This window comes from Channa argus, chromosome 14 (genome assembly GCF_033026475.1).
Source record: "Channa argus isolate prfri chromosome 14, Channa argus male v1.0, whole genome shotgun sequence".
In the NCBI taxonomy this organism is placed as follows: domain Eukaryota; kingdom Metazoa; phylum Chordata; class Actinopteri; order Anabantiformes; family Channidae; genus Channa; species Channa argus.
The window spans coordinates 4,958,375-5,019,322 of NC_090210.1; the positions used below are offsets into that span (position 1 = coordinate 4,958,375).

The window sequence follows — 60,948 nt, forward strand, 5'->3', positions numbered from 1 at the left end:
AAGTGACTGAAAGTTTGACTTTAATTAATTGAAAGAAAAAGTTGGAAATTACTTTTGCTAGTAAACTGTAATCTTGACCTAATCATAAGGACACTCTTTTTTTCACCAGGACATAATCAAACTAAAGCAAAATATGCATATAATGGAATCAAATGTCTCTTTATGGTTCTTGTCCATAAACAAAGCATGCAAATGGATACAATTAGATGTATATCAATCTTAATTGTTGCCATTTTTACAAAGATCTGTTGCAGTTGTGTATTTTTTATTAACATAACTCCTTTCCCTCTTTGTCCCTCTCTCTTAGCCATCCCCAGCAGACATTATGGAGCTCCAGGCAGTGTTGATGGCAGCTGGTGGGGGTTCTCGTATGACTGATCTGACATGTAACACCCCCAAACCTATGCTGCCTGTTGGCAACAAGCCCCTCATGTGGTATCCGCTTACCCTACTGGAGAGGGTGGGCTTTGAAGGTGAGATTAGGGCTTTTGATTCTACTACTACTACTTCTTCTTCTATTACTACTCGCCTGTTAACCTCTGTTAGGGCGTGTCTTGCCCCAATTATTGATACCACTACTACTGAGTATTAAGAGTAAAGCTAAGTGAAAAAAAAAGAGCAACAAAAACTACAAAACATTGGGCAGGCTGGTAGGACCTGTAGCTGTGCACTGGAAAGCACACAGCTCATAATCCGGGGACAAACAGGGACAGAGTGGTGGAGACAGAGAGGAAGAAGGACAACTACAAGATTAAAAAGACAGAAAGTTAATGTTATATGGTGGTTGCATCAATTTCTAGTATAGCTCCAATACCCTAAGCCAAGGTCAAAATTATTTTAATATAACCGTTTTCTTTCACAGTTTTAATTTTTTTTAATTATTGAATCAAATGACATTTGATTCATCTTATCCCAATCTGAAAAGATTCTAAAAATGAGATGTGAAGGAAGTGGCCGCATGTGAGCTGTTGAGCTGAATTCGTGATTGTGTGAACAGAACCCTGGCAAGGCATGTAACTATCATTTATTGAAGCTTCATGTTGCCTTACGTTTTCTAGTGAATAGGCATTCTTCTGTTTTATTTCCACTTTAAGTAAAAAGAAACAAAATTACGATTTATGCAAGCTTATTTGGCCCACCTATGAAATGTGGAAATGTCACTTCTGTCTCAAACATATAAATGAGACCAAATACAATGTTATTACTATAGAAACATGATAAATATGTTAATAAATCTCACTGATAAATTGGAGATCTACAAAGAGTTTTACTGTTTAGAATGTGTGTATCATCATTATTATTAAAGTAGCACAATATTAAAATGTAACTTTAAAAGTTCACATCAGTACCTTGAAAATGTTGTACACCTTTTCCAAAGCTGTTGGATTTTAATAATAATAATGAACAAGACCAATTTTACATCTTTATTCCATTCATAGTTGCAAACTGCCTCCAGCAACATTGGGTTCCTCCTTTCTCTGCAAAAAATGTTTTAAGTGCTTTGCTGTTTTTTTGTTTTTTTTTGGTTTTTTTTTCTAGTTGTACTTTCACTAGTTTGTGCTACAGCATGCAGTAGGTCCACAAACTCTGGGCTTATAAAGGGATTTGTTGCAGTATAGTGCTCTTGCCAGTAAACATGGGTGTTCATTATAAAAGCCTGTGGGTCCTTGCTAGCCTAAATAAAACTAGCTTTCTATACATAATCATCCTGTGTGGCCAGCAGTTTATTGTGTGCAGCCAGCTAGCCAAAGCCCTGCAATTTGGGTTTACTAGGCTGACACAGCTAGAGTGAGCAAAAGTACAAAACGTTTTAGGCAGCAAGACAAATTTAACCAGACTCTGCAATGTTTTAGATTCAAAAAAGCGATTAAGTGATGTTATTACCCACTGTATATTGTTGTCAAATAGATTTGTGATGTAGGCCACTCTCTATTACTATTACTATTACTCATTACTATTAGGTATCTTCACTGTTATCAGCTTTGCAACAGCAAGATTGTAGATCCAGGTTCATCTGCATCTTCGTCTAATGTAGTTTTTGCCAGTCTCATTGCTCGTTGTGAAGTTATTACATTTATTTGATTTCGTATGCCTATTTACTATGTATATGAAATTGTTTCAGATGTGATAGTGATCACCACAAAGGAGGTGCAGAAGATGATGAGCACCGACCCTAAAATGAAGCTGGACGTGAAGATGAAACTGGATGTAGTCTGTATCCAGGAAGATGGAGACATGGGCACCGCAGATGCTCTCAGACACATCCAACAGAAAATCAAGGTGGTGTATATATTTTGTTGTTTTGTTAAAATACTTTTACAATTGAATTGCCACCAACTGAACAATACACTCATTAGTCAAATATATTACATCATCTTGTGGTGTTAAAGGTGTGTGGGTTTTTAATTTCAGCTTTTTATTGATTATATTTCATTCTCAGAGGGTTAGAAGTTTACACACATGCATTTAATCTTCAGGTGCATTGCCTTCCACAACCTTTTCGCAAATCTGCGGGAACTTTCTCCTTCTTACTCTTATCCCTCCAAACAGGCAAAATAGTTCTAAATAACAATTATAATAATAAAGGTTCTTACGCCAGAAGGTAAATTTTTTTGTGTGACTGTGTGTGGTAAATCAAAGCAATCAGTAAAAGCACTGGATATGAAGATGAAGAGATATAAGATGCCAAGATTGAACCATTCCAATGTTGGTAATTTTGTTATATCAATTTATTAAAACCTTACATGATTAAGAATATCTAGATAAGTGCTTTAAATGAAAGTTGCCAGCAATTGTTTCATTACTACTTTATTATGTGGTGTAAGTTGAAGGCCAAACAAAAAGATACAGCCCCCAAATACCACTGTATTCTAAGCCAGGGTTTAGTAATAATGCATGATGTTCTTTTGTGTCTATTAACTCAATACTAAAACATTACAGAAACTATGGAAATGAAGAAAAATGACAGAGTATTTGGGAGTGTGATCCATGCATCCTTTCCGTCTGTATGCCCAAGCCTGCTGACAAACAAAGACAGACATAGACAGGCACACATATTTACACATACTGACTTGGTATCCATGATCCCCAACCCTATTTTCCAGACCCCCTCTGAATTCTACATTTTGATCCCTCCATCCTGCCCTTCGTCTGATTCTCTCTAAACACATGAGGTCATTGTAAAGACTCAAACTCACTATGCTGCCAGTTTACCCAATGCACCATTTATTCTCATTTTGCAGTCATGCACATCTGTGCAACATTTGTGTTTGGGAATGTAAGGGTATATGTCATCTCTCTTTATATGCCATGGTTCTGACTGGCCTCCTGTGACCATTAGGAAATGTTTGAATCAGGCTTCATGTAGTTTAAAACTCTTGGATGCATTTCTAAACCAATTGCTTTTGTTTATAGTTTGACAATCAGTGATCGTTGTATAGTTGGTGTAGTATTGGTGAGCTCTCTGTGAGCTGTGATTGTTACAATGTAGTCAGTATGACCTTTAGTCCTTTGTTTGGGAGGGAATCACAGTAATTACCTTCTATGATTTTTGAAATAATGTGGATTAAACAGAAATCTAAAAGAAAAAAGAAAAGCACGCTCATTTGTGATGATGTAAAGAAGGGAAATTAAATTCAAACTTGCCAAGTCTTAACTGTATGTAAGCTTCTAGATACATTAGATATTAACTCGTCTTTTGGGGACCTTGTTTTAGGTCATGCAATGTGAAAACTTTTTAAGGTGTTGTCAGGTTGGAAAGCCAGCTATACCACTGTGTACCCCTTGCTGAACACTACTGATAAAATTGGAGCTCAGCTAAACAATCAGGGACAGGAAAAAGACAGGGAAAAAGACTCAGTTGTATGCATACGCACTGGCCCAATTTGACTACAGCCAATTTTTAGCCCTTCAGGATTCCCATTTTGATTCCAACTTAGTCTGAAGCAGAGTCACTTTACCTAACATAGAGGAATCAAAACTAAGTGAAGGCAAGGCTGATAAATGCAGTGTCTCTTTCCTAGTCACTAACGAAGTGTTTTCAACAGGTTATGTAACGTACGTTACTAATACAGAGGGGGGAAAGAAGAGAGACTTTTACAGTTTTCCACCATTGTTGTCTGGCGGTTGTGGACATGTCAGAAAATAACTGCCCATTCTGAGCAAAGCATGTAAGTGTTGTGCTCAGCACAACACGCCTCCAGAACTACAGTTGCACTATAGCCCAGCTACAGGCAAATACTTTATGTGTGAACATCTGCTACTGCGAGTTGAACAGATGAAGATGTACTATTTTAAAATGCGGAATGTAATTGGCAATTGACATAAAAAAAAGTTTGTTCAAGTTCACTGTCTACCTAAAAACCTGTCTTACCTTTGATCCAAAGTGTAGTTGCGCTAACTGCTCAACTGTTTATACAGTTCGTTTGGATTGAATTGGTAAAAAGGCTTTTCATCATTCAAAACTAACATTAGCTAAAACTAATATTCAACAAACAAAATTTGCTTATCAACTTTAAAAATAATCGTGCAAGAATGAGAAATTAATTAAAAAACAAATTCTCCCACCCAGTGTTTAAAATGAGGAAACATGCTCCCAGATACCATCACTATTTACATTTTATGAGGGCAAACATGCATTTGAAGTGTCCTGCCATTACTTTACAGCAACATCATTTCATTTATCAGTGGCTTAAAATGCCGAATTCGTTGTGACAAGTGTCTTTGCTATATTTTTTCCTCTGGAATTTGAATAGGTCTGTACAGATTCTTTTCTCTTTGCTCTAGAGTTCTATAATAGATGCATACTATAACCACACACTTAAACAGGACTAGCTCCAGCATGCTCCCATTGAGAATAGTTAAGTTCCTAATCCTTTGAGCAGCCAGCTAGATTAGAGGCATTGAGTTACACACACTCACACACTAGATGGAGATGAGTGAAGAGTCGTAACCATGGCCTGCCAAATCCCAGCATGGAGATCACTCAAACTGTCAAACTGATGCATGAGTACAGTATAGACACACACACTCACTCATCTCTTTACACAAACACACTCTCATGAGGGGATTTGGTGTAACCTATCAAACAAAAATACTTACAGGAATCAGTGTATACTCTGGGTGAGCAGAGTTGGCCTGTCCTATTGATTAATGAAAAGGGAGATTACAAGCAGCATATTTTATTTTGTTCACTCTTCAAATAGTGATGTTACACAAAAGTGGATGGATATACCTTATTATTGCTTAGGTCTTTTACAGTAAGCCAAACTAGTGAAAGGAGGACTTTGCATGAACATTTTTCTCTGTATGCTTAAAGCTCCTTTTACATTTGTGTCATCATTTAGGCCAAATCACCTGGTGGAATTACTGTATGCAGACTAATAGGAGTATATTTACACTGGAATTGCAGATTCAAAGGTCTACGTGTGTAGAAAGGAAAGAAACAATGAAACCAAGTTGCATTGAAGTATGTATGTTGTGTCCTTTAGGAGAGCTCAGTCTTCTCACTCTTCACTTTGGGGTGAAGAGGGGGGGTGGTTGGTAGAGTGGCCGCCTACAGACCATAGGGTCGGTGGTTCGTGCCCCACTCTTCCCAACCACTTGTCGATGTGTCCCTGAGCAAGACACTGAAACATCTCCAGTCAAGCAGGACTCTGCCAATTTTGCTCTGGACAGATGGGTAATAGGATTTGTGGTTGGGTGCAGCATCAGGGTTTTACAGCATAAATAACTGAGCTAATGAACAAAATTGGGCAAAAATTAAAAATTGCATAAAATGTCAGCATTTGCTATTATTTTTCAGTGGGATTTGAATTACTATTGGTGATCATTTAATGTCCCAATTATTTCTTAGTAGAGCTTTGATTCTTGCAAATATTTTTGTACAGGATGTTTTTGCAGACAGTTCTTAGTAATGATAACACCTATTTACTCTAGACTGACAGACAGAAGTATTCTATATATTATAAATCAAAGATAGAATTATTCATAAACTCTATAATTCATTTGTATTCTAATTATTTAGTGACATTAAAAATACTATCATCAAGAAACTGAAAAACAAATAGACTTTATCATCATCTATAGGCTGTGAAGTTCCCGTGTATCTTGAAAGCATGTTTAGATTGTAAGATTGTAAGCAGTAAAGTTGGATTAAAGTCACTTACCACTTGCACAAGTGTGTGTGTGTCAGTGTGTGTGGTCCTGACCTGTGCAGGGATTCTGGCTGTTGAAAGGCCAAAGTGTCTGTGTCTCTCCAGCTGACTCTGCTCTGCTGTCGCCTAAATGGTATCTGTGTGGGGATTGTGCAGACGTATGTTTGTGTGTGTGTGTGTGTATGCATGTGCATACTTGTGTGCTCTGTTTTTGAACATGTGTGTGAGCTTGTCTGATAGAGAGAGAAGAGAGTTGAAAGGTCTCAGAGTCTCTGTGTCAGCAGATCTCCTGCAGACACCTCCAGCTTTGCTGTGGCAGCTTCCTGTCGCCAGGTCCAAACCAGATTAGTCTCGAAGTTACTTCTCGGTCAACTACACAAACCTTGACCCCTCTGATACTACCTCCTCAACACATACAGTCAATCACATCAAACAGAACTGTACTGAACTCTTAACAAATAAAATGCATGACTCGTAATAAATCAAGTGAATTCTGTAATTTTTGCCAGACAATAATACTCATTAAAAAGAGTTAAGTCAGGTCATTGCTTCAGAATCGCATCTTTTTACCATGTTATGTTGCACATGTGCTTCTGCTCTTGCAGTTTTTTACCCATCATTTTATTATCAGCAAATAAACATTTAGAACAGATAGGTCAAATATGTATTTGTGCAGTGGGCTTTGTCTTTGTCTTTATTCTAATATTATTCATCATACAGTATAATGTTCAGTAGTTAAGGAAATGTCTGTTGTTTTTCTAAAATATCTAGTTGATGCATCCTTCCTTTGTCCTTCTAGAAAGTTTGACACACCCAAATTTCAAGGTCTTAATTTCTATTTGAAGTCTGAACTGCACAACAGAGGTTTGTGGAATTTTTTTTTAAGGGTCAAATAGAGGACAATATCTCAGGACCTCAGAGGAAGAGTTTGTGATGTTCACCAGAGAACACTAGAGAACCTTCCAGAACACTGTTATCCTCACCTTACAAAGATCAAACCAAATACAATGTTCATCAATGCACCACCAGTGGAACATTTAAAAACAATGTCAGACATGGCAGAAAGGAGGAAACTACTACTCTTAACAAAAGCAATGCTACTTGTCTAGAATTTGCTTGAGGACAGGTGGATAAGCCTGAAAGCTACTAGAAGAATGTTCTGAATTTTTCTCATGCTTTCTGCCTCTGTACCAACGATGGCTTGCCATCTACGATGAAGCCATAAATTGTGAATTCTGAGTTATACAAGCAAGTTTTGAAGAAACATTTTTATTTTTCTACCAAATAAAAAACGAGTGCAGTTGACATGTCTCGACTTTCAGATAAGCAAACCTGGATAACTGAGAACCTACCCAGACATCTAAGGAAAAATGTTACAATATACACAAAGGATCATGAAATAATCCAACTATTCTAGTGTTTCGTCCCCTTTTTTTGTTTGTTTCCTTTAGGACTTGGGTAAGAATTGAACTGCATTTTACATTAAACTGATGTAGAACTAGAGAAAACTCCAAAGGGTTTGCAAAGCTTCAAGCAATGCTATGTATGCTTCTTCTACACTGTGTATTTTTGATGGCCTGGATTTACAGTAATTTGATGTCTTAGTGAATGGAGAGAATTAAGCTTTGCCAGTATTTTGTTGATGAAGTTGATCCCGGAATATCCTCCAATCCTCCCATTTCTTTTCAGTCTCTGCATCCAGCTATCCAACTTTTCTTTTTTATATAATTCCAGTTTATCTTTCCTTTCTTTTCTGTTAGTTGTAGATTCTTTGCCCATGTGTTTTTCTTCTTCCTTTAATGCTGCCCCTGTCCTGTCTCATTCTTTCCTTCTTCCTTCTGCCACAGACAGGGTAAAGATGTCTCTGTCATTAAGGCAACTGGTGCTAATGGTAGGATTAGTCTCTATGTTGACAGCCTTCATCACTGTATAGACAGATGGATACCACACGCAGATACACAGATGTGGGCACACCCACATGGAGGCAGAAACATTAGTTTAGGCCAGTTAAAATGATGGTTGTCGGTTTTGTGCTGTGAATATTTTAGATACACTGAGCAAACACAGGGTTACTACTTTAAGAAGCTGTCGTATCCTTTACAGACCATTAAAGAATAATGCATTTTTCTTGAATCCCAAACCTTTTAATATGAATTCTGACTTTTTTTTTTTCAAGTCTTTACATTGAGTCTTTACATGTGACAATTGCATTTATGAAAAGACAACTTGTAAAAAACTATTTATTTTACAAACGTAAACTAGCAAGCAGCCAAACTTGACCAGCTGAAGGGAAACAGATACATTCTTACTGCATTCTGACAGCAGAATTTATTACTAGCTGTCATTAAAATTTCAAAAGTGTCTCTTAAACACAATCACAAGTATGTGAGTGGGTTTGGCTTCTATACAAGCGATGTTAAACTTTGAAGAGCTCAATGTTGAATTTCTCTCAAGCTCTCATGTCCTGAGGTGTTTATGTGGAGCATGGTCAACACATACAATCTATGTATATATGCTGATATGACTTTCATGCCCTTTTTATAAACTTATCTCACCCTTCAAGCTATATTTTATTTATGCGTTTGTGTATGTCTTTAAATGTAGAGGTATGTCTTTAACATCACTTTAAAATCAGGTGGGGTACAAATTAATGTAGAAAGCAGAAAGCCTATAACATCATTACTTATTGACACAATCAAAGCCCTATCAAACCAGTCCAGTATGTTACTAGCTCTCAGTGAAAAATAGGCTTTTTTTGGATATCAATCTCACTTTACTCTTGTTTCCTTTCCTTCCTCATCAGACGGACGTCCTGGTAGTAAGTTGTGACCTGATTACAGACGTGGCCCTTCATGAGGTTGTCGATCTGTTCAGAGCTCACAATGCAACACTGGCTATGCTAATGAGCAAAGCCCATGAATTCACTGAGACCGTCCCAGGTCAGAAGGGCAAGAAAAAGACAGGTAAGATATTTGATTATGTAAGATTATAGTTGTAAAAATATGATTGGTGCAAATACAATTTAGAAATTTCTTAACACTGTTTTACGTGCATTTTTCCCAGCTGAGCAGAGAGACTTTGTTGGGGTGGACCAGTCAGGGAAAAGGCTGTTGTTTATGGCTAATGAAGCAGATCTGGAAGATGGACTGTCAATAAGGAAGTCCATCATGAGGAAGTAAGTCGCATGAACTTATCAAAGGGACATTTATGCAATGTACATGTAAATATTCAAACTTGTTTGCTAGTTTTTAAGTTTTATAGTCCTTTTTATAAACAATATACTGTATATGTTTCAATATATCAATATACATTCATGTAATCAGCCTTTAGTTTTTTTTACTTCAGACTTGGAAGGGATAAAAATGAAATTCATTAGTAACCTTCTGATAAAATGGCATCCACCATTTTTTTTAGCCATAACTAATTAATGGTATGTTGCTGAACCTGTGTATTATGTTTTGTGTTGCAGGTTTTTAATCTCACATAGTGTATTAAACTGTTTGGGGTTTGGCTGTGGGTAAATATGGTCTATGAATCTGTAGGTTCTTTGCCTTGACAAAGCAGATGGTTTGTAATCAGTCAGTGTGTTATAGACTGAAGGTTCTGTGGTGGGTATGTGGGATTTTTGTTACAGGAAGAGTACTCTAGGTAGGTTTTCATTCTGAGCCCCTAAAATGCATGTATGTGTGAGAGCGGGTGTTTTGGGAGCTCGTAAATACTTCATGGAGCCAAAGCCACTGTAAATTCTGGCCAATAAGACGGGGGCCAGAGCAGCTGCATGCATGCTTCTCTGCACAGGAAACTATTGCGACACACACATATGCACAAATGCACACACAAAACTGTTTTTCTTTTTTTTGCGCACTCAGAAATGTTTATATGAACACACACACAGAAACAAGTAACATACCCTCGAGGAGGACATCGATGGAGAGAAGACACACTTATGGAAACTTATTTAACTCTTAGCTAAATATATACATTTAAACTTGAAATCACTCCAGATCATTTGTACACCTTACCTACACAACAACATAAAGTAAAAAAATTCCAGGATTTCTGAATTTTAATAACTCACCAGTAGGGTGTTTAACAAGTTTTTAACAACAACTGTTATGTAAATCAGTACCATCCAGTCAAAGTTCACTTCATTACCGGACAGATACATACACCCACACACCACAGGCATTCTTTCCTAAAAAGTATTTTAAATGCACACACTGAGCCTCATTTATGACATTTACACAGATTTCAGCTAAACTTAATCTTTTACCCCATTATGTCAATCTCCCAAAACATTTCTTCAGCCTGTTTGGGAATTAAACAGCTGTTTTAACTAAGGTACACCGATCATTTTTTAGTGCTACAACAATCGCAACAGCTGATTCTTCTCAGAATTCATCAAACTTTATTTTCAATAAAGCTTTCTCAGTCTTTCTGTTTCCTGGAGAATTTGTTAACATAAAATTATTTCAAAAGTATTTTTTATCTAAAAATTAGAATATGTTTTACCCTACTTTGCTTTTCATTTCATATTTCTACGCAGTTTTACTGTGCACTCTTATACAACATAGATTTTTTTTTTTTCATGTTTTCTTCCTCGTTCAACCTTAGTCCTACGTAACTTTTTCCCCTCTCTTTCTTTACGGTTTCCACATGGCTTAGGTGATCTCAAAACATTCTGTACATTAACTGAGTTGGAAATTGCTTTAACGGTGTGAAAGCACCCTGTCAAGCTTCCCCTCGCACATTACCACTCCACCTGTCCAAATCGGTTGGACAGAGGACTGGAGGAGGAATGGTTGACTATTGATTTGTACTCTGATTTGAAACCCAAATTGTTTAGATTACAACAAAGAATCTAGCAGAAACCATTTGGATGATGTTTAGGGCAGTTCAGTAATTGTAGTGAATATTTTGCCTCCATACTTCTACAGCAATTGCTGTAGAAATAAAAAAAGGCAAGACTGCTAATCAAGGTAGCTGAGAAAGCTTAGATCAAGTTTTTAAATAAAACATCTTTACTACAGAGACCCTTTAAGATAATGGCTAGGAATTGGTTTGCATCTGTTAGAAATAATGGCACAATCATTGGACATTATCAAAACAAATTCCCCGAGGTGTTTCTTTCAAAAATTAAAGAACTTTTATCGCCATGCTAAAGTTAAACTTAGTATTAGTATACATGCAATAAAACTTTTTAGAAACAAACTTTTTACATTTTAGAGAGTTTTCTGCATTAATTATAATCTACTAATGAGCTGTTAATGATTAACACATATTTTTACTCATGTACCAGTTCTCTCATCAATGACTTGTTGACTCATGTTGAAAGTTAAAATGTCCATGCTGACATCATTGGAAGCCTGGTTTCATTCCTCCTTTTCCTCAACCTGTCCTCATTTTTGTTCGTAATTTTACGTTAATACTACTACTACTGCTGCTGATTTTAGATTATACCAATGTCTTGACAGAAAATTCGAAACTTGGGCTCTAAGACATTTTTTCGGACTGTTTTTTTTACCTAAAGTTAGTGATTGATTATTGGTAAATTAATTAAATATAGGTTTGTGTTGTTAGGAAATATCAAGATGTTTACCCATAACATACAACCACACACCTGGGAGGTGTCAGATAAATAAATACGTTTGACACCTACACAGCATATCTGTCTATCTGCACACACAAGCTGTTATGCTTTCAAATAAAATTCCTTAACACAAATGAACACACACGCAATTTGATTTATGGCTTTCAGACTCTGGTTGTGAAATATGTGTGGCCAAGCTTGATTTCTCTGGTAGGTACTCTAGTTGTACAGCAGCCTGGTAGAGAGAGGAGTGAAGCAGGGAACAGAATCCGGTAAATTCTTTAATAAAAGGGAGAGAAAGAAGAGGAGAGATGGTTGTTTTGTTTTTCTTAAATGCCTGAACACTGTATGTCATTCACTTTGTATTCCCGTACCATGGTCAGAGGTGCTTTTCAATCTTGAAACCTGTCATTATATAAACAAGCAGAAAATTTCAAAATCACACTCAAATTCACCCACCATTGGCAGAGAAAAAAAAAATACACATTTTTCATACAGTAATGTTGAGTACAGGTTTGTGACCACGTTTATAGGCCAACACTACTGATACTACTAATTCTGTTATTGGCTATTTAGGTTTTTAATGACTTACCTGTTAGTCAGTTACTAGTTTACCATTACAGGTGGTTCTGTTTAAAACTGAAATGAATCAACACCTGTTTTGGATGTTTCTGCAACTCATAAATATGTATATAACAGAGAATTTACAAATAAAACCATTACTATATAGCTAATTGCAGTATAGCTATAACATAAAAACTCTTTAATTCAGGTCTAGAGAGGTTTATTTGCATTCATTAGACAGACAAAGACATACTGAACATCTGCTGTTCTGACATCTGACTTTATCAGGTTTTCTTTGCACATTTTCCCTTTTAATTTTTCAGATGTGTTTATTTCTTGCTCTTTCTACAACTATGATTCAAACTTTAAAATGCGAGAATGCCACAGCAGTAGTGTTTCGTCCTTGTTGGCCCACAAAACTCATTTAAAGTATTGGTCCTAGTGCCAGCAATAAAGTGTTGGAAGTTTTAGGTTTTTTTTTCTTCCCACAGCCCAGATTGGATGTGCATAACATAAAATGTCAAATTTGTTTTCCAGGCAGGCCCGACTATCTGTTCATTTTAATGTGGCCTAATAAATCTACTTGCACCGATCTGAACATTATTATTAAAAGCCAAAATCAGGTCTGCTTTTAATTTAGTCAAAGTTACGTTATTGTTGTGTGCTAATGGGACACAGACTTTTCAAATTAATCTGCTTTTACAGCTTTAAAAATCGAAATCACTGTAGCATGCTTTGAGAAATTGTCAGCAGTAATGGAAGGTATATGAGATTTGTAGTGAATCGACTCAAACTATTTAAAGTGTTGGTATGTGCCTTTTCAGGAACAATGCACCCTGCAGTTTTTATTATGTAATGATTGAAAGGGCAGAGGAAGAGGAGGATATGTAGTCAGAGAGGATGAAGGGGTGAAGGTGGATGAGTTTATTGAAACCTGGAGGATGAAATGGTTTTCTTTGGCTCTCGCTTCATAAATGTCACATACTTAAACTCAGCCCACCGCCTGTCTGTTTGTGCATGTACGTGTGAATGAGTGAATGCATGGTTGGGTGTCTGTGTGCATGCATGCTCACTGGCAGTTGTCTCATGGCAGCAGCTCTGGTGGGGCTACATCTACAGTAGCTGACGGAGGACAATAGACAGATGTCACAATTCACATGACGTTTATGTAAGTCTTTGGTTGTGTCTGGTTTTCATCAAATGTTGCTGTCCAGTGTGGAGGTAAATTAAAAGGGGGGGTGCTGTAAATGAGAACCAAACATAAAACCAGCAGGCGATGAAAATAATCAAAGCTAATTGTCCTCAAGGTAGTAACCAGTCTTATATTGCTGGTCATGATATTGTGCATTATTGCAGTGCAGTGGACCTCACAGATCTATAATATAATGGTATATTCTGATGTGCAACTACATCACACCATTTCATTTTGTGTTCAAAATGTCGCAAACTGTACTAATGCAGATCTTGTTTTACAATTGTATGGTTTGGTAGGTAAACTAACTTAATGAGTTATAAAATAATTTGTTTAATCTTTTCTCTGTCTTTTTCTATAATTTACCTGCAGACATCCCAGGATGCACATCAAAACAGGGCTAGTGGACGCTCACCTCTACTGTCTAAAAAAGGAAGTGGTCGACTTTCTGACCGAAAACAAGTGAGTTGTTCACTTATTTCCGACTCTTACCTAATGGCATAATTTGTGTATATGTAGAGTAAACTATATATAGTAATTCTAGCTCTAATGTTTTCAAAAATGACTATTTTATGTATCGTGAGATGTATTAACTTACATCCTGTATTAACTGACATCCTGTATTAACTGACATCCTTGTGGTCATAAAAAACATGGATACATTTGCACAGTCACATCGTCTTAAACTCACACTCAATGCTTAATCTGTGGCAAATGTTAAACGTGGTTACATGGTGTGTAAAGCTTTGAAAGGTCATGTTAGCAGAGTATTCTAGCGAGGTGTTAATTTGTTTTACTATATGCCACTGAGGCAGGCTGTTAGCCCTTTAGCCCCTGAAGTGAAGCTGTGTCAGCCTTCTGTAGCCACCTGGACTACCCTGGATAAAACTCCACGTGATATAAGCATGTAATCAATATGCTGAGGACTAAAAAGTAGTATTACTAACTCAATGCAATTTTACAGTTACATCATTATTTTACTTTTTTCACGATACAGGCTTTATGAATTGTTACTAACAAGAAAAATATATATATATTTTAATTCTCTTTTTTCTATTTCCTGGAATGGAATTTTAACATTTTTTTTTTAATTATCAATGTCTGGAAAATGGATAACTTTATCTTATTTTGCAAGCAGAACCCTGCAGAACTTCATAAAATTAAACTAGAATAAAAATGTCTGGATAAAAAAACATAATTATTATTAGAATTATTATTTGAAAATAATCTACCTACAGTATGTGTATCTTCTTTTTATCAAAACCAACATCAGTTTAAGATCTTGTTTATTACTTAATTAGCCCCTTTACTTTGCATTTAGAACGACGAGAATTGGAAAAAATATGCAGAGCAGATACAATATTCCATTTTTATTGTCCACAATATAACTTTTAAAATATTTGTATTGCAAATATTGTGCCACAATATTGTAAATTAGACAATTGTCTGAAAATATAAATGTATTTAATTATAGACTTGAGATCTGCCCTGTATAGGACATTTTGGAACAAGACCGTCCAGCCCACCTTTTCTGATCACAATTTCTGCCTTTATGGCCACACAATGTGCGGACTTAAAGAAGAGATGCAATTTTGATACCAGATCCAGATGCATTCCAGAAGCTTGCAAGGGCAGTGATAGGATGGCGACAAACAGGATAGTGGTGAGCAGTTGATAATGTATATTTTGGTCAGTATGGAAATGGTTTAATCGACATTTGGTTTTTAAAAAAGTTAGACTGTAAAAATTTATTATTATTATTTCAGCTACTTCTAACGGAATATGTCCTCACCATAGTAGTTTTAATCCACACATAAATAAATCTGAAGCCATGCCAGCAAACACAAATTCCCTAACTATACTTCTTGTCTTCCCCTGCTGAACATTTGTCGGTAGACCAGGGGAACACTTGAACCTAGTCATTTGCCAAAGCGATGTAGATATAAATCTTACGTCATTACATCAATAACGCACCCTTTGCCACCACCATATATTATCTCTCTTGTTATATGACTCATTACTTTCTTTCACAGCTCTTCTCTGTTTCTCTTCCTTTCTCCTCCCCGTTCTTTCTGCCTCTTGCTCAAGGAGAGAAATGGACAGAGTAACTGTTGTTTTTCTCCTGTCTTTCAGATGGAAATTCTAATCTCCCTTTTAAAAGGGAGTAAGAGAGGGAAAGTAAAGAGGGGTGGAGGGGTAGGGGTTGAAAGGAACACTGAGGACAGCACAATACAAGAAAGAGGAAAAAGAAATTAAGATGGGAAAATTACCTCCAGGTTTGCGTAGACAGCTGTATATACTTTTGTTTTAATAGTCCTCATGAATAACTAAAGTGCTAATTGTCAGTATTTAGTTTTGACAATGGCAGTGACTATAATATAACAAACATTTTGTTTCTTTTGTCACATCAACTTAACAATATTGAAACTTTGCATTTTTTAACATACTGTTCGCTGTTACTGCATGTTCTTTAGGATGTATGAATAATATAAAAATATGACTAATGGCTATTCGATTTAGATAATGACATGGCTTATGTCATATTTTATGAATGACTGCATTACTGAGCCATTAGTTTGGATGTTACACACAGTGGTGTCTGACATTAAACTGCAGTAGCTAAACAAATACACATATTTATTCAGTTTGTTTTTAGCAAAATGTCAGCCTTTTACTCTTTTAAAAAAAAGTAATATAAATGGTAGATATTGTTGGCCACAAGGATGAGAATACAGCAAATTTAGATTTAAGTCATTGCATGTTCACAGTAATTACATAAATCACCCTGACATTCCTGTTTCAGATGCACAGCCTCCAATAATTAACTCACATGCAAAGTTAATCAGTCACCAACTAAGTTTTAATTGTTTCGTTTGCTACAGGTAAACATTCATAGTTACCTATTCTTCACCTGTGGTGATTAGGAAGGGTGCTATAGTACAAGAAAAGAAAACCCATTCAATCAGGGTTCTTGTTCTCTATCCTCTGTGATTTGAATGACTTTGTTGACATCTGTACCATGTTTAGGTCTTGTTCTATCTTTCTTTCTCTCAGGTCCATCTCATCGATCCGTGGTGAGTTGGTGCCATATTTGGTGCGGAAGCAGTTCTCCAAGACCTCCAACGGTCAAAACGTCATAGATGACACAGAAGATCAGAACCAGAAAAAGAACGACGGCTCTACAAACCCCAGTCAGTGTTTACGCTGACACATCACAACTTCATACATCAAAATAGGAGAAACCCATTATTAACATTTTTTTTAAACAAAGCGCTGGATCTTATTCATAAGCCTAAACAGGAGAAGGTGTGGCTTTTGCTTTAAAGGCACACTGACAAAAATGTCATAGCAAGGTGTCTTAGAAGGTCCCCAGTCATCCAGGTTTGGTTATCCGGAGGTTGACTCATGTCAACTGGACTTGTTTCTTCTCGGTTTTAACCGAGAAGAGATCTAAATCTGACTATGTTTCTATCTTTTTTATTATGCAGCACTTCTCATATCATCGCGGGATGAGTCTCTCCTGCAGCTGGCCCAGGAACGCTCTTGTTGGAATGACCATCGCGGTGACATGAGTGAGGCTTACCATGGAGGAAAGCTGCGTTGCTACGTTCACATCATGGACCAGGGCCTGTGCTACCGCGTTAACACTCTAGCTGCTTACATAGAGGCAAACCGACTGGTATGTCCAATAGGACTGTTTTTTCAAAAAAAAAAAAAAAAAGGGGGGGGGGGGGGAATTTGGCATGCTTAATACATTTACATAACCCTTTGTACTTTGTCCAGTTTCAAATTGGATATGGGATTTCTTCTGTTGTGCAACTTGTTATTTATTTGGCCATTGGCCCAACAGCCCCAGAGGAATAATTAAAGTTTATTAATGAATGTAATATTATTATATGTTTATTTATTTAATTTATTAAGTTTATTAATGAAAACTCATGTGTCCCTCTCTTCTGTGTTCTCCCTCCTAGGCCCCAAAGCTGTTTGAGGAGCCAGCAGTCCATCCATCTGCTGTCATTTCTGAAAGATGTCAGGTTAGTCAAGTATCATTAGTCAGTTCACAAGTCAGATTATATTTTTAATTTTTTACTTATTGTGCATTTAACTCAGTTGACAGATTTGCTAATTGACCTCAATTTATTACCACACCCTCTCCATTATCTCTCTCAGCGACTAATTTACTACTTGATTATCCCATCAGGAGGCCCGTGTTATTGCTGAGTAATGTTTATGTTTGTGCTTTTTCTCTGCCCTCAGATAGGATCAGACAGCATCATTGGAGCTCTGTGCCAGGTAGCAGACAAGACTTCCATAAAGAGGTCTACTATTGGAAACTCCACCACTGTAAAAGAAAAGGTCAAAGTCATCAACTCTATCATCATGCACGGGGTTACCATTGAGGAGGGGTGAGTACACTTACATCTCTGCAGACACGTACATGCACACACTCGTTGATAAGTTATCCTTTTGAAGTGTTTTTACAAACTCATTAGTTTAGCTTGAGAAAGAATTTCACCTCGGAGGCATGTTTAAGAATGAAAGTTTCAATGCTCTCGTCAGCCCTTTAAGGTGTTCAGTTAGTACATGTATACAAAGCTGTGGTTAATAGGCAAAGATTTCAAAACAAAGACTCACGTTGCCAGGAAAAGCTTGCAATGCAATCATTCAGAGCTTTTTTCTGTTTCGGTTTTCACAGATAATATACATATTTATATAAAGAAGTAGCTGTTTGCCTAAATCCTCTTTCATTGCATGTTTTTGTTGAATTTGTTAGGTGCCTTTGTGTGCAGATAATATGTATGTGTGTGTATGTTAATGGGAGGTTTTTCTGTGCTCCTTGGGGTCAAATAAGGAGCGCGGAGTTAACAATGCACCTATTGGGGTGCAACCAGCCAGAGGCCAGATCCAAACAAACACAGAGCTGATGAAATGAAACACACAACATCCATATATTTAATTTGACTGCTAATTTACTCACCTATACTCAGAATTCTACTGGTGAATACCACGGAGGTTTGAAAGGTGTACCCCACACAGCCAACGTTTGAGCTATTTCCAGAGATTCTTCAAAAAAACATAACTAAAAGGATCAGTTTTATCAGAACCAGTTAATCACATTTCAAAAAATGTGTCTTTTTTCATTTTGATAATCTAGTAAGTAATTAGCTCACAGTTTTCCACATTATTGCCATTTTCATTAGTTTTAGTTTTGGAAAAATCATGCAATTCCTGACAGTATTACATGTGTTCTTTTTTAGTTTATTTGAACTCTTCACTGGAGCTGTAAATTATATTTACAGCTTAAAATTCAAACCTAGAACCACATGTTTTTATGGCCGCACCATTCCATCCAATGGAAATATTGCAGTCTAGCAAGTCGTGTCCATGACTTTGTATATACCGCCTTAAAAATTAGTTTTGCATATTTGGTGTCCTTGCAAACTTTGACGACTACCAGAAAAAGGGAGAAACTACCATTTGGTTTGGTGTATTCTGCAGTATTCTTTTCTAATGACTAGCTCACAAGCAAGTTAAGGTTATCAGCATTGGTCTCTGCTGTAGCCAATGGTTTAAAGTGGTCAAAATGGACTGTTTTGTTGCAACAAAAGGATACAGAGAGCACCAGTAGCTACTGTAGAATTAGCATGTAGATTGATCTGCTCAGTCTCTTAGCCAGAAATTCTGATGGAAAGAGACTCATCTTGGCCTCAACTCTGGATTTTAATGCACTCATTCACAGGCTCCTTTTCTTTTATCTCAATTTCTTACTCCTCCCTCTCTTTTCTTTCTGTCAAGGCCCCAATGCCATCCCCTCTTCTCTCGAACTCTTTCTGTCTCTCTCCATCTCTTCTTAAGCCTTTCAGGGACCCCAGCCAGCCAGCATGGGGACCCTCATCATGCCCATGTAGGTGCATGCACAAAGCCATGAAAGACCAAGATAGAGAGGAGAAGGGAAGAAAGAAGCAAGGAGAAAGCAAGCTTGCATACTATAAAGAAATTGCAATTCTTTCTTTTCTTTCTTTGGGCACATAAGAAGGAAGGAGAAAGAAGGAAAGAAAGAGCCAGTATAAGGGGATTAGCAGACCCCGGTCATGTCGCAGAAACCCCTCACATTTCTGGTTTCTTTGTTTGGAGCTGACCAGAGCTTGTTGACAAAGCGCTGCGTGTTTGGGAAGGGGGATAGTAGGGGTCAACATTACAGGGGGGTTGGCACAGGAGGTGGGGGTTGGTGTGTGTGTGTGTGTGTGTGTGTGTGTGTGTGTGTGTGTGTGTGTGTGTGTGCGTGCGCTCGTGCGTGCATGTGAGAGGAAGATGGGGGGGGTCATGGCATGGAGGAGCCCTGGTGTTAGTAATTAGTGGTGTTTCAGCTCTGAAGCTTCTTTGGTGGTCTGTCTCTCTCCCTCTCTCTACAATGTTACAAAACTCTGAATCTTGTAATCTCCCATCACCAACTACCATCACCACCTCCTAGGTAGTCACACACACACACACACACACACACACACACACACACACACACACACACACACACACACACACCACACACACACACACACACACACAAACACACACAAACAAACACTTCTTTCGCCCTCTCCCCCCAGGCCTAACCACCTGAATAGAATGGGCCAATACAAACCTGCCTGTGTGTGAGGTGCAGAGGGCCAAGTGTGTGTGCGTCACTGCCTGGGCAAGACCGACATGCGTTCTCCGCTGTCGCTCCCCAAGCTACTGAGGTGCGCACACATTCTAACGCACACTCACTTATACAAACGTGCCCTCCACAATTAGCTGACACAGAACACATAAGACTGTCTGTGTGTACTCTCCAAGAATTTTATGGTGATCGTTTGGCAGAATGTGAGCGTGCCCGGTGGGTTGGCACCGGCAGCTCAGGTGGGGCCGTAACACACGGCCAACAATGTCTGAACACACTCATATGCGCACACAACATAGACTGTTGTTCTTTAATACATAGTATCTATGAATCCTTAAAGTTGGGAGGATCCTTGATGGGGAAACATGCTGAATGTCTTTACTGTCAGTTTGGCTTACTGTATGGCAACAAGGTTAGCAGCCAGCAGTGGAACGTTGTGGTTGTACTTGCAGCTCCTAGTGTGTGTGTGTGTGTGTGTGTGTGTGTGTGTGTGTGTGTACAGTATGACCTCCACAGACAAAAACAGAATTTGAGCCATGTTCCAATCTCCAGTGTACCCTGAAGAGCAAATAGAAAATGTTTTGATAATTCCAAACCTGTCCCAGCAAAATACTGATATCTCCTCTAGCAAGGTAGTGACTTAATGTTTAGAGATGCCTGAAAGAATATTTTCTGAATGTTGTTCATTACAGCTATCATCTTTTTATTGGTTGATTATTCACACCGCATTTATTGCAGCAGCTGCAGCAAATAGTTTTTCCTTCTCAGACATTTTTGGTTTGAAAATGTTTTTGACCTTATATCATTTTGGCTCCCCTCAGACTAATCTTGTTACCCCAGAGGGGGTCTATACACAATAAAAAGAATGTGAATAATATAATTTGTGTGTGTGTGTATTTTCAGGTGTAATATCCAGGGCAGTGTAATCTGCAGTAATGCTGTCATTGGACGAGGAGCAGACCTCAAATACTGTCTGGTGGGAAATGGACAATGTATTGAACCAGAGGGTGAGTTAACTTGTATAAATACACACACAAACACTTAAAAAATTTATTTTATGCAGCCAGAGTAATGTTGATTGTTTTCCATCCCCAAATGAAATCAGTTGGGCACAGAAACCCCATAAATGATGACTGGTTAACAAACACAGCAATAGCAGCAGCAAACAGTGTGACATCGCCCAGTGAAACAACTTTGCAAATCAATTCTATGAGTCCTTGTAATGTTCAGGTTTCTTTGTTGCTGTCATCTTATCGATCCTCAAGACTTCTTTCTAGCCAACTAAGATAAAGTTTTAATGTATGGGCTTGGTGTCCATAAGTGCAAAGCATCTAAGCCAACGAGGAAAGTTTCTTAATTCTAAAGTTTCCCTGGTGGAGAAATTTGTCAGAGATTTTTTTTATTTTTTTAATCCTCTTGTGCCCAAAGCTGTGTGTGTCTGTCTCACATTGATGGAGAGGTTAGAGAGCAGGGCCAATACAGGACCGCCTGGAATTCAGCAGCCTTCAGCCACATTCATTGTGCACACACGCACACACACACGGAGAAAGAGGGCACATGCTCAGCTACCTAATTGAGTGGACAACAGGGCAAATCTTGCTCTTGCTTCAGCTTTTATCGTTCAATTTTCCTAGACAGCTTCATGTTGGTGACGTTGTTTTACAACACTGGATATTTGGACTCCTCATTACATGTTGTTGCAGTGGTTTTGCAACCTCTGGAAGAGGTTCATTCACAATAGCAAACTTCCAGTGTTAGTTTCTCTAATGGAGTGTAAGACTGTCTCCCCTGTTGCTTGTCTTGTATGAACTCACCACAAACACAGATACGCTTTTTTATTTTGTTTTTTTTAAATTATTATTATTATTAAATTATTTAAATCCCTAATATTCTCTTTAGTAGGCGATAGGATCCTATTAAAGTTACAAAAGATTCATTCAAATAGCCCAACATCACAAGTTCCAAAAGTAACAATATGTATATCAGGACATCAGAAATGTGGAAAAAGCCCAAGAAGAGCAAATGAGGAGCAACCCTGTTCCACCACTAAATATAGGATGAAATCATAGAATGCTCCATAAATCACTGCATTATTCATTCCCGCTCTTGTGCTGTGTGTATGTTTTGGTCATTCAAAGACTATTTTCAATTCTGGTTGACAACAAACTTGTACTGTATTTATTCAGTTTTATCCATTTCTGGAGTAAATCTTGTGGAAATTAACACAACTTTCACCCTGGACTGAATGTAATGCAGAAAACTTAATATTCAATCTTACACGTAATTTTTGAAAAAGAGGGCACTGTTTAAAAACTGTAATTCACTTAAAATATGAGTATTCTGTGTAAATTATTATAATATAGACAGACTCAATCTCATCTTTTCTTTACTGCATGTGAAAGTACAGCCATCAAACTAGCAGACTGATCATAAGCTGCTAAAGACATTACCCACCCACCCTACTGGTGACACTGTTCACAGCTAAGGACCACCCTGACAGTCAGCCACACACACACATGTACAGTACACACATGCAGCACTGTTATTTGATATTTAAAAGGTGCAAACCCATGTTCTGGCTGCAATGACAAATACAGTGGCCATTATATACAAATGCATAGTATTTCACCACTGGCCACCATTATGTCAGACACTGTCGTCTGACATAATGGTGCAGTATATGTTAGTAAGATGAGATACACTCGACTGTCCCCGTGGGGACATTTTTTGTAGGCTCACTCTTGCTATACCAAGAAAAACAAGACATCCACTCAGATGACTACAGATTCCCTACACAAAACAAACCGGCCACACACGTGTAGATGTGATAGATATTTAAAAACTGTTTATTGGTTCTTAATAAAGACTGTAGGAGTAAGCAAAGTGTATAACCCAACGTAACCAACTGTAAGCACCTGCAAGGGAAGTCGTATTATTGATCATATGGCTTTTTCGATCCTTTAATTTGTTGAGTCAGCCTTGAATTGACACTTTCTCCTCGTATGGAAAATGATCACTAGCTTAGCAAGAGAAGTTTGTCAATACAGTACACATGGTCCTAATTCACACAAGTCTATTAGTTACTGACAGATCACATTGCCCAAATGACCTTAACAAGTAACCTTTACTCCCTTTCTCTTAAGTTACTCCCTCTCTTTCCATTTCCTGCTGCCCCATGCTCCATTTGTCCTTCTCTCCACACACACGACAGAGGATAAACTTGTTCTGAGCAACGGATTCCTTCACACTAAAACCTGTCTGTGTGGATGGAACATTACTCTCTAATGCCGTTTGCTTTGGATCAGTACCGATGCTCAGGGATGGAGGGACTTCGGCAGGAATCACGGCTACACTTCTTATGCTGAACACAGCTGGGGTTGAGGAAGATGACGGGGAAAAAGCTGACAGCTTATTTTCAGTTTGTGCACAAATTTTGCAGAATCATTGCAATGTTTATATGTGCATTAAAACATTTAACCTTTTATTGTGAAAAATATGCACAACTAGGGTTTTGGTCCAGTGTTGGAGTCTAAATTCTCCACACATCTGCAGTAATAACATATACTAAATGTTCTTAAAACATTGGGTACACCACAGCTGGAAATGTCCTCAAAAACTAGTCAAACTGTTCCTGTTACTTGGCTAAGGTCTGATTGTTGTCCTTTGTTTTCAGTAGTTTTTCAACCAGCTATGCAACCGATGATCAGCTGCTTTTTATGATTTTGTTTTACACCATAACAGACAATGATTCTAATTCCAATCAGCAGCACATAAAAGTGCTAGTCCCTCTGTCATTGCTTGCATTCCCGTAACGTGTCTAATGAAAATAGACTGTTACAATAAAAGTGCAATTATGTCTTTACCCTTTCTGATTTTAATTACATTGTTGTACATTTACACCAGGAAATGACTTATGTTCTCAGGTCGATGGGAATGAAGAACAAATGTTTGTCTTTTCTCACCATTCTTAAAGACAATATCTTAGCTGTCACCTGACTACCACACACTTCTGAGTTTATACAAATTATAAACCATTATATTTAAAACACGGCCACCAGCATAATCCTTACATTTTTATTTTCTGTGATACATTTCTCTAACATAGCCGAGAGGACTAACGAGGTCATCGTTGGAACAGACCAGCTGATGGAAATCTAGCTCCTTGGGAGATGGAGTGACATCACCTCATTAACCAATGAGAGATGAGCAAAACACAGAAGACAACAAATTAATTAGCTCACTGACCAATCACAAACCTGGATACTGCTTTTTCTGCTCTCCACACTCTTCTGCTTGTTATTATTTTATTTTTTTTGTACATTGTGTTCAAATAAAGACAGGTCTACTTCAACCCATCAACCGATATGTTTGTATTTTCTTTCCTTCTTTATTGTCTTCATAAATGTTTTACTATATTTGTTATTGTCAGATCATTACTTTCTCCTAATAGCAGTGTTCAATTACTCAGTTTACCCTGTCGTAGAGGGAGGAGCTTGGGCTCCTACATGTTTGAATGTGCATTAGTGTTTACACATGTGCAGCTGTGAAGAACAGAGATGTAGAGTAAAAGAGGTAGGAGTGGCGACCACAATGGCTATTGGAAGTCGGGGGGGGGCTACGTTTATTTGTACACAAAATGGTGTACGTGTAGCCGCCGGACCACCCAGCTTGATCCTGTATTACTTAACACCGACACCCCACCCTTACACACAAAACACAGCAGTGGAGGAAACTGACTCACTCCTGATGCTTTTCTTCCTTTTTTTTTCCTCCTGTTCTTTCTCTCTTTGCTCCCTTTGCTGTCATAAGATTTATTGCATTCTTTCGGCAGAGCATTTCTTAAATTACAAGCTTGAAGTTCCGTAGTCACGAAGAAAAAGGATGAGAACAAGGATGTCTGTGGGGATGGTGTGTGCTTTTGTGTGTGTGTGTGTGTGTGTGTGTGTGTGTGAGATTTACAATCCTGTTTCCTATTGTGTCTGTGGCCTTGTAGGAGTCATTTCGACTGTATCTGTGGACTGAATGAGATTTTGCTGTGTTTGTGGAATAGAGAAAACGATGTTGAGTTTTTAATCTCTGCTGTAGATGGTTTTGTTATAGTGCCATAAGAACATATTTAATTCTGAGGGAATCTGTATACTGTGATGTTACACTAGACCTGTGATGTTGTAAGTAGTGGTTTAAACTTTAGGACTTAAGCATGTTTTAGGTTTTCAAGCATTTAAAAGACACTTAAAATGCATTTAAGTGTCTTTTGAACATTTTAAAGAACAGCTTTGTTCATATTCCTTGAGCTACGCTGAAAGATTATACCCTTTTCGGTGCACTGGTTTTTAAGATTAGATTATTATTTGTAGCTAGCTGCTACTGTAAAGACAGTTGATGTCCTCCGTTACCAGGACTGCTCTTACAAAGTCACCCTGATGAAATTCCAGAAGGGTTAGTCACAAGTTGAATGCAAAACCTCACTTAATATCGTTCCCATATAGTATCAGCATGTGCATGTACCTAATTTTTCCTTTTGTCACATGATCATCTCCATGTATTATGGAGTCAGGATTCAGTCAGATTTTTCTGTATTTATTTTCTTTTACCTCATCCTTGTCTGAGTCAGAACCTGTTGTAGCCGTTTCCTCACCTGACAGCAGGGACTGGGTGTGAAGGTGAAAGACTACATTTGTCATCTGAGTTTTTAAAACATGAAAACCACAGTTAAAGTTCATGTTGTCAGTGTTCTTTGTCTTGGCTAAATTAACCTTTTTAGCGGTCTCACACTCTGACCTCTCTTTTCAACCACATGATGAGATCTGGCAGCTGAGTGTGTTTGAGTAGAGGTTTGTATATTTATACAAAGACCCCCGGAGTCCCCTCAATATCACCGCCCTGGTTGAGCCTGCCCTCTAGCACAAATGTATGTTTGCTTCTTTATATGCAGGTTTACCTGTGTGTGAACATTGTTAATCCTTTGTTGCACAAACCAATCAATGTTGTCTAACACCTCAGTGAGTGAATACATGCCTTTGTTTGTGCATAGAGAGAATTGTACATGTTTGCTTTCTGGAAATCAGATGTCAAACCTCGAATGACATTTCAGGTTGTCTATCTGCCTTTGGTTCTGTCACCTAGTGGAGCTTTCTGGCCTCCGTATGGAGGATTTTTAGCTAATAATGCATCTCAAACAAACCTAACGAGCACCACAAAGAAGAGCTCTGTAAAATGAAACCTTTCATGCACAGGTTTTTTGTCAGCACCCATCCTGCCTTCAACATGATTGCCCACAAGAATTGTTTGAACAAGTGTGAAATCTGCATATTAATAAATAAGGATGCATCTGTACATCCAGCAGCATTTAAAATGCCTTATTTGATGTCACAAAATGTGACATTAAGAGCCTTGAGATCTTGTTTTGTTGCCTCTCAGGTGCCTGTTTGTGTCTGGTCCTTGTGTGTGAATAACAATGATAACAATCTAGTTTTTAGGGCATCTAGGTCATGAAAGATGACAGAAATATGGAACATGAGAGGCATGTCATAGTTTTTCCAGAGTTTGGAAGGACCCTAGAGTCAGTTGGACAAAATTCTAATGTTTGTCAAAAGTTTCTGTATAAATGCTTTGTATGACACCTCTGGAGATCTTAGCATTTAATTAATTCTTATATGTACCTCAAATATAAAATATTTATACTTAAAAAGATCAGTTCAACACATTCAGAAAGTATTTTCTATAGTTGTGTTTGGTAAATGGAATTTAGCTTTTTGTGGTAAATAAAGATCTGCTGAAATAGTGCTTTTATCCAAAGCACTTTACAAGGTTGCTTCTCATTCACACACACACACGGATGGCGGCGGCTGCCATGCCAGGTGCTCACCTGAACCACCAGGGGCAACTTAAGGCTCAGTGTCTTGCCCAAAGATACTAAACCACATAGTCAGGAGGAACTGGAAGTCGAACCACTGACCCTGTGGTCTGTGGCCCACTGGCAGTAGTAGCGCATTTTTAAAGCTGAAATATTATTTTTATTTGACCTACATCTACTGAAGAAGGAAATACAATAAAATCTGTCCAAGTAAAGTGGGATCATTCTAGAATAAGTTAGATAAAGTCTTGTTGAAAAATTTGAACTTCCTCTATTTTATTTATCATTTTATTATACTAATTAAATTAGTGCACATCACTTTTATTAATTAATATGAAAGTGATAGGCACTAATTAAAAAATATACATATTTTAAGTAAACCAGGCAGTTGGGCTGGTGTAACTTAATAATAATAAAACACAGCAAACTATGCTTATTTCTGTAAGCAAACGATGTGTTACTGCTGCTGAGCCCTGATAGGTAGAAAACAGAAGATGAAGAACCACGTATATGACTTGGATAGATTGTGGAGATGAATGTGTGCTACATAGACATACACACATGCACGGTTCTGGGTTTGGGGGGGGGGGGGTTGGTCGAGTCGCTGGGTGGCTTCATGGCTTGAGGGCTGATCGTGGGTGAGCAAGAGAGAGACAGACAGACAGAGAGAGCGAGCAGGCCACCCAAGTGGCAGTCAGTAAGAAACCTGTGTGTGTTTGCTGCTGACCCCTACACATTAGCACAACACTTCCTCAATTTGTCTTGTGTTCTCCGGCCACAAATGAATTTCCTCCCTCCCTCCTTTTTTTCTCTCTCTCTCTCCACACACTTTCAAGATGATACCCCCCCAAGATGATACCCCCCCCCAAACCCACACACACACACAAACACCACCCCAATCACTAACTTAACCATCTGAATGCATACACACTCAAACACCCTTTTTTTTACAAGCTTTAGAGATACAACTATTGCTAATGTTGCTTAGCCAACAAAGAGTGTGTGTGGAGACATAGATCCCATGTGTGGGATCACACAAAGCCAGATATCCCTGTCTGTCACAGGGAGACCTAACTAAACATTGACTGGGTGGTTGATTGGGATCACGTATTAAATTGCTTTTGCAATAAAAGTCACAGAAAGAAGCAAATGATTGACCTGTGTTCCCCCCCCCCAGCCCACCTTTCTCTTTCACGTCCTTAATACAATTGCTTACAATAAAAACAGATTATTTTACTACACTGCAGCTCTAAACATATTTATCGATACATTACTGTGTGTAAGGTTTTAGATGGGAGCCTATAACTGTGGCTATTGAACATAGCACTCTTGAAAAACTATAGCATTTCATCTGATGCCCACATATATATTCATGCACACACACTTGTCAGGTTCTCTGTTCCCTTTAAAACCTAAAGGTCTGAGTTTGCATTACCACCTGCTAGTTGTGTCTGACAATACCTCTGTTACAACCGTACATACAAAGACTTAAAGAAAAGTGTGTTTCTCTGTCTGTCCCTGTGTTCTGTGTGTTTTTCCCTAGAAAGGCAACCATTCATTATGATGACAAAGGGGTAAAGAAATGCATTATCATAATTAATCTTGCGTAAGGCTGTGGGTGGCAGCTTGGACTCTCCTGTGAGACTGACGGAGCTGCTCAGTAAAGAAAGTGTCTTTTGCTTCTGGGAAACCTTTTGCTGATATTAGAGAAATGATAGACTTGTAAAGTTGATGGGTTTTCCCCAAAGGTGTGTAAGATGACTTTGTGAACATCAACAAACCCAGTATGAAACTGAAAATTTTGCTGTGTGTTTTATTTCTATGATCAAGAAATACAACTCTGTCAATACAATTGTCATATTTTAACAGCTTTATTTTTGAAGTCCATCAACCCAAAGCCAAATATTCAGTTTGGTTACAATTAAAATAATTTGTTAAGTTGAGTAACAGCTGGCCTGAAATGTGTTTGTGATTCATTTCTTTTTTTTTGTTATGTCTCAGTCTCTTTTAAGGACTAGACGTGAGGCTTGGTTGCTTAACCCTTTAAAGTGGTTTGCATGATGAAATTATTGTAAATTTCCCTCACACATAGATAAGTATACTCAGGGTGTAATGAATGAGTAAAACGATCATTTTCATCATACCTCCCCAGGCCTTCCCATAACACTTAGTGGTTTGATCATTTGAAATAGGTCCTTATTTCAGACCTACATTAAAGAACTGTTATTTCTAAGTTTGTTTTTCAGGATTTTTGTTCCTAGGGCCTGACTTGTTTTCTACATAGGAAGGATGAGCTGTAGGTAATTGAAATAATTGAAATTGAAATAATTGTAAATGTATTTTGACTGTATCCTCTAGATCTCATCTTCTACGTTAGGTTCCCTGTTTGTGCCCAGAGCTTTCTGTCACAGAGCTGCATATGCAGGCAGACTGATATCATTTTACAAAACTTTTTTTTTCTGACAAACTTTTAATGTAAATGTTTCTTTTCATATTTATTGGATTTCTGATGTGGGGCCAATAACTTATCTTATCTGTTCAGTTACAAGTTTGGCATCATCTTGTGTAAATGGAGCATTTTTTTCTACTTTCAGTGAAGAATCTTTCTTGTAATTCTAAAAAGATTGTTCAGTTTTTCCATTAAGTAAATGTCCTGGACAAGATCAAGCCCTTACTGTTCCCTTGATTAACTTTACACCAAACTTGTGTTACTTTTGAAACTTAGGTATTGATGTATTTTTTGTACAACCTCTTTAATGTTCGCTATGTATACAGCACAGCTTTAAGAATATAATGACCCATAATGTCTTATATGGTTGGATTTGTAATTCACTTCGACTGTGTATCCTGAGTGATAATCGCTATCTGTTGCTACAGTAAAAAAACAATCATTCTTTTTTGTTCTACTCATCCATCCACCTTTACTTAATATGCAAAAAAGACTAAATGCCGTCATACAGTCGCGAGCAGTCTCACAGCTTCTCTCTTTAATAAATAAACACTTTCTGGGCTTGAACCCCGGGCGTCTCTGCTGTTGTGAGATGGATAAGTGCCAGAGCAGTTCCAAAGTTCTGCGTTTAGAACCCCGGACGTATACCCGGCCATGCATGCATGGATGAATGGATGGATGGCTTGAGTCACTGGGGAGAGATGAAATGGAGGAATGGAGATGGGAGGAAGGCAAGAGGGAAGAGGATGAGCAGGAGTAGTGTAGCATATGAAGCAGAGGATGGGATGGAACTGTTAGGAAGCGTACAGGGCAATACTGGATGGAAGAAGAGAGATGATAAAGACAGGAAGGAATGATTTGGATGAGATGGACCATTTGCAAAACAGGATGGGGGGCACAGTTTGTATTTGGAGGCTGGGGTAATTTGATGGCAGATATCTACACAGTACATGGTCATCTCTGATGGTTTATTTATCCAAGGCCTCCAGACCAGGCCTCGGACCTCCCTGAGTTTGTTAGGCTTGAAGGGGCCCCCTACCACACAACCCAATTCCTCACATTCCACATTAGCTCCCATTTCCAGCTGCCTGTTTCCCTCCACCACTCATACCTAACCCCAAACCCATACCCAGATCCAGCTAAATGGAAATACATGCTGGTCAGTTCCACTTTGGAAGTGTGAGCGTACACTCACCTCCATGTGTGCAGATGGATGAGTATGTGTGCTGTGTATGGGGATTGTGCATTGCTGAACATCTGGACAGAGCAGTGAGGAGGTGGTATATGACACACTTCAGACAATAAAAATCCAGATACAGAAAGTGGGTATAAGCCCCTCGATGAAGACATAGAAAAGATTGCTGTTTACTAACAGAAATGGTTGACGGTAAGTTAATTAAATTCAGACATTTAAATACTTTTGAGACTTTGTTGCTTTTGTAACCACATTTAATTATTTGTAGACACACAACAGAGGATAAAGATCTGAAATTTACAGTATCTGGGTGTGGTTACTGAGGATCTCTCAGCTCTAAAATAAAGTTTGTTGATCTACAAAAGATTGTGTCAAATGATAAAGTGATGACAGGTTAAATGCTGAGGTACATGATACGTTTAATTTACTCAGTTTGAATACTTTGCAAACGTGACAAAATATACCAAAAAAATATATATTAGAAGCAAGGTTTGTAATTATTAGTGTTACTATTATATTAAATTGACTGTTAAAGGTATTAATAATTCTGTGAGCATAAGTACTTTGCAACGTTTTGTTCATACACATTTCACATTTTATGTATGATGTTGTATAAAATGTGTGAAGGTGGTCATAATCCTGTCTATTCACACTTAATCATTTGAGAGATGCTTTTGAAGTGAATTACTCATGAGGTGCAAAACTACAAAGCTACGTCAGGGAAACTGTCTGTAATACACATATGCATTTTATCGTGTACATATTTACTTGTTTCAGGTTAAATTTCTTTGTAAAAGAATGAAAATGTAAAACGGAAGCAGAATTGCTTTAAGATTATTTTGGAACACTTTACTTTGGGCTGCATGTTTATAGAATAGACATTTGATCAACTAAACATGATTAATTAGTCAATAAAGAAAAGTTAATCACTAACTATTTGGGTTGATTGTTTTAAGTCATTTTAAAGAGAAAAAAACACCGGATATTCAGATTAATCTATTCAGATACGTTTTGGAATTCCTATTGGGAAAAAAAAAAAAAAAAAAAAAACATTGAAAGAAGTCACTTTTAGCATTTTCCACATTATTGTGGAAAGTTATTTTCTGCCTTGGGTATGATCCCCAAAGCAGTTCTTAATAATTTTAGACACTAACCATAAAAAGCAGTCATGGCTGAATGAGAGGGGAGTTGCCTTTATTTGTCATTGCGTTTACAATAACATATTTACATTACTCTGACATGTATTGTTACTCATTCAAACTTCTTTCTTTTGTTTCTTGTTTGCATGTAGTCAATGGTGGATTTAACAGCTCTGCAGCAAAATAGGATGCTGATTGAACCTGGAATAAAGACTATGAGTGTACAGCAAATTGGCTTAAGGGTGTTCTGCCTGCACTGGGAGAGGCTCACATTAGCACCAGCACCTGACAAATGTTCCACATATCAGCACAGGTTGATGTTTACACACAGAATGACTGTATGATCTGTGTAAACTTCTTTTTTGTTTCGTTGTTCTCAGGGATTGTTGGGAACTCCTTTCTGAATTCGTGCATGGCATTTCATGGAAACTTTCCAAAGGTCTTCACAGAGATAAGGGTGTCACCATGAACCAGGCAGCTCCAAGGTGTTCATGAAACATATGCGGACGTGAAGAAACTCCCTATGATTGTTTAACGGTGACTTTTAGAGACGGGGATTATGTTCTCTGGGATGGAAGAAGACATAGCAGCCCACATTTAGAAGGTTTGTGCTACCAGAAGTGAGCTTACAGCTGTTAGTGCTAAAAAACTTTCACACACTTCTTTTCACAGCTGCCTTTAACAAACTGCACTTACAGCGTAGACTTGAAAGGGTAACAGTGTTTCTTGGGTAACAAATGTGAGGCTCAAACATGAGATGCCCTGAAGTGATATAAAATGTGTTGAAAGATCTGTAATTCTCCCATACAAAAAAAAAAAACTGCCATGTTTACATTTTTGTCTGAAAAGCTGAATTAACGTTGTTTTCACTGACCGGCCTGTGATGGTGAAACCGAAAAACTGACAACTGTGTGCGTGTGTGTGTGTCTCTCTGCTGTATCAATAGATGGCATGTGCGATGGCTTCTTACAGGGTTAGGCCACTGGGAATAATGCTAGGAGAGTAAGTGAGGCGGGCAGGCAGCAAGCTGTGTGTGTGTGGGTGTGTGTGTGTGCGCGAGCGCGCGCTGTTGTGCAGAGTTTATTGAAAGAGTTCCTCTCTCCCTCCCCCTCCTCCCCATCCTCCTCCTCCCCTCCCTCCAGCTCAGGCAGCAGCAGCCTGGGTGGTCCCCCTCTCTCTCCACTTTGGTGAGCTGTTGCTTAGCAGCTAATAATAGGCGACGTTTGCAAAGTAATTTGCCTCTTCCTTGGCCAATGGGAGCCGGAGCACTTTTCCATCAAACCTCCCTTTTCAGGATTTGCCGAGAGGCGAACTTCTCCAAATGTTACCGCTACAAGATCGGAGTTAGACTTGACACGAACGGCTCAGACACAAGCTGCTGCTACTACTACTACTACTACAACTGCTACTACTCTCTGAGACGTTGTTTCATAAACTATCGGGACGAATGAAGACTGAAGGATCTATACGGATTTCGGCACATAATGTGGGGATGGAGTTTCGAGACTTGTTTGGCTCCCAGGAAGACTAGAAAACCTTCTTCTAAGTTGTCGCCGGTGGTGCTGGATGCGCTCGTCGCCTATGTTGGATTATTGTCGCTTTTTCTGAACTCGCACCGATTCTCTGTCGCCTCGCTCTGCGCTGCGTCCCCCCTCTTTGGACTATGGCCTCGGATCGCGGGGTCCCAGCGTCCAGCGTCTTTGGAGGTTTACCCCCGAGTTATACGCGCTCCCTGCCGCCTGCGAACCCAGACCTTCTCCGGAGACCCAGCTACTGCCACGCTGCTTTCGCACTTAAACAGATCTCAAAGGTGATGCAGAGCTCTAATGGCAGCGTTCATTCAGTCAGTCAATGTGAATGAGAAGTCTTCAAAGGAAGCTTTTGATTTAGCCCTTATCTAATCGTGAGTTAAGGGCGAATGTGGGAGGGTGGGCTGGGGACGCAGATCCAGAACTGGGGTCCGTGGACCACCGGAGCTCTCAGAGGGAGACGACAGCGAAATCAGACGTAGTGCAATTTAGCAGTTTCTTTCTGAATGAACAAGTGAAGGATCTGTGGTTTGAGTGTGAAGCTGTCGGGGTTGTGTTTACTGGTTTCATAACAAAGGTCTGAGTATGTGTGACATGAGAACGCTTGGGATCCATCTGTAATAAAGTGATAACTTACGAGTTTCCATCTTTGCCAGCATGTTAACTTTAGTGTTTATTTGAATAGACACAAGACTCTCATTCATTGTTTTGTTGTTGTTAAAGCCACCGTGAGTGAGTGAGGGCTTGTTCCCATATCCCCACTCGTCTTGTGCGTGTTTCTGGCTTTGTGCAGGCAGCGGAGAGCGCACTGGCCCGGGGTCTGTTTGGAAATGTGGTGGGTCCTGTAAAGGAATTCACTGATTGAGTTTGATCTGACAAAGCATCTTTGGACCGCCCGGATGCTTGGACGTGTTTCAGCACTGCTGAGAGAAGCCACAACAGCAGTCCAATGTATTCTGCAGCAGTGACATTTGTAGCACAGGGACCGAATAGAGATTCTTACACCAACATTAAAATTTTGAGGGAAACCTGTATGTTGTAGACTAATGCAGGGGAAAACATGACAGCTGAAACTGCATTAAAAAATGTATTTAAATTCATGCAGGAGTGAATGAAAAAGTCCCAAAAAAAGTTGCAACAAACATCGGTATTATCTTATTTCAACAGCAGCATGTTTATGGTGACAACTTCACCGTGATTAAAAACCAAACTCATACAACGTCACATCTTGTACATAATACAGAACTAATAGTAAAACATTGTGACTTCCAGATTGGAGTTTTTTACTTTAATCTTAATTGGTTTATCTAGTGACTTCAAAGTCTGTTTTGTTGTTGTCATATCTCATCTTTTGCAATCTGTGAAACAAAAAAAAGGAGAAAGTAGCTTCTTAAATGCTAATACAAATGATCCCCACAACTGTGCAGTTTAAATCATCTTAACTGTGAGGTGTCGTGGGAAATCCTGTCCTGAGCCTGGACTAAGCTCATGTGATGGATATGAAGTTTTAGCAGTAGTCTGACTGCACACACTGAATAGGACAAGCGCTGACAGACAAATCAGTGGTTAGCTGGTTAGCACCTTAACTTGTCATCAAGTTTTTTAAAGCCACATGTTAAACTCACACCTCTCTCTGCACACAGATGCACATGTCATGCAGACCCCTGGACATTAGTTGTCCCTGTGCTTTAGATGTGGCCTCAGACCTCCACACTAAAGATGCAGATAAATACAAGTTCTGAAAAGTTTTGGGGACAGCTCTGTAACGATGCATTATTTATGTATGATAACATAGTAACAATACTGTCCTTTTCTCACCCTCCCTCCTGCTTCAAATCTAGGGGAAGGCGGTAGGTCAGAAAGCTCCTCTTTGGATCCGGGCGAGGTTCCAGGCCCTCCTGTTCTCTCTGGGCTGCCATATCCAGCGGCACTGTGGGAAGGTCCTCTTTATTGGACTTTTAGTCTTTGGAGCTCTATCCGTGGGACTCCGAGTCGCAGCCATTGAAACAGACATTGAACAGCTATGGGTTGAAGGTGAGTTTAAGATATCTCTCATTTTACACAACATGTGCTGCTCCTGTGTGTGTTGTTTATGTGAAGCACACAAACAGAACGTCCTAAAGTGCATGCTTCAGGTGGGCCGCCTTCAAACGAATTCAGTCGTGGCTTGATTTACTTGAAGGCTAATGTTCAGGTTTATGTTCACAATACACAGCTCACACTTTGCACATTTTAATGAGCTACTTTTTTCCTTCTGGGTTCAATGGGAGCTTGACATTAGTGTAGTCACTAGTGGGGAGATACAGGGTGGAAATGTTTAGGACCACCTTTGTGCCGAGGAAGAGCACTAGGTTCTCAGTGGCTGACAGAGTGTCTGCTTGTTTGGCCTAAATCCTGACTAGAGGCTGATGTGTAGGTGAAAATGAGTTGTGTCCTTAAAACACGGCTTCGTTTTCTCGACAGTTAATTTCTTATTAATTCACAGTGGATTTGAGAGAGACTGTGAATCACAGTGTCATACAAACGGAAGAGACACAATATTGTTCACTTGCTTTATAATGATGTTAGTGATTTTTTACTTATTTAGAATCCTTCCCTATATCTGACACTGCCCCTTTACCCTCTTTCTGTGCGTTTAGGTTATCTGTACATTTTAAGGGGCAGAGGCAGCTTTATTTGGTTTTTCACACTGGCCAAATTCCTTTTAAACCCCCAGGCTTTCAGTACTGGGGCTGATCCCCACACCAGATGGACTGTGTGAATGGTTAGCCATCTTTGAGTGCTCTGACCCCTCCCCCCCTCAGCTCCCTGTGTGGTCCCTAACTATTCTTGGATTCCATTCAACAAGAGGCAAGCAGGCAGACAGGCAAGCAGGCACCACCTCCCTAAAACCACTCCCTCCTCCTCCTCCTCCCCACAGAAGAAGAAAATATAAGTGAATGCAGCTGAAGTTTACCCACCTGTTTTGCACGCTCTAAAAGCGCCACAGCAGTTGGTGAATATAAACAGACTCTATAGGGTTTTTAAGCCCACCATGTCACTGGAAGATGGGGACAAGCGGCTCCCACAGGAGCTGTGTGGAGGTGTTACAGGAATCAAACATTGCAGCAAGTGTTTGGAGGCTGGACGTGCACCGTAATTTAAACCAATTTATTTCGACCAGGCACAATTAACGAAAAGGTCCCTTTTAATGTTGTCCTTGAAATGATTAGCTTGAGGAAGGGAAAGCCTGAATCTCCAGCAGAAACAAAGAACAAGAGTTTGAATTTCCACAATCTCCTTTTTCTTTGGTTTCATTCTGGTTAGTGTAAACCTTCAGGATTACTTCTCGAGCTAATTGGCAGAGCTACCCCTTAAAGGAGATGTTTAGATGTTTGTGTGCCAGTTGTTTGTCTGTGGGATTGACAGAGTTGAACCGGGGGGCTGAAAAAGAAAGCTGTGCCTTTAAGAGGCTGTGGCCATGTTTCTAAAGTTTCTGCCTGCCTTGTTTCCACCAATAGCCCATTGACAAAGCTGCTAGGGCCTCAATGGAGAGTAAAGTGGTTTGGTAACAAGGAGAGGTTAGTTCTCCCTCTGTCTCTCTCACTCCCTCACACACACAAACACACACACACACACATGCATCGTTGCACATAAGCCAGAACACAAAGAGGAAGGAATGATATCCTCGCTAATAAGACAGCTGATTTCATATGAAGAGAGAGGGGTGTTTTTTTCTAAATTAGTTTTATTGGACTGTTTCTGTGGAGATATGTTAATGTTAAAATGTCTTGTCTGATGTAAACCTGTATGTAATTTGCTTCGTTTTGGAAGTTCCTCCCGATTGCAGCTTAAACAAAGCTGGTGTGCTGATTTGTTCAAAATAAACTAGCTGTGAATTGACAACTTATGTGTTAACACTGTGCCAACACGGTACAAGTTGTTGGTAATGTGTGAATGTGTTAGGGGCATATGCTTCCCATCATTTCTTCATATAGTAGAGTGCCCCCCCCCCCCCCCCCCCCCCCCCCCCCCCCCCCCCACCACAGTAATCACAGATACACAAACACATACATTTGTCATCTTTGCCACCTTTGGTGTGTACAGCTTGCCTGGTCGTCTGTCTGCCTGAATTTCCTGACTGCGTGCCCGTCTGTCTGCCTGTGCTTTGTGTGTGTCTGTTTAGATTCCTACCTGTCTGTCTGCCTGCTTCTCTGAAGTCAGGCCACCAGGGCTTTTTTTAATTGCTTCCTCCCTCCTACAGGACCAAAACACTGTGAAGCAGAGCTCAGCAGTGCTGTCTGTGTCTCGAAAGAGTAAGCAGTAGGAAAGAGACAGAGCGGAGTCTGAAAGTTAATTTTTCTACAACACATACCTCCAATTCCAAGCAAACATTTTACAACATTCAACAATTTGCACACTGACACAACAGCCTGTATTTATATATGTTTTTTTTTGTTTGTTTGTTTTTTTTTTTACCTGTGGATGCTTTTCTGGAAACATATGCATTTGCAATTTGTCCACGCTGTAAAAGTGGTCATTCATGACTTCACTTCTAACACCTGTAGTCGGTTAGAATAGAAGCCATAGTATCAGGGTGTTTAGTCTGACAATGGGATTAAGGACTATTACTGGCTTTACTGCTCAGTCACTGAAGAGAATCTGAGACAAGCATCACGCATCAGAAAACCTTACATTAGCCACACAGGTCTTGCTTTTGCTCAATGTTTTAAGGTTCTGTTGCAGGGTATTGCATTTGTTATTGGAAAGAAGTACTGGCAGAGGACATGTTACATGCACAATACACTACTACAACTACTACACATCTCTTTTTAAAGTAGAGTATATTATATTTTATAATTCCCAAATTTCCATGAATTCAGTCTAAATGAAGTTTGTATACTGTGAACATTTATTAGGTCTTATATTCTATTTGTGGTTGTATCGTTGAGAGGGTAAAAATTGGTCTGAGGTGGGCAATGTGTGAACGCAGTGTGTATTGTCTCCAAACAGAATACAGAGAGGTCGTAAAAAGAGGTGCAGGAAGGAGAGAAGAATGAGTGAAGACAGCTCCAGGGGGTTGGGGCAGGAACAGGGTGCAAGGTTTATGGCTCGCAGACACTTTTTCTGCTTGTGTATTTGCCTGTTTCACTTGAACAAATGTCAAGTGAGAGATCGTGCAGGTCTTCCTGACTCCATAAAGGGATGTGAGAGGGACTTGTTTCACAAGAGACATGTTTGCTTGCTTAAGCCTAAAAATTGAACCCAGATCTATGTAACGTGTTCATTTCACAAGGTGCTTGGACAATTCTGAGTCGTATAATAAATGGTCCGATTTTTTAAGTTCAGATAATTCCCCACACAAAGGTCCGCTTGAAAAGCTGGTTTGAGAAAGAGAGGAATGAGATGGCCTCCGTGTAAAAATAGTGGTGTTTACACTTACATTAACTAAACTCATCCTTCTTGGCAGAGTTTGGGTGAGGCATGACAGACGTGTACACAGACTCAAGCTGTCCAAATATGAGCGTAGTGAAACTGGCCCTATCCGAATAGCAGGCGCACCACATGTCCCATAAAGAGGCCATGTTAAAAAAGAGGATAGGAAAGGGGGAGGTAAAGACCCTACACAGTCCACATAGCGTGAATGCACAGACATTAAGGTTCTAGCTTAGCCAGCTAGCAGTGAAGTCAGACATGGTGTTCTGCAAATACGAGGAGCCTCAGAAACAGATTGATTAAAAGACATGGAAAGAGTCTGAATGAGAGTTTGCGCAAATGAGCGAATGCACACGTGGGCATTTCAGTGTTTGGAGCAGTTTCTCTAAACAAACCTCAGTGCGGCACAGCAGGTAAATGCTATAATTCATCAATGTGCACACAGCGCCCCAGTTCAGACAGAGAAAGGGAGCTCTATGAGGCATTATTGGAGGTGAATAGTGTGCGGTGGTGCCCCAGCTAGATAAATAAACTCCCAGCGCTCAGGGCTCAGGACCTCACTGGTAGAGAGAACAAACAAGACCAGAGTCAACCTGGGTCACTTCTAAATGTTTATTTCACCCCCCTTCTCTCCGTCCTTCAATCCAAGACTCTCTCATTCCATCCCCTTTCTCAGCATTCCCCCAACACACACACTCTTCAACCGTCAGAGCAGGACCACCCCCCAACAAATAAACACACTAAGCAGCTATAGATACATGTGCATATGACAGACATATTTTGCTGCCATGACACAGGAAGCACACGGAATACTATTTACCTGTATTAGTGTTCATTGTGGGGACAGGGGTTTGAAGTTGCTGCGACATTTCCAGTGATAACATAAAATTTGCCTTTATACGGTTATTGTGATTCCAAAGCTTTAATACAAAAAGGCAGTGGATTATCAGACTCATGGCAACACTGAATGCCACATAGTGAAAGGCTGCAAATGAAAATGGGATAATGAAAACTCAATCAATATACTGTGGCAGCCTTTCTTTCCTAGCTGAAGAGCAACCTTCACCGTCTTTGGTCTGCGTGAAATAAAGCAACACCAGTCACCTTAGATTTTGCACCACTTGCCTCTGTCTTCACACCATGAAAGTATAAAAGTAAAGAGAGAGGGAGATGGGGAGAGACTGGAGATTTTCTTGGTACTTGGGAAGGAAAAAAGAAATGGTTCTTGGGCTCAATAAATTCATTTCTTGTCTGAATGAGACCAGCAACGTGGAAAAATTTTGCCTTTCAGGCAGGGATGAATGTATGTTTCAACCACACATTAAGCAGTATTAGCGGTCAGTGGAGTGTCTAATGTGACTATTTTTCACAGTGGCCAACACTGCCCATGATTAGCATAATTAGCAGAGGCAAGCCTATACATATGGAAATAGAAAGTGCCTAAATGCCAACCCTGGTGAAAATTTATGTGTGGTGGCTAACACCACTGGCACATCTGAATAGAATGTAAGTGAAACAGATTTTTCATTTTGTTTTCACTGTTTTATACTGTTTTTAAGGTTTGATCTCAGGGTAGTTATTTTCTATTTTGGTGACAATTTAGTTTTGTTATGTTCACATTTTGATTCTGTCTTTCTAAAATAATACAACTGCATTTAAAACTGATGAGCAGATATAGTATGCACATGAAGACACACACACACACACACACAGTATTTCTATAGGTAAGATAGCAAAGTGCCAGCTTCTCTTTCTTGCTCATGGCTTCAACCTCCCACAACTGACTCTGGCATTGTTTTACAGGCTGGGAAAGTTTTGGTCCATTTGCTTTTGTTGTGAAAAAACGTCCTCTCTTTATTTTATTCCGCTGTTTTTGGGAAACATCTGAAAGAATTTGAAGGCCTGAATGACAAAGGGGTCTGCATTCAGTCTGGAGCTGATGTACTGAAGGATTGTATGGAGGAACTGCCCATCTGCTGGGGGCAGCCTGCTGTAGGCCGTGCCCTGGCTAGGGAAAGGCATAGGGCAGTACTAGGTTGAGGACTCCAAGTGGGGCACAGTCCTTATTCTGATGGCTCCATGTGTGGACAAAAGGACAGAGAGGTTTTTTTGTCATACTGGATGCTAGGCCAAGGCCGAATTTCTCATTTGGCTCCTTTTTTGCTGAAATCAAAAGGATTCTATTTGATGAGACTGTGAAAAACAGAGTTAAAGGAAAATGTGAATGATAGATGGAACATGGGAGCCAAAGGAAATCTTTTTTATCTTGTTGGCAAACATTTTTCCCTTAATCTATGTGTTATCAATGGATGTTGTGCGTATAAATCAGTTGTGCAGGTCATGCTATGTAAAGCAGGAAAAAGGTAAATTTCCATTGCACAATGTCATACATGTCACTTTCAGCCCTCTTCAATCTTGGGTCTTCCTCCATAGCAGCGTGGGGCCTTTCAGAGGCCCCTTAATCCAGCTAATCTAGCACACTGAACTTTGAAGGTGGCCTGGTCTTACCTAGCATGTCCTGAATTGGGACTAGGCCTCCAAGTATTATCTGTCTTTTATAGAAAAGAATAAAATCAAATCAATTGGATGTAAAGAATGACTTGGTTCTATCCTAGAAGCCGCACGTTTTGCAGAATTAGGTGAATCTGGGTTTTTGGCTTTAGAGGATGTAAGAGTCAGGTGGGGAAGAAATGACTGAAGTTGGAGTAAATGGGGTCTAGTTTTTACCCCAGTGTAGAGACATGCACACAGGCACATACACACACATTCACACATACACGCTCACACACTGTGCACCCACAGTCCTGAAACCATCCCAGGGCTTATTATGACATTTCTTGTTTGCTTTTTTCTTCCCCAATGTTGTAACTGTTGTGAAAGTGTTTTTAGTGGTGAAGCTAGTAAATGAATTCATATGTTGCATCCAACAGAGTAAAACTGTTTGTAAAATGGTGGTCGGGTTTCCCCAAAACATCCAATGAAAGAACTGTAGATGTGATTTAGAATGAGTTTTGATCACTTGTGATTACTTCTTTTTGTTTAACTTTTGATCATGTTGCCAAACACACGGACTAATATTTAATATTACAAAATTGCTCATGTAATAAAAGTACCAGCCACTGGGGTGTTAAAGCCACGGTTTCCATACTCAAAAGCGCTTTATTTCCAGTGTGGGAAAATTTCCGGGAACTGTCTCTTTAAGGCTGTGTGAAGCGCAGTCTGAGAGTAGGAAGAGGCTAAGGGTGATTGAAAAAGAGTAAAGAAGAGAAAGAAGTAGTTTATGAGAAGGAGTTAGGAAAAAAAAGAAGAGTAAACCAAGAGAAGAGAAAGAGAAAACCAGATATGAAAAGAAAGAACAGTGTTCCTTCTGGAGTGAGTGGTTATCTGAGCAGAGCTGAACTGAGCCGAGGAGTTGTGAAGCTCAGCGTTGTGTGGTTGGGGCCGGACCAGGGGTTGAGGAGAGAAGGTGAGAAAGAGAAAGAAGAGAGAGGACTGGCTGCCTGGGTGGTCCAGATGGGAGGAACGAGACACAAATAGCTATAATTTACTTCAGGAGGCCTATAATTACAGAGCCAGAGTCTCTCCGAGCCACCCAGTTCCTGTAGGGATCAAAACCCCACGCTACAGAGGTTAACATACAAAATGTCAAAAAAGGTTTAACAGATGTAAAAGAGGTCCACAAACGGAAAGGGTTCCATTTTGTAGTTTTTATTTCAATTTGTGTGGCAAGGAAACCGAGTGAAGTTGTGCGGAACCAGATGCCGATGCCTCGTTTTTACATCAAGTCTCATCACTTTCTACATGTACCTGACAGTGTGAAAGTGGCTTAATAAACTTATTTGATAAAACTAAACTTCCTTAACCCGAAAAAACAAAGAATCGTGCTGTACTGATAAATTGGAGAAAAGGCTTTGCAAATACTTCTCAACTTTAAAAATCGTCGCAGGAACAGATGTACCAAGATATCAAACAAGAACTTATCCTAATATGAGGTATTTTCCTTTTTGGATTTACTCATCCAGACTCCCGTGACTGAAAATAAACAAGGCTACCTGATATTCTCAAGCTAATAATGCCTTGAAAGCAAAGCTTAGAAATATAGGAGTGCGTCTCTGAGGCCCCTAGTTCTAACCTGATCTCACACTTTCATGGTGTAGCCTGAATAGTTTGTTTTTTTCTATTCTCTCCAACAATTACAGGAGCCTGCTCCAGGCTGGGGGAGGTGCAAAAAACATGAGGGGAAGAGAGACAGAAAGAAGGAGATAGACAGACAGATGGAGAGAAACTAAACACAGCATTATGAGGACATGAGAGATAGATGCTAAAAGAGTTGAAGTCAGGATTGATTGCACAATGTAAGTGAGAAAAAGAGTGACGAGGGTTAGAATTAAGGAGGTGGTAGCCCTTGTTTCCAAACTTCCCCCACCTCCCCCCTCTCTTCCCTTGCCTCACTCTCTTCTTTCTCTGGGGTTGTCATGTAGTGGGACAGCGAGAGGGGCAGACGGGCCCTCTGTGATCCAGCGCGGCATGTTTCATGTCCACTTGGCACAGGCACAGATCCCCCCGGCTGGCAAACTCTTTTCAGGGCAACCTCCTGTAATTAGGGGGCTGGAGTCTACCACACAGCATAACATAGCTCCCTCTCTCTGTTCCTCATCGTTCTTTTTCGTTTCTGTTCATCATCACCTCTGACATTTATATACTAAAATGATTTACCCTATTTATCTCCTTGTAACTGCAAAGTGGGATAACGAATACAAAGATGAGGATGCGTTTAGAGTGGTTCAGAGTTGCTTGTTATGCTCCTTTCGTAAAATGCCTTTGTCCATATCCGCTGCCCTAAGCAGAGTGGTACAGGGTTTCTGGGGCATCAAAAGGGTGGTTTTCCTAACTAACAGGGCACATCTGTTTCACAGAAGGAGCCAATGAGAAGCTGTATTACTCATTTGTCTTGGCCAGACGCTGGCGTGTGTGAAGTGCCTTCAAAACCAACACTGGCGAGGGCCAAGGGCGTTGGTCGATATATGTGTGTGTTCTTGCCTTAGTGCATGTGCATGTGTGTGCGTGTCTTCATATGTATGTGTCTAATCATCTATCCCTCGGAATGAATAATTCTATGTCAATTCATTCTTTATTCTTACCGTTCTAGCTGGAAGCCGGGTGAGCACGGAGCTTCGCTACACCAGGGAGAAGCAGGGAGAGGAGTCAGTATTTACCTCACAGATGCTTATCCAGACGCCCAAAGAAGAGGGCACCAATATTCTTACCCAGGAGGCTTTGTTGGTTCACATGGAAGCTGCCCTGTCTGCAAGCAAGGTCCAGGTGTCGCTGTTTGGAAAGTGAGTTGACTAGGGACATGTTATTTGAATAATTATATCAAGATAATGCTTGCACCAGCCACAAAAATTGTACATTAAAAATTATGTCCTCATCTTTAGATCTTGGGACCTAAACAAAATATGCTACAAATCAGGAGTTCCTATTATAGAAAATGTCATGATTGAAAGGGTAAGTAGCATCTACTACTACTACTACTACTACTACTACTACTACTACTTTGCTTATTATTTAGTCATGCTTGCTTTCTGTTTCCTGATTCCAGATGATTGACAAGCTATTCCCCTGTATGATAATCACTCCATTGGACTGTTTTTGGGAAGGGGCCAAACTACAAGGAGGGTCCGCCTATTTACCGTAAGTCTTGGAAAATGTGAACCAACTTAAATTTTTTGTGCATATTTAAACATTTCATAGAAAGTCTTGGCTCTCTGTTTGCTGTCATTGTTTCCATCTGACTTGCACTAGTGCTTTTGGTGGAGTCCATAACATTTAACACATGCTGGATGGAGACATACAGTTGGGCTTTCAGTAGGCTGTCAGTGAGTGCTATGACTGACAGTGGCAGTCAGTAATAGAGTTCTTTTAGAGCCCACAGAGGGACTGGAGGGGGGGTGTCCTGACAGAAATTCAAAGAGCGAAAGTGAGAGAGAGGTGCAGCGACCAAGGGTGGGATGGAGAGGGAGAGGAGATGGCTGCAGCAATGGGTGGTGGGATGGTAGGCCGGGGAGGCGGCGGCAGTGGTGGTGGCAGGGGAGCCCTTTGGGTCAGACAATGGTAAGCATTCTTTCAGTTTACGAGTGAGTGTCCATCAGTGCAGGGGCCCTGGTGGAGGGAGGGGGATCGGCTTTGTCAGCTCACGGCTAACACTCGGCATTCTCATGGTAATGCCCCGGGCTCCCAGCTCCCAAGTTGTCCAACAAATAAAATGGGCCGTATTCAAGCCTCAAGTCCCCTGAGAAAGACAGAGAGAGGCTACAAGACGGTTAACAGTGGAGACTGGGCGTATTTGAGCATTTGTGGATTCAAGTTGTTTTTTTTTTCTCCTTTCCTGGGGGACGAAGTTCTCTAGAGAAATTGAGTCAGTGAAAGAGAGCTCTTTTTTATTGTCAGAAGTGATATTTCAATTGAGTCCTTAGTTTATAAAAGATTATTTAGATCATAGCAGATGTTTCTTTCCAAACAAATTATTTGTTTATGTTTCTGTCTCCAGCTGACAGCAGTGTGTTGCATGACAAGCCAGCACATACAGAAACAAACACAAGTTTTCCCATCCTTAGCATCTCCCTGCTGGCTTGTGTGAAAGCACAGCCACAGAGAAGGAGAACGGGGTTGTTTGATGATTCACATGTCTTCCAAGCATTCCTGTAAATCACACAAAGTGTTCTACATCTGTTGTCATTTATTAATGTTTTACATGTTTTTCATGCACAATTGAAGGGAAATCATGGTGGCCACTGATGCCGGGGCCTAGTAGTCGGCTTCCACTTCACTTCAGCTGCGGTTTTTAATTCAAAATAAATTTAAAAAGAGTGCGATGGAGATAGCAAAAGAGGAAAAGGGAGAGCGGTATGTTGGAAAAAGAGGGTGAAGAATAGTGAGTGAGAGAAAGGGTAAAAAAAAAAAAAAAACTTGGGAGAACAAAGAGCAGCAATCTATGAAAAAACAAAAAGTTCACTCAAGCAAAAATTAATGATAAAGGAGTGTGTCTTTGCAGGCAGCAGCAAAAGGGAACCTGGTATGTGGGAATAGGAGAGGGGCTCTCTTCAAGAGCCATTGGAGGGAGGTTGAGAGAGGGTTGAGATACTTTGTGATTCTTTTATTCCCCTCTCTTTGGGTCTGTCTTCTCCCCGACTTTGTTTCACTGCAGAAAATCTAAAAATATCACTGGATTTTTACTGATGAGGCCGACGCTTGATACCCAGTGGTGTGGAAACACAACAAATTGGTGCTTACTTATTGGTCAAGATACTGAACACTCCAGATGTAGATTATTATCCTCAGCTAGCAGACTTTTAACTTTAAAAGCACGAAACAGTTTAAATCCTTTAAAGCGAGAGGAGGCGAGACAGGTGTATTTCATAAATATGTTCTTTGTCACCACACAAGGAATGTTTTTGAATTTCCGTCCTTCTTTCCCTTCCTCCATTCAGGTTTTGCTTTTCAACAAAACTTTGTAGAATTATCAGAGGCGAGATTGGACTCTGACTCTGTCCTTCTCCCCTCTTCTCTCACCTACTGTAAACGTCCCTTCCTTCCACCCTCTCAGTGTCTCCTCTTCCCTCCCTCCTTATCAAGATGTTTGGGAGGCAGAGGTAATTGTTATGACTCAGTGCAGGACATTGAGGAATGGAAGTGAGCAGGCAGCTATCGTGCCTTTTCCCCGTGCATTGTGGCAGCGTGTAACAGGATAATAAACGCTATTTTATCCTGTATCTGCAGCTAGCCTCCTACGTAGCTCAACACAACAAGGGAGTGAGAGTAAACTTGCTGAAAGTAGAAATGACCTTTTCAGGTCATTGCAGACACAATATGATTTTTTAGGTGCTTTCTCATTAATTTCTCTCATACGTCTCAAGTTATCTTTTGTTACTTAATATTTTGTAAGAACATTCATGGTTTGATGTGACTCAGTGGAATATATTAATGTTTCTATTTCTCTGGTTGTTGTCACGATAGATACATTTTGTGTTTACATGGTGTATTTTGAGGATATGGACCCTAGGAAGACTAGGGACCGCTGTTGCTAAGACCCAAGAGGACATTAATACCCGAACAAATTTGCATTTTTATTTTGGGTTAATGATCATCACAAGGATGTCTTTTTTCTCCAGGGGTATGCCAGACATCCAGTGGATGAATCTAGATCCCGTCAAGCTAATGGAGGAACTGAGTCAGTTCACCTCTTTGGAAGGGTTTAAGGAGATGTTAGACAAAGCCCAGGTGGGTCACTGAACTATGCATTGACAATTTCACTGAATATAAAATTACAAGGTGCTCACCTATTTGCACATGTTTTTCCATATTCATTTGTAATGTTGTTTGATTCGGCAGGTGGGACATGCCTACATGAACAGGCCTTGTTTAGACCCGTCAGACCCTGACTGCCCTCTTAGTGCACCCAACAAAGAGCATGGAGAGGTAAACTCACACAAGCAAGAGCAACTTCAGTCATTGTATACACACAGCAGCTCTAAGCAGCTGTAACACTGAGAATTACAGATAAACCTAAACATATTTCTTGTCTCCTTCTATTCAGAGTCCCGACATTTCTGGGCATCTCCAGGGTGGTTGCCATGGTTTCAGCCGGAAGTTCATGCACTGGCAGGAGGAGCTGATCCTGGGAGGGCGGGTCAAGAACAGCCAGGATGCTCTGCTGAGGTATGTGTTTATTAAAACATGAAAAGGAAGAGCAGTTGCAGGTGAATTTACAAAGTGAGTTTGCCGTCATCTTATTGGATGATGTAAAGCAGAGGTTGGCAAAATGCTGACAGCCGAGTTGGCAGCCAGTTCGCACGTCAGCTTATGAGCCACTGTGACTGTGGAATCTGTGTAACCCTTAATAACCCACTAGACACATGCTAGGAATGCCTCACACTGAGAGGAATCGGTTTCCTGCATGACCCTTGTCTAGGATAGGCCAATTAAAGATGACTGACAGCAACATAAAGCCCCCCCACCTTGCTACACATTTGTTGTTTCAGGGACCAAAGGAGAAATAGAAGAAGGAAAAACACTCATCCATCTTCAAGTCTCTCACATACAATCAAATATTCTCCTGCGTTTTAGTTTTCCTACTGATTTCAAATGAATTTAGAGGCATGGCCACTACAAACGGAGTGACAGCACTGAGTCAGAGCCCAGACCGTTACCCACAAAGGCTCAAATGAGCCTTGAATGAAATGGGATTCCAGTCCTCTCTGCAGGAGCCAGATTTACTCTAGGATGTGATTTATGATCATTTCTTTCACATTATGAGCAGCACTACTGCTAACTGTGCCAAGAAGACCTGAAGACATCTGGGATTGCAGCCTAGAACTGGCAGACAGGCAGACTAGATAACACCTGCTATTGGCTGTTTACACTGGCAGGCAGGCAAACGGAAAAATCTAGAAGAATCGGCACCTGCCTTTATCCACTCACAGAGGCACGCTCCACTAACATTTAGGGATATCAAGGACATCCAAACATTGAGACTGGAGGATCTTTAATCTGCTTGTTTTGAGATAGATGATGCAGAGGAGATTTCAGCTCAAATTAAACACACAATAAACTATGTTTCCAGACTTGGTATGACAGCTCTGACACTTACATCTGTGTGTTTTTGCAGTGCGGAGGCTCTCCAAACTATGTTCCTGTTGATGAGTCCTAAACAGCTGTATGAGCACTTTAAGGATGACTACGAGATTCATGACATCAACTGGAATGAAGAGAAGGCCACTGCCATCCTTGAGTCCTGGCAAAGGAAGTTTGTAGAGGTGTGAACAGACTCACTCATATATTATTAAAATACACATGTTTCATGCAAAAGCAGACAGAAGTGGAGATCTGTGCTGTAACCACTAAGAACAAATAATGAGGAGGCATTTTCTCATTCCTGTGCAGGATTGTTTTGCTTTGGCACACACACAAACACACTGCACACACACTGCATGTGCCTTTACGGTGCAGAGTCTGAATTCCATCAGTCTTCAACTCCCTTGTAAAGCGAATTGCGGGGCAGACCAGGGCATTAGTTGTGCCTGTGCATATGTGTGTGTGTGGTAGGCCAATCATCTCTCTCTGTCAGAACCCTAGTTATAGGAACAAGCTGTTGCTGTGATAGCTGACACCCACCATGGTGAGGCTAAGGAGAGAGGGAGGGAGGGAAGTAAGGGACATGTGAAAATAGGGGGCGTGTAATGTGACAGACACACATACCTCTTTTTGACTTAAGAACAAAATATGTTCTCAAATATAAGAACAGATCAACTTGAGATTGCAAATGATGATGCAACTCTAACACGTTTGGAAGCTTTAGTTCATTTATGACACCAAGCAGGGAGAGCAGTCTTCTGAGCCATGCGATCCCATCCCTTTCACCTTTGACCTCCCAACCTCTGGCATCTGTGCTCATTACTCCTCAGTTGTCATACACACACACACACACACACACACACACTCACTTTCAGACACATGGGCATTTCAAAGGGAGAGGGACCCTTTTTTGTTTTATAGCCCTAAATATAATTTTATAGAAGAAACTCTTGATACTGGAATTTATTTGCTAAATGGGGCATGTTTTAAAAAGACAAAAAATAAGAAAGCCTTGCCTCTTATTCAGCTCAGCCTCAGCAAGGTATTTTAGTATACATAATTATCACACCAGCTTGCAGCATTTTTGTTTGACAATCAATCAATAATTGACATTCTGACTTTTGCACAATTTAATGATAATTTGTATCCCTCAGCTGGTCCATCAGAGTATCCCTGCAAATTCTAGCCAGTCCATCCACGCGTTCTCCACCACCACCCTCAATGACATTATGAAATCCTTTTCTGATGTCAGTGTCATCAGGGTGGCAGGAGGATACCTGCTCATGGTGAGTGTGGTACTTTACTGTAAGCAAATGAGTGTAAAATATTTTACTTTGCTATATTATGCTAATATTTGCTGTTCACGTGTTCTCTCTAGCTGGCCTATGCCTGTGTGACCATGCTAAGGTGGGATTGCGCCAAGTCCCAGGGGGCCGTGGGGCTGGCCGGCGTGCTGTTGGTAGCCCTGTCAGTGGCTGCAGGGCTGGGTCTCTGCTCACTGGTCGGCCTCTCCTTCAATGCTGCCACCACACAGGTAGAACGCAAAGGAAACTCCACACCTCATACAGCCAAGCTTATGCACACCAGAAGGCTTTTTCTTAAGAGGGGTCCTGCTTGATTTAAAGCCCAGAACACTTCAAATGTCCATTCTGACCCTTTGTCCTTTGTTCTCTATTGATGTGTTTCCCATGCCAGGTGCTTCCCTTTCTGGCACTAGGGATTGGTGTGGATGACATGTTTCTCTTGGCTCACTCCTTCACAGAAACGGGAAGCAACATCCCCTTTAAGGTATCTTAATAAGTCTCCTATCCTCTCCTTATCCCTCCTCTCCTCTCTTCTCTCTCTAACATATGATGCTGTTTGTTTTGCAGGAGAGGACAGGAGACTGCTTGCGTCGCACCGGCACCAGCGTGGCTCTGACTTCTATCAACAACATGATTGCCTTCTTCATGGCTGCCCTTGTACCCATACCTGCCTTGCGAGCTTTTTCTTTGCAGGTATGTCTTTTGCACACACCCAGACCCGCACACGTGCTCAGACATAAACACATGCACACAATCGCACACCAAGAGGCCTGAGGCTCCCTTGAAAATGAAAGAGATAACTTAACCGAGGTGACATCTATTCAGAGTGAGGAAAACCTTTGTACCCAGTTTTATTGCTGCCGCACATTTAGGGCCAACATTTTTGTATGTGCGTGTCTCTGCACATGAATATGTGCATGTGTGTGTAATGTGGAATAATCAGAGCAAAGAGAGTGATGAACAGACACAGAGAAGCAGACAGAGAGAGAACAAGAGGGGAGGGAGGAGTGGATCAGTATATCATTGGCCTGTCAAGGCGGTTTGCTCTGATCTGTGACTAACTGTGGGTGGTCTGAAACGCACAAGTACACACACAAATACACACACATAGATGTACACACTCACTGGAAACCACAGCCAGTTAGAATGTCAGCTTCAGGGGTTGGGGGAAGTGGGGAGGTGGCGGTGATGGTGGTGAATGGTGATGGTTTTGCTCAGACTCGCAACATATATATATCCCCTCCCCCCCCACCCCCCCACTTCTTTCTCTCATTCTTTCTATTAGCTGTTTCTTTCTAGCCCTCTTTTCTTTCTTTTCTCTCTCTCTTCCCTCCTGGCTCGCTTAGTATTTCTGGCTGGTGATTTAGGGCAAGGCTTCACTTTCTGGGCTGTGGTCTGAGACATTAAAAAAAAGCCTTGACTCTCCCCAGCTGGGGAACGGTGTCTTTAATTTTACATACAGTTCTGTTTCATCTCACCTTATTCCACTCTCTGTATTTCTCTCCTTAGGCAGCCATTGTGGTTGTATTTAACTTCGCCATGGTGCTGCTCATCTTCCCTGCCATCCTCAGTTTGGACCTTCACCGGCGTGAGGACAAGCGTTTGGATGTCCTCTGCTGCTTGTACAGCCCCTGTTCCGACCGTATTATTCACCTCTCTCCACATGAGCTGTCTGATGGAGGGGAGCAGCCACACACGCCAACAACACCAACAGCACACCCACACCAGTACACTGCAGGATCCACGATCACCACCAGCACCCAAATCACCACCACAGTGCAGGCGTTCACCCAGTGTGATGCGGCAGGACAGCACATCGTCACAATCCTACCGCCTACTTCTCAGATCTCCACTAGTCCACCCTCTATCATCCTCTGCCCCACTTCCCAAGCTCAAGGTAAACAGGGCTATAATAAGCTTCTCACAGTTCTGTTTTTTGGTCCAAAGTCATCTTTATACCTTATATTATAAGTTTTAAAAAATCTTGATACCACTGAGCACTAATGTGCTGCTTATATTTTCTTCTTTTAGCCATCACACCTACTCCTACCAGCACCTCACTGCCAGACCCCTATGGCTCCCAGCTTTTCACCCCCACTTCCAGCTCCACACGAGACCTCCTAGCCCAGGTGGAGGACTCCAGATTGGGAAAGAAGTGCGTCCCACTCCCTTTCCTGCACTGGAACTTTTCCAAATTTGCCAGGGAGAAATATGCCCCTCTGCTCCTCAAGCCTAAAAGCAAAGCCATTGTGGTGATTCTCTTCCTGGGCCTCCTGGGCCTTAGCCTATACGGGACCACCATGGTGCATGACGGCCTCTACCTGACTGACATCGTGCCAAGAGACACCAAGGAGTATGATTTTATTGATGCCCAGTTTAAGTATTTCTCCTTCTACAATATGTACCTAGTGACTATGGATGGGTTTGATTACGCTCGGTCACAGAGGCTACTGATCCAGCTACACAATGCCTTCAACTCTGTTAGATACGTGGTCAGAGGCAGCGACAACAAACTGCCCCGTATGTGGCTCCACTACTTCCAGGACTGGCTTAGAGGTAAGATTTTAAGCTCTGTAATGTTATTCATTGAAAGAGTCAGGTTTTTGATAAGGATGTCACAATCCAGTAGATGATGCAACAGGGTTTTTCAGGTGTGCTTTTTACTAAGAATGAGTGAATGAGTGTGTGCTGAGGTGAGAATGTGTGAAGGGTGAGTAAAAGTTCAGTCACGCTGTTTACCCCCATCCACCTGGGCTCAGTGGTGGTTCAGTAGACCGGCTGGGGACATAGATTATCTTTTCATGTGTGTGTGTTTGTGTGTGGGTGCCCTCAGGGTAGGACGTGTCAGAGGCCCAGTCAAGAGGAAGTAATAGCTAACAGGTCAATTAAAGCCAGCTGGAAAAAAGAGATGGAAAAAGAAACTTGACATTTTACGTTTCCAACATCACTGCCCACATAGACAGACATGCAGCTCCTATAATTGTATGATAATATCAATTAATATATAAATGACAACCACAATCATTTCTTTTTATGTGTGTTTTACCTCACACACAGGTCTTCAAACTGCTTTTGATGCTGACTGGCAGGCAGGCAGAATCACTGCTGATAGTTATCGTAATGGTACGGAGGACGGAGCTCTGGCCTACAAGCTCCTTATCCAGACTGGCTCCAAAAAAGAGCCCTTTAACTACAGTCAGGTATGTCCAAGAGCTGCAAGGAAAAAGAACTTTTATTTCATGACAAGCTGTGTGGTATTATGGATAAAAAAAAGTAACCCCCCCCCCTTTTTTTTTTTTTTTCTCTAGCTGACATCTCGTCGACTGGTGGATGCAGAGGGTTTGATCCCCCCAGAGGTGTTTTACATTTACCTGACAGTTTGGGTCAGTAATGATCCTCTGGGCTATGCTGCCTCCCAGGCAAACTTCTACCCTCATCCGAGAGAGTGGATTCATGACAAGTATGACACTACAGGAGAGAATCTGCGCAGTATGTATCTTTTCTTCTACATATTTTTTTGGCCAAAGTGGATACACCTGGAGATGCAACATCACATAACCTGATCTCAAATCTCATCCTATCTCGCAGTCCCAGCTGCAGAGCCCCTGGAGTTTGCTCAGTTCCCCTTCTACCTGAACGGCCTTCGCCAGGCCAGCGACTTTGTAGAGGCCATCGAGAGTGTGCGGGCCATTTGCGATGAGTTTAGTCGCAAGGGTTTGTTGAACTACCCTAATGGATACCCCTTTCTGTTCTGGGAGCAGTACATCGGCTTAAGGCACTGGTTCTTGCTGTCCATAAGCGTGGTGCTGGCTTGCACCTTTCTGGTCTGTGCGATTCTCCTGCTCAACCCCTGGACTGCTGGCATCATTGTAAGTTGGCAATTAGTTGTCCCGTTTGCATAACTCCTCATCATGTTCTTTCTTCTATTGCTCCACTATTCCATCTTACTTTTTCCACCTTATCCTACCTCAACAACATCATTAGCCCCTTCCTCCCACTCTTCTTTCTCTCAGTTTCTTCTCACCCTTCTCAGCATAGCTCAATAACGCTGTCTAGGGGGCCCTTTTTCTCTGTGGAGGGCCAGTGCGCACACACACACACACACAGACCTTTGTCATTCTAATGTAGGCTGGGCCTGCCATAGAAAAGGAAATGCAAAGGAGCAAGAAAGGCTTTGCCCTCCTGAAGCCTCTACCTCAAGCTCCCTCACTGCTTTTGTCAGAGGCAGAGGGAGAGATTTCGGGACAGGACAGATCTGCCTAGTTGCGACCTTGGCCTGCCCAACCCATCCATCAGGGATGTGTGTGTGTGTGTGTGTGTGTGTAAGAGAGAGAGATAGAGAGAGATAGAGAGAGTGTTGAGCAGTTGGACAACATTTAACACACAAGCTGGTGGGACCGGTGGTCCTCAAGGGCCCCCCAAACCCTCACACGTATACACAAATCCCAAGATCTCAGACTGTTGGGCGGGGGTTGAAGTGTAGCACAACAACACTGTTAGAATCAGTTAAAATGTGTATAATTCAATCAGTCCTTAGCAGCACTGATTGAGACAGCAACACAACACAGTCTCACAACTCAGAGAGAGGCAGAGCCACAGAGGCACAGAGGCAGAGCCACATGCGTGTATGGTTTCGAAGCATCACCCTGCTTGTGAAGGTTTTACTCAGTCTGTATGTAGTCGAGCAGTAAAACAGCTTTTATTATTTCCAATTTAACTTTGCCGGAGCCCAGGGTCCCTGCTGGGATCAAAAGCTCCTATTGGCCCAAAACTGTTTTCTCCTCTTTATTTTCCAAGTCTTGCTGTTGTTGTTTGTACTGCGGTTTACAGTAACATCACATATTTACCATTAAACTTAGAAAAGGAAATGACTGCAAACATGCAAAAAGAAACATGCAGCATCCTACCTTATGCAGGGAGGAAGGTCTTAGCCTGAGGAATGGTAGTTTTATGCCACGTGGTTGAATTCTTAAGTAAAGATTGTGTTGGGTGAAGAGGCAACTTAACTCAGTAACTCACTAAAGACATATTCCCTTTTAGGGCAGGCTTTTATTTTTGCTCTATTGTTAATTTGTTGTTTGTCTTTTCAGGTTTTTATCTTGGCCATGATGACGGTGGAGTTGTTTGGTATCATGGGTCTGATTGGCATCAAGCTGAGCGCCATCCCTGTGGTCATCCTGATTGCCTCTGTGGGCATCGGAGTGGAGTTCACTGTTCATATCGCACTGGTGAGTCAACACCCAAAGCAAGACTCCACAAATGGACTAACTGTTAGGAGGCCTGAGCACCTGCAATTTAAAACACCTCCTCGATTTCATTTAGTCTGACTGTTAGGTTCACCGCTTTTTTACTACTGAAGATATTTTAAGTGAACAGACTGAAACGGAAAGTGATTAAGGTAAAATAAGATTTTAAGAGTTAAAGATTAACTAGGAAACATTTGGCTTCCTGGTTTACCCTGGCACCTCCAGACCTGCCTTTTAGCACAGTGCACTGTCTTGTAGTGATCCCCAAGAAAACTAAATGCAGTAATTTTCAAGCGTGCCAAGCGCAGCCACAAGGCCACGAGTTTTGTGTGATCGGCAAGATTTCTAACTCATTTCTCTTTCCCACCTCCCCCTTCGCCGCAGGGCTTCCTGACAGCGATTGGCAGCAGAAATAAGCGCTCGGCGGTGGCTCTAGAGCACATGTTTGCCCCCGTGGTTGACGGTGCAATCTCTACGCTCTTGGGCGTTCTCATGCTGGCAGGGTCAGAGTTTGACTTCATCATGAGGTGAGAAACTTTATGCATACATCTGTGTGTGTGTGTGTGTGTGTGTGTGTGTGTGTGTGTGTGTGTTTGTGTGTGTGTTTCGCTCTGTATGGATGTGTTTAAAAGTCTGTGCTGACTTTGTGCTCATGTGTGAGAGAGTGACTTTTCTCACTTTGGCAACAATTTTGTCTACACCCTCCACAGCCCATTTGTGTTTTGGTTTCAGTCTACTGGTGTGTGAGTGTGTATTTGTGTGTGGAACCAGTTGTCTAGCTTAACTCTGGGGTGTTAGGAAGCCTTGTGGGGGATCTGAGGTGCATGCAGGTGGAAATGTTATGCCCCTATTTATGCACCCACACACACACCAACACACACAGTGACAAATACGCACCTGGTTCTGTCACTCTGGGGCACACACACATATCCATCTCCCCAACCTCAGAGCACAACAAATGGGAAAAACATCAAGGGTGGGTAGCAGCTGCTCGTAAACATGGAAGTGTTCTGCTACCCACTGGGTGGTGTTTCTCTCTAACTCGCTGTCTCCTTCACACACACACACAAAACAAATCTTTAAAAATTCCGTTTGGCATTTTCCCCCTCCATGTTGGGTGCCGTAATAAAAATGGAGCTAAATTTGAACTGGTCAGCCAATCAGATGGTCTTAAGCCCACCAACAGACATCACTTCTCAGTGTGTGTGTGTGTAAATTGTGTGTCTCCATACTCTCATGTGAATGTGTGTTTTCTCCCACTTCTTCATGGTCGAAGTGGAAAAAAGGCAAATAGCTTGATGTTTTTCAGCCGAATGTGGTCTCAGCCCAAACCCAAAACCACAACCTTGAGCTCACAGACTGCAACAGGCCTCCATGACATAAAAAGCACAGTTTTTCTGCAGAAACAGAGACAGATGAAGAGAATTGAGGAGATGTGCTCTGAGGGTGGCTTCCATACAAGGATATTAGGTCCTGGTGGGTGGGTATGTGGAAGATAAATGGATGGATCCTCTACAGTGTTGGACTGGAAATTTAAAGAGGTGTAAATGTTGTTGAAAAGAGGAAAATTGAGAACCAATGGGAATGTGGTTAGGGAATCAGAGAGAGCATTTTCTGCATCTTTTTCTTCTTGTCTCACATGGTTGTGTGAGAGATCCTTTTCAGAGAGAGATAGAGTGGTCTACTATCACTGTTGGAGGTCTTGTTTAGCTGAAGCTGTGTGGTTGAGTGAATGGGGCAAGCCAGAGCTGGCTAGCTGGGGAGTAGCATAAATATACGGCTGTAAACATCTCCTGGCCTTGTAATGCTCTGAATAAACAACAAATTCAGCTCTGCTCAGAGTCCCCCTCTCTCTCTCTCTCTCTCTCTCTCTCTCTCTCTCTCTCTCACACACACACTTGCGTAGCATGCACACACACAGGGCCACATGTGCATGCACATAGACACAGAACACACAAGGAAAAATGCACATATGTAGAGGCATGTAAACGCTAGCTCTCAAACATATACACACACAAATCTCCCAGGCCATGACAACAAATGGAAAAGATTACAGTTTATATAAACAGAATTCCTAACACTGAGACACTGTTGGAGGTCCCACCAAAGTCTCACTCTTTTTCTTTCTGTCTCACTCTCCAATTTTTGTTTTTTTTCTGTGTAAAGAATCTGCAGTATAATCTGGGAGTAATACGGGAAAGTAAAGGCTGATGATGTTGACAGTGATGACCCATTTGTAATTTCAGCAGCTGCACATGGATGTGCTCTAATTCAATAAAGAATTCCGAATAAATATTTGTGTATGGTTTAAAGACAGTGATAGTTTGAGGAGACCACAAGAAACCTGAGATATCTCCAGATTAGTTAACATGCAAATGATGAACTTCTTTACTGAAAAGGACCTTTGTCAAGTGCACAAGTAGTTATAATTGCAGTTCATTCAGAAGAGAGAAGCTTGTTTCCATAATACTCCGCAGCTATTATCCCTCTCCTTGTAGGCTTTTTTCTTCATTCCAACAATATTTTTTTTCCTCCTTCTTTCTTTTACCTCTCTAAGTCTGGCTGGTGGTTAGCATCTCACTGTCTCTTTCTCTCTTTCTGCTTTCTGTTAGTATTTAAGTGGAGTCCTCTCTAATTTTCTTGAGGAGCTCTTTCTTGTGGCCTGCCTCCACCCCTGGCCTCCTCGGAGCTCCACTGAGATGCACGCACACAGTGTGAGCGAAAAACAGAGCGAGAGAAAGTCTTGTAGCAGCAACAGTAGAGGCATCAAAGCATGTTTTAGTTGGACTGAATGGGGAATCAGATTTGCCCCCAGTCCCCACACCCCTCGCCTTTGATACACAAACACTGGGCTTTCCCTGACTTCTTCCTCTGAGCTACTTTCCTTCTTTATGTGCCAAGTGGAATCATGCACATGAATGTGTTTATGTGTGTTCTACTATATGAAATGTCAGGACATTGTGTACTTTATCTCTCTGTGCCATTAAAGGAAATTCTCAGGAGGAAAATGCTTAAATTTAAGATGAGTGTTAAAAATTTTCACTTTGCATAAAAGTGTCATGAGTTCAGCCGAGTCTCTTAAACCCCCAAAACTATAAGATTGAAAAGAAAACAGGATTCAGTGGATTGTGGCTCTGTGTGACTATGAATGTGTGCACATGCACGTAGTAGAACCAACAGAGCGTGTTGGCAGACCTGGTCAGTCTTAACACAGAGCTTTGGTATTGTTTGACCTTAAATAAACAACTGAGTTAATAATTAGCATCTGCTTCCACCTAACAAGAAAGGTGTGGTCAAATTGCATCATCACCTGTTGTTTCAGACGATAAAAGAGAGATGCTACCCGCTACTTTTAGTCTCTTGTTTCTAGCACTAATTGTGTCGAATGTTCAAACTAACATTGTTCATCCCTCTCTCTTTAAGGTATTTCTTTGCTGTGTTGGCCATCCTGACTGTGTTGGGCATGCTGAATGGCTTAGTTCTCTTGCCGGTTCTCCTCTCCATGATGGGTCCCCCAGCTGAGGTCACACCAGTGGATAGTGCCAGCCGCCTGCCCACACCTTCTCCCGAACCCCCTCTTCCTCCACCCATGACCCACCATGGGTACTACTCGGGCCACCACAACCCACAGTCAACCCGTCAGCAGGTGTTTTCTGAGTCTTCGGACTCTGAGTATTACTCCGAGATGACCACCACGTCAGGGATTGGGGAAGAGGATTATAAGTACTGTGACCGGAGTCCATACATTACATCGCACACCAATGTTCCACCTGCCACATCTCACATCCTGCTGGAAGCCAGCAAGAGCCCCAGCTTCCCTAAGCTCACGGTATGCTGCATGACTGCACAAAGAGGATGTGTTCAATTGATCTTCAAATTCATGTTGTTTTTTTAAAAGTAAGTAATAAAAACTTGTTTGTTGCAGGTGGTGAAGCCATTCAGAGAAAATGCCACAAGCACTAGTGGGAGGATAGAACCATTAAATGAGACTTCACATAATGCACAGTCCCAGGTTACATGCTGGGATGCAACCAAGCAGGAACAGCAGGAGGGCTTCCCGAGGTTCCAGGCCCAGTCAGGCAGACACTTACCCAGTGACAGAGCTCATTTCCCTGGGAGGACTTGTCAAAGCGACCCCAGGCTCCAGAATGGCAGATTGCCTCAGCCAAACAGGACTAAAAGGCAGAGCTATAGCAATAGCAACTCTAACCTCCCGTCCCAACAAGGTTCCACAGGGGGCCCTGTTACCATGGTTACGGCCACAGCCTCCGTGACGGTCGCTGTGCATCCGACCTTGCCAGGGGCGACATACCAAGGCTACATGCATGAAGGTTTTGACACAGACAGTGAGTCAGACTGTTTTGACGCTGCTAAGAGGACTTGTGGTGACAAAACAAACTTTTCTTCATGTAAGAGAGACTCTCTAGAGCTCCAGGACTTGGAAGCAACACAGGGCCAGACAGTGCATCAGGTCAGCAAGTTACAAGGTGAGTCCGAGGTTACTCTTAACATAAAATAAGACTTAAAAATGTCAAGCCTTTTTTTTTAACCATAACTTCTGTTTGGAAGTCAATTAGGTTTTGTCTAAATCCCTTCTCTCTTCACTGTTTGTCCCCTGCAGGTGGGTTGAGGATCCAGGCAACCAAAGATTGCTAGACTCTCTCACACACTGTGCTTTCCCTCTTCCAGTCTCTGTTTCCCAGAGCACCTTGATGCCCTCAAAGCATCATGTCATGTTGTGAACTCTCAAATGTACATAGACTTCACACAAAGAGGAGAGGATTTATTTCAAGGAGATATTGAGAAAGAAAATGACCTGTTTTAAAAAAGTATATAAATCTATGGGTATATATTTTAATGCTAAAAAAGAGGGAAGCTATTTAAAAGAGTACTGTATAACTTGGGTAAACTCTTGTGTAAAACTTCAGATGTAAAAGATTATTTTTTTTGTGGGACATTATTTCCCCCCCACAGTGTATAGAATAAGAAATGTGTTATATGTAAAAAGTGTCCACAAAAAGTTATTAAGATATTGGGCTATTGAACATACATGGTCAGTGTTTTATTTCTATTTGTATTGTTGTATTCTTTTTTGCTGCTACACTTTAAAATAATTTTAAGTGATTTGCCTTAAAAAAATGCAGTACCCCCCCCCCCCCCCCCTTTTTTTTTTTTAAGTCAGTCTACTTACTGACTCTGCATACAGTATTATACTGTGAGGGATTCTGCAGCTGACACACTATCCGTTGTATTTTAAGAATAGATGTTCTCTGTCACAGTGTGCACTGTAAGAATTACACAGCTGATACTGTTTTCTTGACAGTAGTAACCATTGTGCCTTCATAATGTCCTCTTGTTGTCCTCACAGCATTCAGAGCTCAGCATTATGTTCCCCAATTTAGTGTAAATATGTTTTTTGTCAAGAAGATGTAGTAAGGTGATGTTTGTCAGGTACCACCATGAACTATCCATCTATGGAAACATTTTAAAATGTGATCAGTCAGCCAACATGGTTACAGGGTCACACCAATTCATCTAATGTTATATCTTTGTCTGGGTGTCCCGATGTCCTCTGCAGTTTTAAACTACTTGAATGAGCTGTGATTTCTTATTTTTTTTTTTTTTTGCAGTTTTTGTAAGCTCTACTGTGGGTGAAGTTCACATTTGTCACTTTTGTGTTTGACAAAAGTGTTGTTCACCTTCACATATTATTTTGAAAGGGAAATCTAAAATCCAATGCAAAGGGAGTGTTTTTATTATTTTATTAATTTCTCCATTTTTCTTTTCTTGCTGCTTTAGGGTCATAACAGGTTCATGTTGTTGTTACCCTGTGCAATTATTATGTAAACTGGTTCAGTATTTTAATGCTTGTCTCACTTTCTCATCTCTCGCTCTTCTCATTAATACAAACCTCATATATGCCACAGTACATTTCTTTGATTCTTAGGACTGTCCTTTAATTTGCTTTACAAGTTTCTTTTGTTGTTTTTCAGTATTGGTCTCATCACTGCCAAGTTACAATG

General features: G+C 40.7%; 2 protein-coding genes across 3 annotated transcripts in view; both read left to right on the forward strand.

Annotated features, from left to right (window-relative positions):
- The window catches only part of eif2b3 (eukaryotic translation initiation factor 2B, subunit 3 gamma), a 26,433-nt gene extending 1,919 nt beyond the window's left edge, over positions 1-24,514 (forward strand). For both annotated transcript variants that reach the window (XM_067474651.1, XM_067474652.1), the window contains 11 exons: positions 308-473; positions 2,123-2,280; positions 8,959-9,118; positions 9,219-9,330; positions 13,874-13,963; positions 16,556-16,692; positions 16,990-17,180; positions 17,473-17,535; positions 17,759-17,907; positions 21,063-21,166; positions 24,265-24,514. In XM_067474651.1, the coding sequence (XP_067330752.1) occupies positions 308-473; positions 2,123-2,280; positions 8,959-9,118; positions 9,219-9,330; positions 13,874-13,963; positions 16,556-16,692; positions 16,990-17,180; positions 17,473-17,535; positions 17,759-17,907; positions 21,063-21,166; positions 24,265-24,317 (1,383 nt within the window). In that variant the 3' untranslated portion in view covers positions 24,318-24,514. The remainder of the gene's footprint in view (positions 1-307; positions 474-2,122; positions 2,281-8,958; positions 9,119-9,218; positions 9,331-13,873; positions 13,964-16,555; positions 16,693-16,989; positions 17,181-17,472; positions 17,536-17,758; positions 17,908-21,062; positions 21,167-24,264) is intronic.
- Positions 24,515-33,008: 8,494 nt separating this feature from the next.
- Positions 33,009-59,816, forward strand: ptch2 (patched 2). The gene is made up of 23 exons (XM_067475045.1): positions 33,009-33,608; positions 35,169-35,361; positions 43,892-44,081; positions 44,181-44,250; positions 44,345-44,436; positions 46,914-47,022; positions 47,134-47,220; positions 47,339-47,460; positions 48,410-48,557; positions 49,530-49,661; positions 49,754-49,909; positions 50,071-50,163; positions 50,247-50,372; positions 51,189-51,576; positions 51,711-52,235; positions 52,737-52,879; positions 52,988-53,168; positions 53,268-53,548; positions 54,770-54,907; positions 55,310-55,452; positions 58,349-58,754; positions 58,851-59,412; positions 59,547-59,816. The coding sequence occupies exons 1-23, from the start codon at positions 33,462-33,464 to the stop codon at positions 59,579-59,581; spliced, it is 4,467 nt and encodes a 1,488-aa protein (XP_067331146.1). The 5' UTR covers positions 33,009-33,461; the 3' UTR covers positions 59,582-59,816.
- The last annotated feature ends 1,132 nt before the right edge of the window (positions 59,817-60,948 follow it).

Coding starts and splice junctions, on each gene's coding strand:
- ptch2 (XM_067475045.1), top strand. CDS start 33,462: ATGGCCTCGGATCGCGGGGTCCCAGCGTCCAGCGTCTTTGGAGGTTTA. Junction 48,558..49,529: donor GGCAAAGGAAGTTTGTAGAG/GTGTGAACAGAC, acceptor TGTATCCCTCAG/CTGGTCCATCAGAGTATCCC. Junction 50,373..51,188: donor TGCGAGCTTTTTCTTTGCAG/GTATGTCTTTTG, acceptor TTCTCTCCTTAG/GCAGCCATTGTGGTTGTATT.